We start from the raw sequence: 72089 nt of genomic DNA on the forward strand, positions 1-72089 counted from the left end.
GCCAAGTGGGGCACGTGTTAAACCACGAGAAAGTATGGATCGAACCAGTAATGGTCGAAATTGTTCAGGGCAATTAGGACTTAAGATAAAAGATGTTCTAAGTATGATTGAGAGTCAGTCTTGACAGTGATTAGCCTCTAAAGACTGAGGCAATAACTTATGGAAAAATGGTGATTTTTTTTTACTCATCAGATTTTAATAAAACCATTTTCACATAAGCTGTGATTGAAATAAGGTAGAAAATTTATTTGGAGGTGGTTAAAGTGACATTGACTGTAAGGAAATTTTACTATCAGGAAAGGCCAAAGAGGTGGCCGACACCTTAAAGGTAAGAGGATAATTATAGGCGCTTGTGCCAAAAGAATACAGTGATGATGGTTAAAGCTGTGAAGGTTGTATTATGGTTTGGAAGATTGACATTCCTTCTGATGACTGTGCAATACCCAACCGTAATAGTAGTTGGTAAAGGTTTAATTCGTGTAATCGCCATGAACGGGCTATCTATCTTAGAAGGTCCTATCTTGAGATAAGCCAGGACCATATTTCAAAAAGGACTAAACAAACCTTTGAGTTGAGTCTTCTATTGAAGGCATATGATTAAGAATGGTATTAACCTGCTATCGTTGCTTTGAGCGAAACTCTTCTGCAATTTTATCTGCTTCATGTCATGTATGTATGTCAGGATCAGGAGTGTTCTTCATGAATCATAAATGGTGATTATGTTACCTCCTTAGAAGGATTTGATACGACATGTATGGACTCCGTATGGTTGGATATTAAGACTTCATGGAAAATGAATGACTACAATAGGTCAGTGGTGGACCATAGTAAGGCAGCAATGATTCTGCAAGTATTGAGCTGATTACAACCATGAGAGTTGTATTGGAATGGGTGTTGAGATTGAGTACCACTAATCGGGTCGTGGTAGTGTATAAGTTATCATTGATAGACTAATTAAGTAGAGTATCTACCTATTGAATATTTATTCCCTCTTATGAAAAGAGAGTCGTGTTACTATATGAGGAAGGTTGCGGTGCAAGCATAGAATTCTAGTAACGATGATGTCTAGAATGAGATCCCAGATTCAATTTTCGATATCGAGGAAGTTTCAAAGGTGATTGTGTATAAGCTCGAGGAAGAGCATGGGTCCATAGAATGATGGACGGAATAGAAATATTTAGGCATGGGAAATACGATGCTATAATACTTGATGCTGATATAAATACGTATATGTTTTGTTCTCCTATGACAAACCTCTATAGTTCAGAGGTAGGTTCCAAGCCAGATATTTTGCGGCAGTATATTTTTTTCATATATACAATTCTCTTCAATTCGTTCTTTTCTCTTCTTTTCATTTCATGTAAGCTGAGAAGAACAACCCTTCCAGAAGGGGAGGTATTGCCGAATGACTATCTATCTGTGTGATAGAAGCCTAGTAAGATACCATCTATTATTTAATTGCTTGTCAAGTACTAAAGGCTGGCCACCTTCTGTACTAACTATGCAATGTAACAAGTGTTCATGATCATAGTGACCTCTCAATGAATTCTTTTACTTCTATATGATGGATCAAGCTTTCGAAGATGGAGGCAGCTAGAAAGGAAGTGGTACCAAGTATGGTGGTATTCCGATTCTAACGCGTTAGTGATACTAAGGTTGACGTGGTTATTAAAAGGTTATAGAACGCTAACGAGCCAAAGGTATAACCAGTATAATATTAGGAACGGAAGGTAATAGCGATTACGAACTGGAAAAGAATGGGTATTGAGAAGCAAAAGCTCAAATGCTAAAAGCTATAATGAGAGTCTGTGTAATAGACTTGAAAGAATTTGGAATGATCACTTAACGCGGATTAAGTTATCTTACGACAATAGATCATATGTCAGTATTGAGGTATCGCCTTATGAGATCCTTGAGGGAAGACAATGTCGATCTCCCTTATGTTAGGATGAAGTTGTAGAGCGCAAGATGCTCGGACCCGCAGTAGTCCAAAGGACCAGGGATATAATAGATCTAATCAGAGGACGACTGGTAGTAGCCAGGAAGGACATAAGAAGTATGTCGATTTGACACGAAAGGACAAAGAATAGGAAGGAGGCAACCTTGTATTGTTAAAAGTATTCCCTTGAAAAGAATTAATGAGATTCGGAAAGAAAGGAAAGCTAAGTCCACCAATTGTTGGACCCTTGAATATATTAAGAAGTATTGGGAAGTTAGCATATGAGCTAGCCTTACCCCAGAACATGTAGCAAGTCATAACATGTTTTACGTATCAATGTTAAGGAAGTGTAATTCGGATGACAGATAAATAGGGGCATATGAGCGCATATACATGCAACCAGACGTAACCTATATGGAGCAACCAGGAAGGGTTATAGTTTGAAAAAGGAACAAGTGCTTAGGAGAAGGGTTATCAAACTATCCAGAGTTTGATGGAAGAACCACAATGTGGGAAAATTTACTTGAGAGTTAGAAAGGGTAATGCTAAGAAAGTATCCCTATTCATTTTCTATCTGATTCCGGGACGAAATCTTTTTAAGGAGGGGAGACTGTAATAACCCCAATTTTTGGGAAATTTTGAAACCCTTATGAATAGAGTTTTCGCTGAATGAGAAAACTTTTCATGCCACACTATGTAGGGTTCTGATATGGATATTCTGGGATATTATTAGTACTCTATGTAGTATATAAGTGTATGTAAAGATCGTCAGAATCCAATTCCGAACACTTTGGTTTTTCCCGGAAATACCCGAGATGCGGAAAGAATTGAGTATAAGGTAACAAGATAAAAATGATTTAAATTAAAGGATTATAATAGAGGATCATAAAAAGGAATATAATGTACTGAGAAAGGTTAAGGGAACCTAAGTAATAAGATCCCGGGTATGATCCTTCAAACGATAAACGAGAACGAAAGTTAAGCGAACCGTATAACAGATCAGCGGCCATTAGGCAAACGATTAGGAAGTTAAGTAAAGGGATTAGAGGGAGTGATGTCACCCAACCAATGAGAGGAGGACAAGGAGGGAAAGATGATATCACAACATGACCTAGGCATGACATGGAAAGGAAGGAGGTGTGGTTGAATGAGAACCACACAAAATCAAGGGCAACAAGGTAATTAACAAAAAACAACACAAAAATCAACCAACCAAGCCAAAACATTTCATTTCACCAAACAAAACACAAAAATCTCTCTTCTTCTTCTTCATGCTCTCGGGTGCTTTTCTTAAAAAATGAAAGTCCAAGCTCCTCCACTTACTATTTAGCAAGGTAATCATCTAAGCTTCCCCATGGATAGTTACATACTTCCTATAAGTTTAAGCTTCTAATTCCAAGCCAATCTTTTTCTATAAATCATGAAAGAAGATGGTGAATAGTGTTTTCAAGAACTAAAATTTGTGTTCTTGAAGTTTTGTTTAGATTAAGCTTGGATAAGGACTTTAAGGGTGATTCCAAGCCATTCTCTTGATTCTCCACTCTTCAAGAAAGGTATACCATCTCCAAACCCTAGATTCCTATGTATTATAAGATGATTTTGATTAGTAGGGTGATATTGTAGCTTGTTGTTGTGATTAGAGTTTGGGATTTGAAATGGTATTGAATCGGATTGGTAAATCTTGTTGTTTTGGTTAAAAGAATGTAGTATAGTTAAATTCAAGCTTAGGCATAAGTATGAATGTTAAAATTGAATTGGTTGGGGTTGTTATGATGTGATAAGGATGGATGTTGGTTGTATGTTGGATTTGAGGTTGAATTGGGTTGGTTTTGAATGGTTTTAAATTGGGAAATCGCGTAATCATAGCCGTCGTAACGTCCGATTTTCTTTAGACTGTTTTTGTGCATAACATTAGGACCCGAGAACCCCCTGCTAGATTATGACCACTGCCATGTTTAGATAGCTCATGTTACGAGCTTCGTTTTGATATGTAGTTCGTTCGATTCCGATGCACGGTTTAGGAGAAACGACCGTTTCAAGTAACGGCGTTTCGCGAACGAAACTTTTCCCCTCGCCTTACTTTGAAACATAGGTTAAAGACCAAAAAGGGTTAATTAATGCATGAAACATTTATGGTAAGTGTGTTAGGCAATTGGTAAGACACTCGCGAAGGAATCGCCTTAGAACTCGTAAAGGTTAAATTACAAAAAATGGTGGAGCCGAGGGTACTCGAGTGACTTAAGAAAATCAGTAAGCGCAAAATAAGCGTTAGAGTCTAAGTTAGTTAAAGTATAGATTTACAAGTGACTTTGGTTTAATTTCAACTTGTTGTTTATAGGTTACCAGACTCGTCCCGAGCCATTCGTAACCCCCAGTCGCTCATGCAAGTTTTCTACTCGTTATACTGTTGTTGTGATGTATATATGTATATGCATTATCTTGTGATAGATGCATGTTGGTTAATTAACAAATTTTGCGATATATTGAAGCATGCTGATATGGTATATATATGCATGCCTGTTTCGTATTCTTGTCATATATATCTGTTGGTTCAGTTGATAATACCTATGCTAGAGAATAGCGGTAATTTGCATATACCCTTAGTATAGGGACCCAAAGGTGAAAACATTTTCTAAAACCGGGAGTCGAGGATCCCGAGTAGATTTTATATATATATATTTATATATATATATATGGTTATAGTTTTCAAAACTATTAATCGAATAAGGTTTATTCGATAACTTTATTTTATTAATGAATATTATCTTGGATATTCATTCGAGGACTTATGACTCCTTTATTTTATTTAATTAATATTATTTATAATATTCATTCGAGGTATTATGACTCAGCTTATTATTTAATGAATATTATTTCGAATATTCATTCGAGGGCTTATGACTCAGCTTATTTTATTTATTGAATATTATTTGAATATTCATTTGAGGATCTATGACTCCGATTATTTGCTGAGATATATTCTTTATTTTATTAAAGAATAAGGTGTCGATAATCAAACTCACTTTTTAATTACTCAAATAAAGATAGTACTTTCGTATAGGTATATCTTTGGATATTTAATATTCATTTCAAGTATAAGTTTCAAAACTTCTACTTTAATTATTTTTATAAAGATTATTCTTTATGGAAATATTATTTAAATAATAATATTCAGATATTTTCTAATATATTGGGATTGATTTATTTTATTAAATCAGCATCACTCCAAACATTCTTAAAAATATTTTGCGAGTCTTCAAAAATGATTTTTAAAAGTTAGAGCGGATCCCAAAACTCATTTTTATATTTAAGATCCTCCTTTCGAAGGGGATTTAAATACTCGCTCAAAACCTGAGGGATCCGGCTCTGTGGTGTGTTTTATATTCGCAACAAGGTTGCTGTTTTGTTAAATGAATCGATTACTTACCCAACACTCGGGAAGTAAAATTCTTGGAACAAGTTAATCCATTAACAGGCATCGCCTGGGAAATATCGGTGAGTTCTCCTTTCCAACTAGATACGACTTCTTGGTGGAGCCGTATCAACAAGTTTCTACTTGGAGAAAGGGGGAACGAGCTTTACGTTTCAGAGTCATGGATTTCATCTGAACTAGGAGTGGCGTAAGTGGTCGAGTGGCACCGGCCCAGCCTTATTATATTGGCCCAAATGGCCTGGAAGTTCCGCTAAGGCGGTCCATTCCTTAGGAGTTCAGTGTTCGGTTGACAAGTAAATCCGACAGGTTCTCCTCTACATGTAGAAAATGGTGGGGTTGCACTACTACGACTGATCATCGTAAGTGGTCTTCCTGGCGCGGCAAACTCCCGTAATGAGTTCATCATCCAATTGGATATTTCTGCAACACTACCCAGAGCACTTCGATAGAAAGGCTACGGTTGGGCGATTGTTGAGTGTTGGCAGGGTCAAGTTTTCAAAATGATGTTTGCATCAAATGAAGTATCTCGTAACTTCATTTTATTTTGATGATATTTTAAAGATTTAATCTATTCAAATCTGGTCTTGTAGTCTCATCTACGTGATGAACTTTTGAAACTAATTATAACTTGAATGGTGGTAGTTCAAGTAGTATTTGGAAAAGATATAAGTATATTGGAGTATCTTGTAACTTCATCTTTTAAACTTATATCTAGTAAATGATTATCTTATGCATGACAAAGATTTTCAGAAAAACGTTGAGACAAGGTTAGATATATGAGATCACCTTGCAACGATATTTTTATACAGTTATACACTGGAACTCTGTGTATATTATGCATGGAAGAGGACTTCCAATATTTTGAAAAGTATATATGTATATATATATATACTGAATATTTTGCGACTTCATCGCATTAAGATATCAACTTGGTTCATTTCTTTTGACCAAGACTTTCATGAGTATTATGAGTAGGCTCATATATTGTTAATCATTATATATATTACTTTGGTGGGCTAGCTGCTCACCCTTGCTTTCTTCTTTCATCACACAACAACAGATAGAAAGGATGAACAGGACCAAGCTCCCGATTCGCAAGCGATTAGGAGACGTTCCACAGTTTTCTAGAAGCATTGATGCCGCCGTAGCTGAGGTAGGAGCTACCAATAGGCTAGGCTTTCAACTTCTAATGTACCAGATTTATGTATATTTATGAATTGTAATAATGGCAAAGAAATGTAAATTTATTCAGAAAACCTTTTAAGGTGTATTGGCAGATAATTGTGGAATAAAATGACTTGTGGTTATTTTTGGATGTTCATCTCTGAGACTATAACGTGTGGTGTGTGTGTTTATTGTGGGGTCACAGTACAGAGTAGTTGAGTAATTATTAAGATTGGGTGTTATTAAGGGAAATGGAACTCGTGACAACCCGGATCCCCGACCCCGGATTTGGGGGTGTTACAAGGAAGGTGTGAATAAAAGCAATGATTATAAACCTGTTCCTGATGCTCCTAGGAAAACATGTCATAACTGTGGAAGTTCTAATCATCTGGCTTCTTTTTGCAGGAAGAATAAGAATATTAACTCCTTACCTTCAAAATCAGGAGTTAAGAGTCAGTCTGTTAGATACAAACCACAAAATCCTTATTTTCATTGTGGTAGTTTATGGCATTCCATTTATACTTGTTAGGAATATCATAGTTTGTACTATGATTATTATCAAATAAAACCTTCTTTGAAGAAAGTTTCCATTGTTCCTTCTAGTGTAAATTCAGATTCAAAGTCTGATAATGTAAGTTCTGAAAAGAAAAATGTTAACATAAACTCTGATGCTAAATCCGCTGCAAATGTTAAGAAACTTAATAAGACCAAAGGATCCAAGCAAGTCTAGGTCCTTAAAACTAATAATTAGTGGTCTTTGTGATTGCAGGGCAACAGGAAAAATATTCTAGTTCTGGACAGTGGATGTTCAGGACATATGACTGGAAATAAGGCCCTGCTATCAGACTTTGTGGAGAAAGCCGGCCCAAGTGTTTCCTATGGAGATGGCAACATTGGAAAAACATTGGGATATGGCAATATCAATCTTGTGAATGTCATAATTAAAGAAGTAGCTCAGGTCTCAGGACTTAAACACAATCTGCTGAGTATAAGTCAAATCTGTGACAGAGGTTATCATGTTGATTTCTTTGAAGAACACTGTAAAATTGTGAGTAAATCTAAAGGCAAAGTTGTTCTGAAAGGATACAGGCGTGGTAACATTTATGAAGCTAAGCTTTCAACAAGTACTGATGGTTCTGCAATCTGTCTGATGAGTAGAGCATCAATTGAAGAAAGCTGGAATTGGCACAAGAAACTCTCTCATTTAAATTTCAACAATATAAATGAACTGGTCAAGAAAGATCTTGTGAGAGGATTGCCAAAGTCAGTATTTACTCCTGATGGTCTTTGTGATTCATGTCAGAAGGCCAAACAAAGAAAATCTTCATTCAAGAGCAAGACTGAATCATCAATTCTTGAGCTTTATCATCTACTACATGTTGATCTATTTGGTCCAGTGAATGTCATGTCTATTGCAAAGAAGAAGTATGCGTTGGTCATAGTGGATGAGTTCACCAGATACACATGGGTGTATTTCTTGCACACAAAAAGTGAAACTGCATCTATCTTGATTGATCATGTCAAACATCTGGATAAATTGGTCAAAGATTCTGTGAAAATCTTAAGGAGTGATAATGGCATTGAGTTCAAGAATTTGATGATGGAAGAGTTCTGCAAAAACCATGGAATAAAGCAGAAATTTTCTGCTCCTGGAACTCCATAGCAAAATGGAGTTGTTGAAAGGAAGAATAGAACTCTCATTGAAGCTGCACGTACAATGCTTGAAGAAGCAAAGCTTCCAACCTATTTCTGGGTTGAAGCTGTGCAGACTGCTTGTTTTACTCAAAATGCAACACTTATTAACAAGCATGGAAAAACACCATATGAGATGGTGAAGAAAAAGAAGCCAAATCTAAAGTACTTTCATGTATTTGGATGCAAGTGTTTTGTTCTCAAGACTCATCCTGAACAGCTATCCAAGTTTGATCTAAAAGCTGATGAAGGAATCTTTGTTGGATATCCACTTTCCACAAAAGCCTTCAGAGTCTATAATTTGAGAATAAAAGTGGTCATGGAATCTATCAATGTCTCTTTTGATGACAAGAAGATTACTGGTATTGAAGATTTCATTGACCATGATCAGCTGAGATTTGAAAATGAAGACTCAAATTCTGATACTGAAAATCCTGACAGTCTAAGTCCTGATACTGTAAACTCTGATGGATTAGACTCTGATGTTATTGAAACTGTGGTGACTACATCAAAGGAAGATGCACCTATGCAGGGGGAGCATACTCAAGATCCTACCACATCTCAAGAAACATCAGAACATACATCTGGCTCTTCAAGTTCTGATTCGTCAAGTTCTGATAAGCCAAATTCTGATAGTGCTGAAAATCTAAATTCTGAAGAATCCAACTCAGAGAGCATAGTTTCAGGGGGAGCATCAGAAAATGAAAATGAAGACAGCATGGATCATGGGGGAGCATCCAGTTTTAGAGAAAACCTTCCATCTGCAAGGAAGTGGACAAAGTCACATACACCTGATTTGATAATTGGAAATCCTGATGCAGGTGTCAGAACTAGAACAGGTACTTCAAATGAATGTCTTTACAATTCTTTTCTTTCTCAGACTGAGCCAAAGAAAGTGGAAGAAGCTCTTCAAGATGCTGATTGGGTGCAAGCAATGCAGGAAGAGTTAAATGAATTTGAAAGAAACAAAGTCTGGACCCTAGTGCAAAGACCAAAGAATAGATCTATTGTTGGTACAAAGTGGGTGTTCAGAAACAGAACTGACAGTGATGGCATAATTACAAGGAATAAGGCAAGGCTGGTTGCAAAAGGATATTCTCAACAGGAGGGAATTGATTATGATGAAACATTTGCACCAGTTGCTAGGTTAGAAGCCATAAGGATATTTTTGGCTTATGCTGCTCACAAAAAGTTTACTGTCTTTCAAATGGATGTGAAAAGTGTTTTTCTCAATGGAGAATTGGAGGAGGAAGTATATGTTGAACAACCTCCAGGCTTTGTAGATTCCAAACATCCAGATTATGTCTACAGGCTTGATAAAGCACTTTATGGACTTAAGCAAGCTCCTAGAGCATGGTATGAGACTTTAGCTCAGTTTCTTCTGGAAAGTGGATTCAACAGAGGAACAATAGACAAAACACTGTTCTACCTCAACCACGGAAAGGACTTACTTCTCGTCCAGATTTATGTTGATGATATCATTTTTGGGTCTATAAATGACAGACTTTGCAAGAAGTTTGCCAAACTGATGCAGTCAAGATATCAGATGAGTATGATGGGGGAACTTAGCTATTTTCTGGGCCTTCAAGTCAAGCAGAATGAAAAAGGCACTTTTATTTGTCAAACTAAGTACACCAGAAACTTGCTAAAGAAATTCGGAATACAAGATTGTTCAAGTACATCCACTCCCATGGCCACTGCAACAAAACTGGATAAGGATACTGGTAAATCAGTAGATATTACTGATTACAGAGGTATGATTGGCTCTCTACTCTATCTAACTGCTAGTAGACCTGATATCATGTATGCTACCTGTCTTTGTGCAAGATTTCAAGCAAATCCAAGAGAACCTCACTTAACAGCTGTGAAAAGAATCTTTAAGTATCTTAAAGGAACAGCTGATCTGGGATTGTGGTATCCTAGAGAATCAGATTTTAAACTAATAGGTTACTCAGATGCAGATTTTGCAAGTTGCAAAATTGACAGGAAAAGCACAAGTGGAAGCTGCCAATTTCTTGGAGGCAGATTGGTTTCTTGGTTCAGCAAGAAACAAAAGTCAATTTCCACATCAACTGCAGAAGCAGAGTATATTGCTGCAAGAAGCTGTTGTGCACAGATTATTTGGATGAAGAATCAGTTACTGGATTATGGGTTAACATATTTCAAAATCCCTATTTACTGTGATAATCAAAGTGCTATTGCTATGACAGGTAATCCAGTTCAACACTCTATGACAAAGCACATCAGCATCAGGTACCACTTCATAAGGGAACATGTGGATGAAGGTACAGTGGAATTGCACTTTGTTCCAACAGATCAACAACTAGCAGATATCTTCACAAAACCACTGTGTGAAGCCACTTTTACAAGATTGGTAAATGAACTTGGAATGGTTTCAGGTTTTTTTTCTAAATCTGTCTAGTTTTGTTCTGTTTCATTAGACTTTATGATCAGTATTTACAGAATGTAATCTCTTTGTGTATTCTGTGATTAATTGAAATATGCGTTCAAGTACTGATTGTTGTCTGATATATGTTTCTAAACTCTGATAAGTGATATTTCTGTTTAAGTAACTATTCAATCCTATGAGGATAACTGTGCTAGATACTAACCTAGTAGTCTTCAATAAACAAATGATCCCATGTAAGAAGTAATTATTTCTGTGGAAATCTTATGACACAAGCAAATTCTTATAATTGAGCTTAGTTGAGTTTACTTTGTTTATCTTATTACTAAGTCATAAATTAAAATAATGCTACTCATCTGTTAAGTTCTGATACTAGTAAATCTGCTGAATGTACTAAGTGTTGATAAACCTCAATTATCAAAAGAAAAAGCAAAAAGATCAAAGAATAAAATCAGGTACTCCTTTGAGATCTAGAGTAAAAATGTGGAAGGGACGACCCAAGTGCATTGCTGGTATTAAGTAAATATGCATTAGAAAAGCAAAATATTTTCTTGGTGACTTTTCACTCTCTATGATTACTGGAGAAATACTCAGATAATAGCATAAATTCTGATAAGCAGTCGTGACTCACTTACACTGAGAAGCCACTGTAAAATAAAATTTAAAAAGATGCATAAAATTAGCACAAAACAGTTGAGGTGGACTCAAGCATGAACTCATTCATCAGTAGGTTTCAGGATAATGACAGCTCTTTAGCAAAATTTTAGTTATGCCTTATTTCTAAGATGTACTGAAGTGAATCAAACTTTACTCCTTGTCTGAAATTTAGCTTAATGCACACACTAATCACTCCATCTGAATGATGAAAATTACTGTGGTGGTCTATGTTGTTTTAGATAAACAGTCATTGTGTCATTTTGCGCTAACTCCGAGGACAAGTTCTGGTTGCATATTCTGACGATTAAGTTCTGAAGAGTATAACTCAGAACTTGTAAGAGGATTTACTTAGATAGGCATTCCTTTTTCGAGTTAAGAAATTATATTCTGATGACTGTTAAGTTCTGATATAAGTCTAAGTTCTGATATTACAGTCTAATTCTTTACTTGACTTCTCTGTGGATAAAATTTGATAACAGTCTCGGTTCAAACTAGAATATGTTGAAGTGGAAGATTAATAGTCACTATGGTTAGGGTTAATGATATTCGTACTTGAACAGTTCACATTTACTTGTTTCTTGTGCGCATTCAACCATGTTTTCTCCTTCCAATGAATGTTATTCTTTTTCCAAGTCTGGGGAGACGAGGTAGAATTAATTCTACCTGTCAGCATTAAATACTTTTACGTCTCCTGGAATTCTCTTGTCTATATAAGCAGCCACTTCACATCAGCCTTCCCATCAAATTCTTTCTCACAAACTTACCTTCATACTTTTTCTTTCAAAAATACAATGGTCAGATATGACATGTTTTTGAACTACCAAAACTTTAATATGGAGCTAAGCTGTGCCGACTGGCAGCAGGAATGGCACGTCACGGCCATTCCTGAGGAGATATGGGACTCTATCCCACAGGAGGTACTGACCCACCTCCTGTTCTTCTATATGGACTACCATCGCCATCTGGAGCGATTGGAGGAGGAAAGGCTGGAAGCTCTCCGCCAGCAAGAGTGAATCATCCGACTCGCTATTCTGTTTGTCGAGAGTAGGAAGAAGAAATGATTTAATCTCATCTTCTTCCTATTTTTCTTCATCATCAGCTTTGTCAGGCTTCTTAGCTAGGACTAAAGCTGTTGATGTTAGGTTTAGCGGCTTAGGGAAATCTTGTATAAATTCTGATGTAATCTCAATTTCATGAATGTATTCACTTGATATATTAATGAAATTTGTTTTTGTTTCAAGCTTTTGTCTCTAAGATATTTTGTAATGCATTGATAAATCCTGATTGATATTCTGATGACCATATAAATTCTGTTTTAATTTAAGTTCTGACTTTCCTTTATCAGTACTTACTCATATGATTTATCTTGGTCATTTTCACTTGATTTATTTTCAGATTATTAATGTTACAGTGAAAAATAATTCAATAAGTGGGAACGGCTTCACTTTTGAATTAAAACTGTTTCACCTTTATTAATGGAATATCTGGGTAAGTGGAACGGTTTTTTCCTTGAAAACAGGCGAGTGGACATTTTATCAAACACCTAACAGGCACTTTTTCATCTCAATTTTTCACATGGCACCTAAGGATTTAATCATTGATGGAGCTAAGTTTGTTCCAAACAACTATGCTGCAATTCTTGATCATGCTGAAGCTCCATCTGAATTGCATTTTGTGCAAGATCTTCTTGCACACAGTGAGATTGGGTATGCATTAACCCAGCCTTCAGTCTTTTCGAGCCAACAAGTTCTGACGTTTTGGCGGACTGGGCACTTTGATGATGGTGGTAAACATGGCACTCCCATTATTGTTTTCGAAGTGGGTGATTCATCTTATGCAGTTACTCCTGGTACAATACGCAGGGCTCTACATCTCCCAGAAGAGTGTACTTTTTCAATTCCAGAGGAATTAGCTCTTCAGAAGTTAATGGCTAATTTGGGATATGAAAAGAGTTTGGCAAAACTTGGGCAGTTGAAATGGGCTCATATCAGAAGAGAATGGAGCTTCTTCTTCGACTGCATCACCAAAGCTTTTGGGAACAAATGTTCGAATTTTGATGCTATCCCAATTCTGAGTCAGCACATCGGGTATGCTATTATCAATCAAACTCATTTTGATTTTGCAACTGGTATAATTGGTTTTATTGGGAATAGGATGACAGAGGATAGGAATGTTGTCTATTTTGCTAGATTCTGTCAACTTATTTATACTTTTTGTACTGATGAACCTCAATTAGTCAGTTCCTCAACCCCACCTTTTAAAGTTGCAAAACGCTACTTTAATGACATGGTAAATGCTGACACTAAGAAATCAGTGGTTAGACCATTACAGATTCCTCAGTCTGTAAAACAGATCCTAGTAAATGCTGATCCTAATACTTATAGATCTGTTTACTCTGATGTCCAACCAACAACAAACACCCAAAAACCATTATCCTCAGCACCTACCACTCATTCTACTCAACCTACCCTCAGGACATATCTCAAATCCTATCTCTCCACTTCACAGACTGTTCAACCCTCATCCTCAGCACCTACTGTGAAGCCTTCATCCTCCAAGCCAAAGAGGACAAAGAATGTTCCTCAAACACCTCAAAAGAGAAGGAGGATTGCCTTGAGAGATGAATCTGATACTGAGGAACAGGTTCCTTCTTCAGAACCTGTTGTATGTGAAGCTGAGAAAGAGACTTCTCAGAAGGATTCTGGAATTGGGGGAGCTAGGCTTCTCAAGAGGCTTAGAAGAATGACAGTTCCTGAAACTCCCAAGGAATCCAAATCAACAAAGAGATACAAGAAACAGAGGGCACACAGGCCAGTTTCAGATGATGAAGAGGAAGCAGCTAAGGTAGGGGATCAGGAATCTCTGATCTCCCAAGACAAGGAATTTGTTCCAGTCACTTCTTCTCCATCAACTCCATCTAAGGAAGCTGTTTCTGAAAAGGCTACCACCCCATCTGTATCTCCTGTTGATCCAGGCATAAGTGCTGATATTGATGTTCAAAACTTGGTTGTGCCTGAAGTAATTTTCTTAGAAGCTCCAACAACAACTAATCCTTCCACAACACCTTTTACTGATGCTGTTCAAACTCCAGAGTTATCTACAACACCTTCCCTGCATCAAGATGCCGATGATCAGACTTTAGGTGAGCATCAGGATATGGCTGTTGATCAGAACTTAGAACCAGATCAGCAATTAGAGGATGTTGAAGCCTCCATTGCTACTCACACTGTTGTTGAAAGGAATATATCCTAAGTCCAATCATGTATAAGGATTTAGGAATAACTTTTATGTAATCTGTTTTGATTTTATTGATATTAATAAAAGACTTGTTTTGTTTTTATTACGGGCTTTATCTATTTAAGTGTTTAAATAAGATATACCATAGTTTAGAGTAAAGCTTTTTATGGATTATGATGAGATCATAATAGTGAGACCTAAAAAGATGATAACTCTAAACTTAAATAGTTCCTGGTCATAGGATTACTAACTGGTAATTAATAATCCGCAAAGATCGATACATACTATGCTTGCTTCATTATGAAGGATGTCTGTTCTCATAGACATTTGTGTGGTGACACTATAGCTAGTATGTAGGTGCTTATTATAGAATAAGTTCACTGAACATGACTCGCACGGCTGAACAACTAATGGAGTTCACTCACGTGTCAGCAGTTGTTCACATAGTGATAGTTGTACAAGTATCCTTAGACTTGAGGTCATCATAGTCATCTTGTGTACACTGAACTATGATTTGGTTTAGTTCTTAGTCTCCAGGGACAATTATTAGGGCTCTTCTGGGTATAGGAATTTGTACACGAAGATAGTGTATGATCAATAAAGGATCTACCCCTTCCAGTGAAGGAAGCGAATGTTCAAGGCTGATCCACTTATGCTAGTTCAGGAATCTCTGGCCAGAGTGAATGAAATTAGAAAGGAGTTTCTAATTTGCATAGAACTACGCATAGTAAATGGTAAACAAGTGATTGAATTAGATAGGCTTGACACGAGATCCATGCCTTGTATTTAATCGGGACATTGTAGGGTAGAAGGAGTTTATTGTACGGTAACTATTCACTGAATAGGTTCTTGGTATTCTAAGCAGTGAATTCATATTATCCGGATAGTCGCGATATGCTGAGAAGTATCCCTCACGATGTAGAATAAATGTGATTAATTAATTAATCATATTTAATAAATTAGAGAATTTATATAAATAATGATAAAATAGTTTTATTATTATTTATTTCTACTACCGGCTTAATATTGAACCTACAGGGTCACACCATAAAAAGAGAATGATTTAATGGTGGAGGAATTAATTAATAATGGCTAATAATTATTTATTTATGAAATAAATAATTAATTGGCAAATTTAATAATTAATTAAATAAGATTTAATTGATTATAAATTAATTAAGAAAAGTTCTTAATATTAATAATTAAAGGATTTAATTTTTGGAAATTAAATCAAGAGAGAGAATTATTTCTAAAGTGTTTAGAAAAAGGATTAATAATTAAAAGGTGTTTTAATTATTAATAAGAACAATAAATGGGATAATAATAATATTATTTATGGGAAAATTTCAGCTAAAAATTTTGCCTATAAATACACTATTATAGACCATATTTTATTCCAACCCACATCGAACCCGAAAACCCAAAAAGTTTGGAAAACCCAATTCTCTCCACCTCCTTCCTCCTCCTTAACATCGTTTTCTTGGTGGATACCGGTGGAGTGCTTCAACTTGAGGAGCAACTGCTAAGGATCTCTGATCGTTGTCTCCGAATTATTTTAAAAGGTTAGATTCGATCCCTCGAATTTTTATTCACGATTTATATGCTTTTATTTGGATTTTGTATGTGTAAAAGTGTTTTACCATGACCCCGCTGTGTTTAAAATCCAACAATGGTATCAGAGCATAGGTTGTATGCATATAGATCTGTGATAAAAATTTCAGAATTTTATGTGCTTGTATGAATTAATTATGATTTTTACAAGTTATATTATGGATTAATTTTGTCTGATGAGAAATCGTTTCTCAGAATAATTTTGAATGTTGATCTGGGTTCTACAAGTGTTGTAGATCGTCTGGTTATTTTTTTCATAATTTTATGATGTATAGATTTTTTATTATGAATTTTTGAAGTTCTTGTAATTAAATTCATAATTAAATATGTATATATATATATATATATATAAATTGATTGTAAGTATGTATATATATATATCTGTACATCTGCATATATCTGCTCTGCTGTTATGTCTGTTGAATGCATGGAGAAAAGCAAGGTACAGGTTCGACATGCACGGCAACCGAGGAGAGAAGACGGCGGCTACTGCAGAAAAATTAAAAAAACAAAATAGGGGTGTCACGCATTCTGGGAATGCGTTACACACCTGTGACGCATTCACAGAATGCGTTACATCCTTAAATGGCTTAAAAGGTGAGTAACGCATCACCGGAATGCGTTACAGGGCTTGTAACGCGTTCCTGTAATGCGTTACAGCCCGTCTGTTGATTTTAAAATTGATTTTCTGGGAGTTTCATAACTCCGTTTTGGGCGTGCAATATACCGTTGGATTCGTTTTTCCGAGACGGATCTAATGGAGTGATCAATTTTAGTTTATATTAAAGTTTTTAACTGTTTATATTCCATGAAGTGTTTTAAAGCTATTTTTGATCGTTTGAATTGATTTTAAATGCTTCTTGTGATACATAGAGATGTATATTGCTTGTTCTAATGTGCTACATGATGTAACATGCCTACCTTGATGTTTATTCATGTTGATATATGTGATATATGCTTAGTTTATCATGCGATGATAGATTTAGGTGAACTTAAATAAACATAAGGCGTTTGTTAGACAACCTAGTATAGTGAAATTATTTCATAACCTTAATAACAATATTATGAATACAATCATGAGATTCTTGTGTTTGTGAAACACGTAATTGAATATGAATTTTCGATATGAGAGAAAGGATGATTCTGTCAACAACAGATTTCTATCTGTAAGAAAGGGTTATTAAGAGACGCCTCTTGACAATGCTCCACCCGATCTGGGAATCATCTGATTATTGATTATTGATTTGAAATATTTAATTTAAAAGGAAGAATCTCTTTATAATATGATTATGATTGTAACGTAATATAATCCCTCTAAAATTAAATAATATCAAGTAGTAATTGGCCAATGACACAACGGGCTTGTGTCGGTCATAGCCTTCCAACATGGTAGAAAGTAGTTCTTATTTTTGAATCATTGTCATTTCGTGCCACAGCCGAGGGCTTTGATTTCGAAATAAGAAATACTTGTCTATTACATAGAGATGTGTACATTGAATAAGAATCTAAAGGTCGTTACGTGCCACAGCCGTGGGCCTTTGGGGACTGATTCAATTGTACGGAATGTTGGGTTAGACTTGACTTAGAATATTGAGTTTGTCGTGCCACAGCCGTGACTCAATTATTCAAGAGGCTAAAGTTTGATTAGGGAATAACATTAGATGTAATTGACAAGAGTTGTCTGCCTATTGAACATTACATGGCGTTTCGTGCCACAGCCGGGGTTGTGTAATGGAATGTAGGATCCCTATTCCCACTAGCATTATGAATGCTTAATTTTTCATGTAGGGGGTTGAATAAATTAGGAAAACTAGTGGAGCCACTTATGAATAAAGACCCGATTCATATAGTGTTTTGAAATGAAATCGAATATTTGCTAAGTGTTGTTATGTGTTTATCATTTACAGATTTACTTTGTACGTTATGTCTTCTGCACTATCACTCAGGAGCATACTAGATGCTCACAAATTGACTGGTCCTAATTATGCTGACTGGCTTCGAAACTTGAGGATTGTTCTCAGGATTGAGAAGTTGGAATACGTGATTGACTCACCTAAGCCTACTGAACCTGCTAGTGATGCACATAATGATGAACATGTTGTGTATCGTAAGTAGATAGATGATGCAAATGTTGCTCAATGCATCATGCTAGCTTCCATGAACATTGAGCTACAGAAGTAACATGAGCATATGGATGCTCACACTATCCTAATGCATCTACAAGAGTTGTATGATGTGGCGGGGAGGATAGCTCGATATGAGATATCGAAGGAGTTGTTCGGTTGTAAGATGTCTGAGGGATCATCTGTGAATGACCATGTACTTAAGATGATCAATTTGATTGAACGTCTTGGACAACTTGGTTTTGCCATGGATGTGGAGCTGAGCCAAGACTTGGTCTTGCAATCGCTTCCGAGTTCGTTCTCGCAGTTTGTTGTGAACTTTCACATGAATAAGTTGGATGTCAGCCTGCCTGAACTCCACAACATGTTGAAGACTGCGGAATCGAATTTTCCCCCTAAGAAGAGTTCTGTTCTTCTAATTGGTGAAGGTTCCAATCCTAAGAAAAGGAAGAGGAACTCTTCCAAGAAGAAGAAAGTAGGTGAAGAAAAACCGGTTCCACCAAAAGCTGAAGACCCCAAGAGCAAAGATGTTTGCTTTCACTGTAACAAGGTGGGGCACTGGAAGAGGAACTGCAAGGTTTACCTTGCAGAATTGAAGAAGAAGAAGGGTAGTGAGACTACCGCTTCTGATTTAGGTATGTTCATGATAGAAATGAATATGTCATTAAATCAAATTTCTACTTGGGTATTAGATACCGCCTATGGTTCTCAAATCTGCAATTTGTTGTAGGGACCAAGGAGAAGTAGGACTCTTGAGGAAGAGGAGGTGATTCTACTAATGGAAATGGAGCAAGAGTTGCTGCTGAAGATGTAGAATCATTTCATTTACATAGGCCTACGGGCAAGACTATTGTTTGAAATAATTGTTATTTTGTTCCCTCAATTGTGAGGAATATTATTCCCATGTTAGACTTGGCTGGATTTTCATTTATTATTGAGAATAATGAATGTTCTATTCTTAGAGATAATATTCTTTATGGACGTGGTGCTTTAAATAATGGTCTGTATGTATGTGACATAATTTATTTCAGATTGAACAAACTAATAAAAGAAAAGAGATGATGAAAATCTCACTTTGTAGTGGCATTGCAGTCTCCATTTAGTAGACATGGAGAGAGGGCTGCAAATTTGCTAGGAATGGTACACACAGATGTATGTGGACCAATGTCTACGCAAGCCATGGGTGGATTTTCATACTTCATTACTTTCATAGATGATAGATCTGGATTCGGATATGTGTTTGATGAAACACAAGTCTGAGGCCTTTGAAAAGTTCAAAGAATATAAGTATGAAGTGGAGAAACAACCAAACATAGTATTATAACTCTTCGATTAGATCGAGGTGGTGAATACTTGAACGGAGAGTTTCTGGATTATCTCAAAGTAAATGGTATAGTCTCCCAGTGGACTCCTCCAGATTAGTATCTGAAAGGAGAAATCGAACTTTGTTAGACATAGTTCGGTCCATGATGAGCTATACAAATCTTCCAGTATTCCTATGGGGTTATGCATTGGAAACCTCAGCATATTTACTGAATAAGGTGCCTTCCAAAATCTGTTCCTCAAACTTCGTATGAGATATGGAAAGAAAGGAAACCGAGTCTTAAACACGTTAAGATTTGGGGATGTCCAGCTTATGTCAAGAAAGTTGACCCAGATAAGCTGGAATATCGATCCAGAAAATGTAGTTTTGTGGGATATACTAAAGAGACTTTAAGGTATTACTTTTGCACCGATCATCAGGTGTTTGTCTCCAGACATGCTACCTTCTTGGAAAAGGAGTTTATCCTTGAAGGAAACAGTGGGAGCAAAATTGAACTTGATGAAGTTCAAGAAGCACAAACTACTACAAATCGAGTGGAAACACCTGTTCTGACTGAACAACCTTTTGTGGAACAACCCATTCATAGGTCAGGGAGAGTGTCTCGCCAACCTGAGAGGTAATATGGCCTTGTCATTGAGAATGACAATGAGTTGTCGATCATTAATGATGACGACCCTGTGACCTATAATGAGGCTATGAGTAGTGTTGACTCAGAGAAATGGCATAGTGCCATGAAATCCAGAATGGAATCTATGTATACGGTATACAAAAGATAGATTATAGCAGATGGCCAGGTGGAGACCTTTAAGGCCAGGCTTTTGGGAAAAGGATTCAAACAAAGGCAATGGATTGACTTTGATGAAACCTTTTACCTGTAGCCCTGTTAAAATCAGTTCGGATTTTGCTTGCGAATGCTGCTTACTACGACTATGTGATCTGGCAAATAGCCAGATGGTTTTCTTTCCAAGGGAAATGAAAACCTAGTGTGTAAGATGCTGCGAACCATATGTGGTTTAAAGCAAGCTTCTCGAAAGATGGAATATTCGTTTTGATGAGACAATCAAAGAGTTTGATTTTATCAAAAAACGTAGATGAACCATGCGTCTACAAAAGGGTTAGTGGGAGCACGGTAACATTTCTTGTATTGTATTGAATTAGAGTTGACACACATATAAATATAGCAGACCCACTCACAAAGCTACTTTATGAAAGTCACTTTGATCGTCATAAAGACAAGATAGGTATTAGATACCAGAGTGATTGGCTTTAGTACAAGTGGGAGATTGAAAGGAATATGTCCTAAGTCCAATCATGTATAGGGATTTAGGAATAACTTTTATGTAATCTGTTTTGATTTCATTGATATTAATAAAAGACTTGTTTTGTTTTTATTACGGGCTTTATCTATTTAAGTGATTAAATAAGATATACCATAGTTTAGAGTAAAGCTTTTTATGGATTATGATGAGATCATAATAGTGAGACCTAAAAAGATGATAACTCTAAACTTAAATAGTTCCTGGTCATAGGATTACTAACTGGTAATTAATAATCTGCAAAGATCGGTACATACTATGCTTGCTTCATTATGAAGGATGTCTGTTCTCATAGACATTTGTGTGGTGACACTATAGCTAGTATGTAGGTGCTTATTATAGAATAAGTTCACTGAACATGACTCGCACAGCTGAACAACTGATGGAGTTCACTCACGTGTCAGCAGTTGTTCACATAGTGATAGTTGTACAAGTATCCTTAGACTTGAGGTCATCATAGTCATCTTGTGTACACTGAACTATGCTTTGGTTTAGTTCTTAGTCTCCAGGGACAATTATTAGGGCTCTTCTGGGTATAGGAATTTGTACATGAAGATAGTGTATGATCAATAAAGGATCTACCCCTTCCAGTGAAGGAAGCGAATGTTCAAGGCTGATCCACTTATGCTAGTTCAGGAATCTTTGGCCAGAGTGAATGAAATTAGAAAGGAGTTTCTAATTTGCATAGAACTACGCATAATAAATGGTAAGCAAGTGATTGAATTAGATAGGCTTGACACGAGATCCATGCCTTGTATTTAATCGGGACATTGTAGGGTAGAAGGAGTTTATTGTACGGTAACTATTCACTAAATAGGTTCTTGGTATTCTAAGCAGTGAATTCATATTATCCGGATAGTCGCGATATGCTGAGAAGTATCACTCACGATGTAGAATAAATGTGATTAATTAATTAATCATATTTAATAAATTAGAGAATTTATATAAATAATGATAAAATAGTTTTATTATTATTTATTTCTACTACCGGCTTAATATTGAACCTACAGGGTCACACCATAAAAAGAGAATGATTTAATGGTGGAGGAATTAATTAATAATGGCTAATAATTATTTATTTATGAAATAAATAATTAATTGGAAAATTTAATAATTGATTAAATGAGATTTAATTGATTATAAATTAATTAAGAAAAGTTCTTAATATTATTAATTAAAGGATTTAATTTTTGGAAATTAAATCAAGAGAGAGAATTATTTCTAAAGTGTTTAGAAAAAGGATTAATAATTAAAAGGTGTTTTAATTATTAATAAGAATAATAAATGGGATAATAATAATATTATTTATGGGAAAATTTCAGCTGAAAATTTTGCCTTTAAATACACTATTATAGACCCTATTTTATTCCAACCCACATCGAACCCGAAAACCCAAAAAGTTTGGAAAACCCAATTCTCTCCACCTCCTTCCTCCTCCTTAACATCATTTTCTTGGTGGATACCGGTGGAGTGCTTCACACTTGAGGAGCAACTGCTAAGGATCTCTGATCGTTGTCTCCGAATTATTTTAAAAGGTTAGATTCGATCCCTCGAATTTTTATTCACGATTTATATGCTTTTATTTGGATTTTGTATGTGTAAAAGTGTTTTACCATGACCCCGTTGCATTTAAAATCCAACAGTTGTCTTATCAGAAGATACTGATTCTTTAAGTTCTGATGATGCAAATGCTGCTCCAACTGCAGATGCTGATGCAGCAGGTCCTTCAGGACATGCTCCTCAACAGACTATTCTAAAGTCTGAACTGGTTAAGAAGTTTGTTACCAGAGAAGCACCAGTACCTTGGAGTGAAACTCCTGCAGGACAGGAGTGGACTAAGGAATGGAACTCAGTTTCATGTGTTCCAACTGACAAGCATCTTGCTGAGCACTTGACTAAAGCTGATGAAATGTTAAATTCTGATGATTTCAAAACCCAGCTTAGAGTCACTGCATTGAGTACTAAACATCTACAAGGTCTTCACTCAACTACTCATGCAGAGCTACACAAGATTCAGGAAGAATTTATCAAACAGGAACAAGTTTGGAAAATTGATAAGAAAAAGTTCTTCCAACCTACCTTTGACAGGATTGCTTATATTGAGAAGACTCAAGATCATCAACAAGCTCAGATTGATGATATTCTGAAAAATCAAGCTTCTCAGCAATCACAATTGACTGAAATCTAATCCTCAGTGGAATTGCTTATCTCTATTCTACTACCTGCTGATGCCAAAAAGGGGGAGAAAGTAATTAAGTCCAAATGCAAGACTGACAAGACACTGACAGGAAAGGATGATGAAAAAGATGATCAAGGAAACCCTGGAATGGGTAGAGGTCATAGTCAAGGTAGAAGATTCACATCAAGAAAAGCTGAAATCACAAGTCACAGGACAAGTTCTGATACTGGGAAAAGAATAAGTTCTGCTGCTGGTAAAAGGATAAGTTCTGATGAACTTTTAGATCTTGATGAGGAAATGTCAAGACAGTTATTTCTTCAGGAAAATCCAGGGATGGACTTGGAAAGTTTAATGGAAGAAGAAGCCAGGCTTAAATCAGAGAAAGTCACATCTAAATCTGAAGCTTCTGGTAAAAAGCCACTTCCAAAACTCAAAGGCATTGTGATCAAAGAAAGGACACATACTGAAGCAATATTGGCTAGATCACAACCGCAGATAGATCCAAGATCCAAGGGTAAAGAAAAGGTTGGTGAACCTATCAAGGTTTATGTGCCTCCTGAGGATGAAGAAATTACTGATGAAAAGGATAATCTTGCTCTGACTTCAAGAAAAGTTCTTAAAACAACCTCTGACATGGCTCAAGTTGTTCAGAGTTAAGAGATTGTAAGTTCTGATATTCAGAATAAGCAAGTAACCTCTGACATAACTCAAGTTAACTTGATATCAGAAGATAGACCAAAGACACTCCTACCAGGATTCACTGAAGCAAAACAGACTCAACCTTTGAAGACTACTGCAAGTGGTTTTGAAGCAAGAGTAGTTACTGGAAAGGAAGCAAGAGATAAAACTGAATTTGGAAATGCTGATGAAAGAAGAATACATAACACTACCAATGATCCAACTTCCTTGAGTGAACCAGGTATTGGAGCAACTCCTGAGAGATTTAATCAACTGGAATCTGTACAGATGGTTTACCATACCTACTTGAAAGAATACATCTTGTTGTATTTCATGAAAGATGGTAGGGTTTATCATATAAGACAAAATGTCATTCCATTGAAGTATTTTGAAGAATTGGAGCATGTACTATTCTTACTTCAAGTGGATGACAGAATAACAGGAACTGCTGCAAACTATTTGAAAGAACAGATTCAGAGACAGAAAAAGGCTTTATTCTGTTAAGTCTGACAGCACATACGTTCCAAAGTACAGATATCACAATGGTGATATAGTTGAAATGAAGCCCAACACTGCTAAGATTATAACTACCTTTCTGGGGTACAGGGCTGTTGAATTCAATCTTGAGTCTGATAAAGCTTATTTGATCAGACTGGATCAGAATATAGGAAAAGCAAAGATCAATGATCTCAGAGCTGCAATCTTTCAAATTGGTGAAGATACTGCAGAGCTTAAAGATGCCAAAAGGAGAATGATTGATGAACTCAGATATGCTGAGAAATGTTTGTTGAAGAACTATCTCAGAACAACTCCTGACATCAGAGAGATCAGATGATGAAGCCAAGTCGAAGATCTACAACTGCTTAAATTCTGATATTTGTACAGACTGAAGTTGTTATCAGAAGTTGAATATTGGTAAAGCTTTAAGGACTTTAAGTTGTAGTTATCTAGTCTAATTCTCATGCATTTGTACTTAATGTTTTTGACATCATCAAATATCTATTAAACTTGTATATTATGCTAATTTACAAGTTAGGGGAGATTGTTAGATATATTTGATAATGTCATGGCTAATATAATTTATGTTTAGATTTCAGATCTTACTTAACAGGACAAATCAATACTTAACCGTTGATCAGTACTTATACTGGAAGTCAGGACTTAAGGATATCAGTACTTATATTATCAGGAGATAATCATCAGAAGTTAGATATCAGAACTTAAGTGCTGAAGGACGATCAGATAAGGACAGTAGCTGATTAAAGGAAAGAAGATCAAGATAAACATAAGAAGAGATATGCATGAAGAAGGAGTTCCGTGAAGAATGGAATACTTGGAAGAAAAGATATCTGATTGATATATTTTAGGAAGCAGAATTATATTCCATATCAATTAGCGATTATCTTGTAACTGTGTAGTATATAAACACAGACATAGGGTTTACACTATAAGTGTTATCATATTCGAGAAGATTATTCATTGTAACCCTAGCAGCTCTCGTGATATTTGTTCATCACTGAGAGGTAACAGTTTCATACTGTAACAGAGTTTATTGTTTCAATAAAGTTTGTTTTCTGTTACTTAAGATTTTAAAGTTCGATTTGATTGTATTATACACTGTATTCACCCCCTCTACAGTGCGTGTGACCTAACATAAATAAGAGAAGAAATTGGCAAGCATTCTTTAGTTGTTATGATTTTATTATTAAAAATATATTAGGTATTAAAAATGTTCTTGCAGATTTTCTTAGTAGGAAAAATGGACAGGGATAACAAGAATATTCAACCGATGGAAATGATACTAGAAGAAATCAAGAGGAAGAATGAACAAATTGCAACCTTGACCCAAGAAGTTAACAACCTTATAAAAAATCTTGAAGGAGCTATAAAGCTTACCAAAAATATTACACCCCAAACTTTTGTATCAAGACTAGTTACAACTCCTACAATATCAACCCTTACCCAAACAGAAATATCCAAACCAGAACAACCAAAACCTCAAGTTTCTATATCAGACAGAATTAAATATCCAAAAGAGTATATAGAAGCCTTTGAAAAGATAACAAAATTTTATGACTACAAGTCCAATAATACTATCCTTAGAACTGGAAAGTTTAGTAAATATCCAAGGTATATCTGCAAAGAAGACGCTGATCCTAAAGTGGTAGAAAACTTATTAATGTTGGGATTTATTGATAAAATCATGGTTGATGAAATATTAAAAAGCATATCAAAACTTCCACCACTAATAGTTGAAAGCGTTAGTGCAATGATGCAATCATATGGACCAGGAAGAATATATGGAGTACATGTATTTGATGCTTGTACCGACTTTGTAGGAAAACCAATAATAATATGTCAGATATTCAAGTATGGTAGGAATATTACTATAGAAGGCGATAATATATACTAGTCTCAAGTCTCCTATGTCATGCACAATAGAAGGATTCAAGAATTGATGTCAAATAAAAGAGCAATTGGATTATCAGTTCTAAAATCCAAACTTGAAGACCTTATAAAAGGGAGGAAGGCATGTGTATTAGGAACAAGTATGAAAGGAGACGTAGAAGAAATACTAATATTATATTATAATAACGATGTTTTGAAAACAGATACAAGTGATTTAGCAGGTATGCATAACAGGATAACAGGTGGAAATTACAATCATGCAACAAAAACCAAGGAGTTTTTTAAGAATATTATTACAGGACAAAGAAAGAAGACTGTAGTAGTGTTAAAACCCTTAGTAAAGGAAATAGCATGTTCTAATCATTTCGAGTAAGATTGTAATAATTCCTGTTATTTCAACATGTAATATTAAAATAATTTTATGGCCCAAACAAAGTTTGGTGACCATAACATATTAGAAAATGTTTTTACGGCCCAATAAAAATTGGTGACTGTAATATATGATTCTACGGCCCAATGAAAATTGGTGACTGTAATATATGATTCTACGGCCCAATGAAAATTGGTGACTGTAATATATGATTCTACGGCCCAATGAAAATTGGTGAATGTAATATATGATTCTACGGCCCAATGAAAATTGGTGACTTTAATATATGATTCCACGACCCAATGAAATTTGGTGACTGTAATATATTAGCAAATAGAAACAACCAAAAATTATGGAATTCCAGACAAAAGACAGAAGGCATCAAAAGGAGTGGATGAAATAAAAAGAGAAAGCAGGAAGAATAAAAACACAGAAGAAAAGTTGCAAAAATTGAAAAAGAAGACAAAATAATTCATAAGAAGTGGACACAAGGAAAAGAGAAAGCAGGACAGAAGAAAAATTGCAAAGTTGAAAAAGAAGACAGAAGAAAAAGTTGCAAAAGTTGAAAAAGAAGACGGAAGAAAAGAAAAAGAAGGAAAGAGAAACAATATTATGAAGAAAAATTGCAAAGTTGAAAAAGAAGACAGGAGAAAAAATTGCAAAAGTTGAAAAAGAAGACAGAAGAATAGAAAAAGAAGGAAAGAGAAAGCATATTATGTCGGAAAAGCATATCATGAATAGAAATCTCTCCCTCTATAAAAGAGGAGAATTATAACAAAAGAAGTATCGGTGTTTTTATCGTTTAAAAATCCATCACTTGTTTAGTTATTTTCTCTCTGAGTTTTGTTATACAAATTTCTTTCTATATACATTAATGGCAAGCTAAAAACCTCACATCTGCAATCTATAACAAGATAACATACAATATATATATATTTAAGCAGAATTTCATATAGATCAATTACCCAATAAACATCTACTATTATAATAATTATAAAGATGAAGAAGCAAGGAACGATAGATAGTCCGTTGAGACGCCTGAAGTTGCAAAGCCCAAGATGACGGGGAAGTCGAAATAGGGGCATAGTATTCACCAGGGACTCCAGTGAGCTGTTCTTAATTCATCAACTTTATAATTGTTTAAATGGTTTTTGCTTATTTGGTATGCGATTAATATGTTAGGATGTTTAAATATATAAAAATAACTGTTATGTTTAAATTGTTATGGATTGTAGTGAAATTATAAAACATAATTTTATGATTTATATATCTGTGTGCATTCCCTGTTTAAGGTTATCAGATATAATAAACGATCCCCAATCAATCTGGTCAGAAATTGTGAGGTAAAATACTTAAATCTGTTTAAGTTTCTGCAAAGCTAATAAGACTAGAATTTCAAATACAAAAAGGTCACTTCATTCAGCAAAAGACAAATATTTAGAGAAAGAAACTAATTTAGTCAATAAAAATGTAAAAAAAGGCTCATCCAATTCGTAGACTCAATTATGAAATTTTGAAAGTAAATATCACCCTTATTAACCCTCCTTTTCAAAGATTCGAGATGTTTTTTCACCAACTGACAATAAGTCCATGCTCTATGCTTAAGCTTGAGTACTCTTAAATGGCGTTAAATATAATCAATCGTTTCGAAAATTTCCGCTAGTAGTTTTATAAAATATGTTAGTTCGGGAACGAGTTATGCTTGGAACGATATTTTGCATAGAATGCGCTGGGTTCACAATATGTTTGTTGGATCAAAGTGGAGTGGTTAGTTACACCGAGTTATTATAACACTTGCCTTGCATTACAATCACATATTGGCGGAGTGTTAAAAGCACGAGTGTAATTAAACCGAGCCGAATTAGATATTGTCATACTTGGCTCGGTCTCGATTAAAATAATTCGTACTTACCTCGAACTTGACCGAATCTTTAATTTCAAGTTCAAATTTAGGCTCGTAAAAAGTCCGGTAAACTCGAATTCGGCTCGAAAACTCTAATTAATTTCACTAAATTTTAACAAATACTCCAAATATGATTGATTTGACTCGAGTTTGATTCAACAAAAAATATATAATATATAAAAAAATCTTAAATATTTAATTAAAAATATATTTACAATAAAATATTAAATATAATAAAGGCTCGATAAGGCTCGCGAATTTTATGAGCCGAGTAATTTGAAACTTGAGTTTGGTTTGATTAAAAATTCGAAAAGTTCGAGTTCGAGCTCGGCTCCATAATCTCCAAGCAATATTCGAATTTTTTACAAATCGAGCTCTAGTAGCTCAAAGAACTGTTTGGTTCGTTTACCGCCGTGGTTAGAACTTAGAAGTTAGAACTGGCACTTGTAGAGGGCCTATTACATTTGGTGAGAGCGAGATGATGGTGCAGTTGATGATATCCAAGAACTTGAAAGAGATCTTACACTTTGTGTGGGTGTGGTGTGGGTGTGTGTGTCTGAGAACAACAAAATATTATTAGTTGTTGCTTTTTGACCCAACTGCAATTGCAATAAGTTTGGCCTTCAGTGTCACCCCAAGTTGAAGGAAGCTTAAATATATGGCTTCCTTTACTACTGCTGCTAACAAACCCATCTGCATGTCCTCATTTTTTAAACCATAAATTTCTCAACCAACTCTTTTTTTAGGTTCCATTTCATTTTCATGATTTAAGATCCACTGCCCCCACTGAGATTATAGATAATTATATGACTATGCATAATCACACCCAGTGTTTCCATTGTGTCATTACTCACTAATCCATTATTATTTTTTGTGGTCCACAAATATGAATATTCATTTGTATGAAAAATATTTATGTACCTTTCATATAGGGAAAATGGATTTTTTTCACCAAATTTATCACTTATAGTGTTTTTAGAAATTTACCATTCAACTATAATTTTTTTTCTTATGCATGTTAGATTTATATATTTTTTAGTCACTAAGTTAGGTTCAATTTGATTATGAGCAATATGTCAATTTTTTGTAGCATTATTAAAACATAATGATAGTGTGTAATATTTTAATAATTTAATATATGTTAATATCTTTATATATATAGGACTCTATATGTCCCCAAGATCTTTACCTTAGGTGATAAGAGTTTAACACGCATTTTAAGGCTCCTAAAGATGTAGTTTCATAAATTATTTTAAATTTTTTTCTATTGAATAATAATTTAACGTTTAAATTGTTATAAAAAAAAATCTTAAAAATAAGTTACAAAACTAAGATTATAAGAAAAAAATATCTTGTGAGAGTTGTTTGATTTAATACCAAATTGACATTATTACAATATTATTCAATTTTTTTGTTTATATATATATTTGTTTCACGATTATATTAGGATGGATGAGTTTATTGTTTTGATTCTAGGTCGGTAAGAGTTGTATGAAAGAGTTGTGATTAGTAATTTCATTGAGGTTTTGAAAGTCGTTTGGTAAAATATTGATATATAATTTTTTAATATTTTTAGTACTCTATGATCAATTTGCTAATTTGATTGTATTGATTTTTTTATTTTCTTATTTCCCAATAATTTTAGTACGAATTGGGATGTCTATTCCTAATAATTTTGGTTTTGAGTTTAGTAACTCACCTAAAAAATAACATACGTGTATGAACTGATTTTATGCGTCTCTTTACAATGTATATACATTGATCAGACCAGATATTTCGAAAAATATGTGTCCTTTTTATAACAGACGCATATAATTAAGACATTGTCTGCAACAGTTGACTCAATTAGTTAAAGAGAGGAAAATTGTCCTTTTGGTCACAGGTTCGAATCCCACGAGAGGAGAATTTATGATTATGTCTCCTGAGTCAGAGTCTGTCGCTTAAATGCGGTTTATTTTGGTTCACGTGGTTTGCAGGCTATTGCGTGAGCCCGTAGGGTTTACCCAGTGCGCACCCGAAGGGTAGATTCTGCGGATTACCTACGATAAAAAAAAATAAAAAATAAAATTACGACATTATACGACTCTTTCATGTGCACATATAAGCTTTCTTATAAGACATATATGACACTTTTTGTACTAGTTATCATTATGTTTAAATAATACTATAAAAAACTGATAAAATACTAATAATTAAATTCGAACCTAACGTTAGTGACTAAAAAAAGTCCAAACTTAATATTAGTGAATAAAATAAAAAAAATTTATAGTTGAGTAGTAAATTTCTAAACACAAAATAAGTTGGACGACGAAAAAATTCATTCTTCCTCTTAAATACAAATTTGATATTATTATTTGGATAGTTGAGTTGTAAATTTCTAAACACAAGATAAGTTGGACGACGAAAAAATTCATTCTTCCTCTTAAATGCAAATTTGATATTATTGTTTGGGTAACTGTCAAGACACTAATATACTTTTAGTTATCTACGAATTTTTTTGCTTTATATATTCCGTATGACACTCTTGATGGAACACTCTAATTTATAATTATACGTAATTTGTTGGTTCACCTTAAAGTTTACGCTTAGGTCAAAGTGTTTTGCATTCAATTTTTATTATATTTTTGTAAGAACATTCGACTAGCAGACAAAACTTACAAAATTGGGTACAAAATATCAAATTTTGATTAGTTAAAATTTAACAAAATATAATGGACCCACTCACTAAAAAAAAGAATTTTTTAGTACTCTGTACTCTTTAAAATAATTTTAAAAAGAAATCTTACTAATATTAAATCCAACTTCCTAATCTTGTTTAGCAGGAGCATATCTGGCATTTAATAAAATAGTATAAATTTGGTGTAAGTTGTAATAGTGCGTGGTTTGGTTTGTAATAAAAAAATGCAAATAATGGTGCTGTTTGTTTCTGTTTCAGCTAAAAATGTTTGAAATGAATGCCATGATTCCTTAAAAATAGACAGCGAAATCAAATTTTGGCATTCAAAAGAGTGCACATCCTTACATGCAACTTGTATATGTAACCTTTTTTAGCAAATTTTAGTTGTCCCACTATTGTTCACACTTGTTATTTACACAATTTAGACATTATAATCACAGTGCAGCCAGGTGAGGCGGGTACATGAATTGTGGAATGCTTATTTCTTACCCAAAAGGACAATATGCAACATTGCCCCACTTATTTAAAGTTAAAAGTGGCACCTTTTTAAAACTAAAAAGACCTCTATTTCATTAAATTTTTATATCCTTTTTTTTACCATTAAACCGTGGCTTGTGTCATAAGTACTTGAGCATTTGTAATTTAACATACTATATGTAGGTTAAAATTAATTTCCGACTCATTAAAAAACATAAATAAATTTATTAAGTTTGGGAATATTTGAGGTACACCTTTGCACATCCCGGATCTTGAAAGCGTACACAAAGCTAGAAAAAGGAAAAGATTATAAAGCACTTAAGTAATAGGCAAATTACGAACCAAGTATTATATGAAACATCCTTTTTAGCCCTCCTTTATATAATGATAAACAATCAACCGACGATTTATTCTGGATCATGATCCAAGTAGAACCAAATATTAAAGCCCTTATCTTATCAGCACAGTATAGGAATCCATATTCAAGTTTTTGTTTACTATGCTTTTTACACTTTGGTTTCTTCCCCATTTTGATAAGGACATGCATGAAACATGCTCATAATATATTTTTTTAACATAAAATGGAAAAGTCAAATACAAGTATTTACCCATGTAATTAAAATTAATAATCAGAACTTACCCGAGGTACCTATATAGTATTAATACATTTATTTTTTTGAAATTAGTCGGAAGGAATTAGGTGTATTTTAATATTTTAATTATATTTAATTCAATATCCTTATTTTACTAGTTACTTATAAATTACTCTATCCCTCCCATTTATTTATCCTTTTTTTTGGGATATCCCTTTCAATTATTTACATTTCAAAATTTTTCAAAAATAGTAAAATTTTTATAATTTTTAAAATAATTACATCCACCGTTTATCTCCATTATACCCACTTTATACATATAATATTAATCGTTCCTACTGTTTTACTCACCTTTTTAACTTTCTTCCGCTGTTTTATCATTTTTCTTAAATTTCCCGTCAAACAGAGAGACGGAGGGAGTAATATTTAATTATAATTATAGTTATTTAATCGAAGTTCTATACCGATTAAGAAGAGTTCATAGAGATTAATCAAATTTCAAAAATTAAATTTATAACATATTTTGGATGAATAAATTCAGAAATTTTTAGAATCACAGGTTTCAAAATTTAGAAACTTGAATATAATTCCTTCCGAATGCTGGTTAAATAAAAATTATAAAAATCTAAATAAATTAGAATATAAAAAAAGTAGCACACCAATACATGCCTCAAAGACGTGACAACAAACACCGTCATGGGCCTATATACTTGCCTTTCACTTCTCTCTCTAACACCCCTCTCTCTCCCCCATTTCTCTACTCTCTCCCACCTACCAAACCCTCTGTCTCTCTCTCTCTCTCTCTCTCTCTCTCTCTCTCTCTCTCTCTCACCTAGACATAATCTATATCGTCACTAACAATATATACTCACAAACACATCGATGATATCTAGGCCTAATTAACATTCCAACATTACATTTCCTTTTCACCTCATTTCCGTCTTCTCAAGTAAGTCTCTCCACTCTGATCATCAACTTCTCCTCGTTTTCATTAATCTTACGATCTTAATTTCGATAATTCATGCTCTATAAAGCGGTTGTATAATCTCATCAAATGAATAATTTTTTAGGCCTCGGTGTATTTTTAATCTCGATGAATTAATAATCTCGATATATTCGTAAAATTGTGCTAGACTATTGATTTTTAGAGGTTTAATCGTAACATAATTGTAGATTTAATTTATAAATTGATTGTGTGAGATCATATGTGTACATTTGATTGTGATGTAAGTTGTGTGTTTTAGATATACATACAGGTGCAGAGATCTAGGTGCTAGTGATTTTGGAATTTTGGAGAAAAAATGACTACTGAACTTCTCGATATTCAGCCGCAAGAACTCAAATTTATATGTAAGTCTCTGAGTACTTTATATTTTCATCGATTTTTCTGCTTATGCCATTTTTGTTTATGTTTACTTTTTAGGTGTGAATTTTAAGCGAATATACCTCCCCTGTTAGTAATAAGAGTTAAAGGATTAAGACGTAACAAGTCCTAACTGATCATTAACCCAAGTAAAAAAAAGGAATGATAAGGTAATGAAGTTCCGGGTTGGCTTTGGCACTTATAAGCTGAAATTAACTTATTTGTTTTTTATCAAATAATGATAAATGACGAAGTAGGAATAGTATACTTTGTTTGTTGCTAAATTTTTACGCAGTGCACTTATGCACGCATTTGAAGATTATAAAAAATATATCTGCGCATTTTTTTTTTGATATTACTTTCTTTTGTATAATACCTGTTTCAAATTTGTATGAAGAATTTATTATTTTGAAGTGTTATGGTGCAAGTATCATTTTTGAATGTCTCAATATACTTTTAATATTCAAAGTGGCAAGAATTTTGGGACGGAGGAAGTATTTTAGTAATTTATTGACTTGTTTTTTTATAATTGAACTTGAGAAAAATTATATTACTAGAACTGCATGTAACTTTTAGTATTTTTGTCATTGTGTTAGTTTTATAGCAAACTTTTTTGGGCTTAAATATCTGTTTCAGGTTTATATCAAGCTTTCTTGGGGTAAGTTAAACGTCCTGAAAAACTTTGTTAACCAATGTTGTATCTGCTGATGGTTTCCCCTTTTTACTGTAGAAGAAAAATTAGATCACAAACTCTATTTATAATTTTGCAGTGCCTTTGACAATTGTTTGTTTCTTTGCTGATTTGGCACTGAAGTGGCTTTTTGAGAAAATAACTTTTAATTTGTGGATATAATTCAATTTTCTTTTGCAGTTGAGTTGAAGAAACAAAGCTCGTGCTCTGTTCGACTAGTCAATAAGACCAACCAACATGTTGCCTTTAAGGTACAGATGTCTAGTTGTTCACCAAAAGTACTAAATAATTATTTGCGGATTAATGCAGTAATTACTTGGAATTTAGATTGATAAAATTAACTACTATAATTGCAGGTGAAAACTACATCTCCCAAAAAATACTGTGTGCGACCAAACACAGGCGTTGTGAAACCAAAGGAAATATGTGATTTCACAGGTATCTGTGCTTCATTGATGTTTTGAAAAAAAAGCTCAGTTTTGGAAATTTGGCTTGTACGTACAATTTGCTTGCATGATTATTCTGTGCATCAATAATTTAGCAAAGGCTCAAAGTGTGCTACAGCTGTTATTTTCATATGCCTAGTTCATTCTTATTTTTAAGACACCATGCATCAGTTTCTTCTTGCTTCTCAAAATCTGGGTGTAATTAGTTCCCCTGTTTTTATGTGAAAATAGTTACAATGCAAGCACAAAGGGTTTTTCCTCCTGATATGATCTGCAAAGACAAGTTCTTACTTCAGTGCGCTGTTGTTCCTGAGGGGATGGGTGAGGAGGATATTACATCTGCCACGGTACCACTGCCAAGACTTTTTAACTTCTTTGATTAATGTGATTAAATTTTATGTTGTAATCTCATTGTTTTTCATCTCAGTTTGCCAAAGATGGGAAGTATGTTGAGGAGAAGAAGCTTAGAGTGATTCTTGTCAGCCCACCCAATTCTCCCATACTTTCTCCAGTCAATGGTACACCAAAGCAGGTGCAAGTTTATGATGTGCCTATACTCGAAGAGCAGCAACCGAATTACAATGGAAAGTTCAGTCCCCATCAGACGGTAAGAGTTACTTTAATAGCTAGAAATTGAGCATGGATGGATTCTGTGAAATCCTTTCTGTGTTTTACATATTCTGATTTTGTAGACATCAATCTATACCTGTTTTTAGGTTTCAAGTCTGTTGATGTAGGCTTTGTCTCATTTTAGTATTAATTCTTTAGTTGGTAGAGTGCAAATTTTCTTATTTCATAGTTCAAGTCACTAGAATTTTTTATATTATTTAATTTTGATTTTGGGACTTCATGTACTAATTAATTGTTCACCAAATAATTTAAGGTTATTGAAGATATGAGGGCAACCAGAATGGATGCTGCTGAGGACTTGAAGCCTGTAAAGGATGAAATTGCTGAGGACCTAAAGCCTGTAAAGCATGAAACCACTGAGAACTTGAAGCCAGTAAAGCGTGAAACTGCAGAGGACTTAAAGCCAGTAAAGCATGAAACTGCTGATGAGTTGATCTTAAGCAAAGATTTTGAGCTAGATTTGAATGGTCATGTAGTTTCTAAAACAGTCAAGGATGTAGAAGAGCTAAATGTTGTAAAGGATTTTGAGGAACAAAAACCACCAACTGCTGTAGATTCTAAAATAACTAGGGACGGGGACGAGGAGAAGTTAGTGAAGGATATCGAGGAGGTGAAGTTGAAACTAAAGGAATTTGAATATAAGCTAAATGAGGTAAACTTTAGTTTATTTAATTATTAGCTTTAAAAAGTGATTCTGAATAAATACATTATATTTTAAGAACACAAAGTGTTATGAAGGGGCATAGGCAAACTCTGGTGCAGTAAATGATTTTTGGGTTAGTGAGTAGTGACACGATGTATTATTATTTAAGATGCCTGTTATAGGTCAACAACTAGATGAAAAGTGATGATTGTTAGTAATTTCACTGTGTCTTTTCAAAGTTCTTGGGCCACTTGTTTATATTTATCTAGTATATCATTGGATTGCTGTCTAGTGAAGTATATCTGGTCAAGGTGCTTTTTCATGTACACCAGTAAGAGATCAATTCTTCCATGTACAAATTTTTTTCTCACTAAGCAATGTCTGACAGTTGATGTTTAATGGGAAAGCGAAACACATTACACACTACTGTGTAAAACCTGGAATTACACATTACATATTTCTTTTGATTATTCAAGAAAAAAGTTAAATGTTTTTTTTTTACCGTCAAGGAGTTGTACTAACCAAGTTCTGTGGGTTGGTCTCAGGCTGAGAGAACAATTTCAAAGCTGACAGAAGAGAAAAGACGGAATACCCATGACAGGGAAAATTTACAGCAGGAGTTGGTGAGTTGTAAATTGCATCAAGTTGCTAACAAGTATTTTCGAATGACCGATCTAAGATTATTAGTTATGTCATTGATCCTTTTAATATCTCTCCCTGATGTTGACTAAAGCAGACAATTGTAAGTGTTGGAGGTTGAATAAATTACTATAATCAAGAAGCAATCTGTATATATATGTACCTTCCAAATCTTACTAAAGTTCCACTATACATTTTCTCCATCTCATATCCAATTGATCCAAAAAACAGTTTCTCCTTCTTATATCCAGTTGATCCTTTCAATATATACAAGTCTGATGTTAATTACTCTCTGTCTATGCGTAGAAAATATCAGGTATATGCATGCTTAAAATTTCCACGAAAAGTTGTGATGTGGCAACATTATTGGAATCCCTGCATCATAGCTTTTGAGATCTACCCACTTATTGCATGTTTTTTTAAATTTTGCAGTAACCTATTGTTCAAGTCCCAACACTATTTCTTTTTGTGTTGAAATATTGCTCATTGACTAGAGAATAAAACTTTCAACTTTTTAGGAGATCCTTATCTCATGGCATCTATAGAAGAAATAGCTAATTGTATGAATTTTTTGGATATAATTTTATTCTTGCCTTTCTTTGGAACTATCTCGAAGCAAAGTCATACTGTTACACGTGTTCCATTTCTCATCTTCTTCCATAATCCATCCCTTGCAAAATTGTGTAAGAGGTCTTTAGTTCAACACTGTCATAAAACAAGTGCTGACATGAACTAGATATTTTCTTAATTCATCAGAAGTTTTTAGACGTCTGATGTTTTATGCACTTATGCTTTGCAGGGTTTAATGAGAAGTAAGAGAAGTGGACAAAAAGCTCAGGCAGGATTTCCTCTGCTGTTTGTTTGTATGGTAGCACTTGTTAGCGTCTGGCTCGGTTACCTTATGCACAAGCAGTAGATAACAGGTTCTTAAAGGTGCTGTGAGGATTCTTCATGAAATATGACTGTAGATAACAGAAAAATTGATATCCCTGTGATGCACAAGTTGCAAATGGGGTTATGCAAAACCTGAAAAGTGTACTTATGTCTAAGTTACTAACTCTATTTTGGATAGACTGAGTGTATACATTGTCGTCTTTTACAATATATCAACCTAGAGATCTTTCTTTTTTCATGAGCTAGTATGCGAAGTCCATCATTTCCTTGTGTAGCATTTATCAATTTCTGCTGGTTATTGCAGAATTTTGACAAGAATCGAGTAGTGCATGCCTTTAACAAAGTTTTTCATATGTATTGCAATGATGAAATGGTAGAAGTAGGTATCATTATCATCCCATATCATCTTCCATATAGTAGAATAATAAGCAATTTGAGATTAAGCATGAAGTCGATGTTGACAAGCTTGAAGCAGTCGAGGAGTACTTAAATCGTTCCCCTCGACCCCTTGAGCTCAAAGCTTATCTGCCATTTTCATCAGACCAGGAAGCTCTCTTCAACACTTTCAAGACAATTACAGTATCACGAGAAAACACTCTATTGTTTCCAGCGTCCTTCCATTGTCCTAGCAACTTTTCTTTATATTATTTTCTTTAATATTAAGAGGTCAGGGGGAAGTAGTAAGAAATGTTTATGTGACTATTTCTTTATGGACATGAGGAAAACATGTTCCGACAGGAAAAGGAGAGAAATGAGATCCAGCTCTCTGAGACATATATTCTTGGGGTTAGCTACTATTTTGAACTTCTCTAATATCCGAGACATATTTATTTTTATTATAATTTTAAGGAACATGTTACGGGAACATTTGACCTGCTCCAAGTAACTTGAGTAAAAACGGTCTAAGCCTATATATTTTGTGTAATTATAGGGAATTTCGTGTCTAGTACCAAACCACCCGTTATGATGTATTATTAATCATCAACTCTTATAATCTGTCGCATCAAAACATCCTCCGAGAAATTTAGTGGCTAAATCTTCAAATTGTTCCTCGTAAAGAAAGAAAGATTGTGAAGCGGCGTAACTCGGTGGTCCAATTCCATTCCCGAGGATGCAACTTGGGAGGATGCATTGCAGAATCAACAGCAATATCCAGACCTTGATTCTTGTCGTCCAGGATCATGGACATTGTAACAGTCCTCATTTATCGTAATGGGCTCTCACTCGGTTATGTTAATAGGCTGATACGTTGGTTGGCCCTTTTACTTTTCATATCGTTTAGCAAAGGCTACTTGGGACAGTCGAGTGGTGAATAGGGGATCAGTGTGTGATGTCTACCCCTTGTATTGCTGTTTATTCGCCTCTTGTCTGTAGCCTAAGTTACCCTTGTCATTCAATCTTAATAGTATCAAAAGTATGAGCTCTTTTGAAGCTACATTTGTTGGAACTATCTCAATGCGGTGCCATACTGCTAGGGTGTTCCACTTCTCATTTTCTTCCAGCCCATTCCATAATTATGTGAGAGGTCTCTGCTTCAAAACTGCCATAATTATGTGAGTGGAATCCTTCTGGTGACCAAGTTGTGCTTGTAAGAAATATGTAAATGCAGGACTAGGCTGTAATCGAGACTGGTGTTAGCTCAGGGTAGCATTCAAAAGTACCAGCCATAGAGTATCATAAGCGACACCTTCACCAAATGCTTAATTGCAAAGTAACAGAGTCTTATCCTGATCATGCTTTTAAAAACACCTATCCCAATACATTTTTAGAACTTAGAACTGCTACTCTCTTAATAGCCTTCAGGATCACTTAAACATACTGAGTAGGTTTTGAATTTACTACGTGTAATATGCAAACAGAATCTCTTGCATAATTGGTTAAATAGAAGACACCACAGTCTAAACAAAACAGCAACATATAAAAGCTACTGCATTAGTTATTTGTGAATTTTGCAGTAACTGGTTCTCGATGTCACTGAATGTTTGTAGAGGAGAAAATATCAGAATTTTTAGAAGCAAGCTTGAGTAATAATGAGAATTACAAACTACCAAGATTCATCTTTTGCACTCATTTAATACTACTGTAAAGAGAATAAAGATGCATTTTCTAAACAAGCTTAGATTCATCTAAGCTTGCAAGGAATATATAAGGGAATCACCCAGGAAATTCAGTGCAAAACTGTCATCAACACACAAGATGTCAAAGCTGAGGATAGCATTGAATAGGTACGACACTCTCGCCAAATACCAAACTGTAAAGTATTTCACCCTTATCTCGTACTAATTTGTTGTGCAGAACTTCTAATTTTAACAGCTTCTCTGGTCTCATTAAATGAAGCAAACCATAATTCATAAGACTAAAAATGATGTTATTCAACCAATGTTACAAAGCAACTATAACTTCCAATAAATTGTAGTAAAAGAATATTCGAGTAATTCAATACATTACATTACATCTAGTACAAGTAACATATAATAGTGTGTTCATTGATTTATTCTTCATGTGCAGAAATCACTTGAAACTTATTTTTCATTGGATATGATTGGTTTTAGGAGAACTTTAAACTGCGCCTTGCAATTATAAGGGCAATGCCCTCCCTATCACAATTTCAAAACATAACAAATCAACAGGAAATATCGAAGAGTACATAACAAATCTCCCTCTCCATCATTATCACTTGCAGATCGCAATCTTGTTGGTGCTAAGCAATCACGAAGAAGAATATCTCCCATTTTCATCAGACCAGGAAGCTCTTGTTGAAATGAATGGTATATCAAAGTGTAAGTTCATTTTGGTCAAAAACAAATTATTCCGCTTATCGTACCCTTTTTACCCTAAATTGTCTTTTGTTTCTTCTGTTGTAGCAATTGTGACTGACAAGCTAATAAAGTTTCTGTTGCATAATTCTCCACAACCAACCTATAGCTGTTATGTTTAACTGGAAATTCTGATCCGCATATTTCAAACCAGGGGCTGTCGATGTTCAATAAAGTCATGCGTCATTTGCGGGACAAAATTGATCAATTAATCTACTTGCAGGTATGTTGTTCCTATTTCAAGCTATCGCTTACAACTCTATATATGTTTATTCTTCTAAACTAACCCAAGCTTCTTATTACATGTAGCATGGAGAGTTGGAGAAAGCCCAAATCAATTTTGGATGCGTGCTGGAATGCACACCAAATATGCCATCTTCTTCTAGTGCCCGGTGAAGCTCTCTGGGATGAAAAATTATTACATGTTCATGTGAGTGGATTGATAAAATGATTAGTAGCGTCCTCTTAATTTATTTTTGTATGGGTGGATTTTTTTTCGTGACAATATGTTTCCTCCCATATGATCATGATAGCAAACTCAAGAACCCTCACACGGTATTAGCAACTTCATATACTTGAGGAATATATCGAGTTATTGACTATTATCTTGGTGCGAATTATAAAGTTCTCTACTCAGGTTGTAGACCTTACCTCCTGATCTTGATAAGAACAACAACTTGACAGACGCTAGTAAGAGTTTATGGTTTAGCTTTTTTTGTGTATCGAATCTTTTCTTTTGTTGTATAGTTTAAAAAGTCCAACTAGCATACGAGACCTTAATTCAACAATATTGTAGAACCAATAGAATCTCCTAAGCCACAATCTAATCCCTATAATTCCAGGTACAGGTCATTACTCTTCAGGTCACCTGTTAAACCCTTCAAGACCAACGCATTGGTACTGAATTACAAACTTGAAAATGCTCCAAATTGGTCATTTGGCCTTTTTTGTTGTTATCGGTGTTTAGCTTTGCCAGCCCATTTTTATGTGTTAGAACTTATTTTAATCTTCACATGAGGACATAACCGAAGTCGAGTACAGAGTGTGGGATTCGCTTAGATCTAAGTTGGCCGCTGCAATCCATCATGGTGTTGCCAATATATGGATTGTAAGTATTATCGTGTTTTGGAGCTCGGAATAGTATATGAGTTGTGCAATAAATTAATTATTTTAAATAAATTTTCTTCTCTTCTTTTTCAGAAACCTGGCTCTCGGGTTTCATACATTGGAAATGTATGTGGACTTACTGTTTCTGATTTGTCTGATCTTGTTGGCTTGGTAAGTTCTGTGGTCTATTGTTTTTCATTTTTCTGTATTATTTATAAGGGAAAATAAATTAATAAATATTTGAACTATTCCTGTTTTATTCAATAGGTCCCTGAACAAAAGATTCCGCAAATCGGGTCCTTTAACTTTCAAATTTTTTTGGATCCGGTCCTTCCGTTAAAAAGATTCTGACGCCGTCAGAATCTTGCTGATGTGACATCTTGCTGATGTGACAGTGAATTTGACTAAAATCAACAAAAAAATGAAATTAGACACAAAAAAATGAAATTAAGACATAAAAAATAACATCAGATGACTTTTAAAACATTATATTGTAACTTAAAATCAATATAATGTTAAAATCAATATAATTTTTTAACCTAAAAATTTATTATTTTTATTAATTAATTTAATTTAATTTATACTATAATGTTAGGTCTAGCATAAATACAACGTGTAATCTATTGCAATTACCTAAAATTCAAATACTATATTATTATAAGTGAAATGATATGTATAATTTCAATTGAAAAAATAGTATTACAAAATTGAGATATCTTTAAATAAATAATTAAAATCCATTTAATTATAATAAGATTAATAAATCAGTTAAGCGTCAAAGTTCAATTAACCAAAAATTACAATAAAATTCTAATTGTAAAACAAACGAACTAAAGTATTAATATTGAAATATGAGTATTGTCCTACCAATCGTTGTTTTAATAATATAATATATATGTGTTATATCATTATTAAATTTTAAATAACTATATATCATTAGAGACATTATACAGATTTATTTTCAAATTTAAGATCATAACTATCTAGATTTTTTAACCCGTTCATAGTATGAAATTCATTTATGTCATTAACTTCATAAATACATATATATTGTATTTTATTATCTTTTATAGTTTATTTGTTTCATAATAAAAAATAAATATTATATAAAAATAAAATTTTAATATTAAAAGTAATCCGCACTGATAATATGTTATGTGTATGTATATGAATAGTGGATTCTGTTAACGTCTGTATATGAACTAGTATGTTTTTTTTATTTAATTACGTTTTTCTCTCAATTTACACGTCAAAGTTAACTGCCACGTCAGCAAGATTCTAACGGCGTCATAATCTTTTTAACGGAATGACCTGATCCAAAAAAAATTGAAAGTTAAAGGACCCGATTTACGGAATCTCTTGTTCAGGCACCTATTATCAAATAAAACAGGAATAGTTCGGGTACGTATCATTTAATTTTCTCTTATTTATAATTATACTTGTATCTTTAGATGTGTGCTTTAATAGTAGTTTGCAAATATATTTATTATTTCATTTACAGGAGGGTTTGGTCTATGTAGTGGGGCTCTCAGATGATGTTGCAGACATGGCGGGCAAGAGGCCTAATGTTTTTCCAATTAAGGCGGAATTTCCTAGGAATTCTGTACGGCGGTGGTTGTAGTATTCGCCGAAATTGATCATCACCCCGAGCAGCAGGTTCTCTACTGTCCTTACAAAATGGTGTCTAATATTATATTTCGCACTCTTCCGTATCTATTAATATTTTCAAAATGAGGGGTCATGCATTGATTGTAGATTACTTTCAAGTAATGCTATATCATCTTCTGATTGAACTTGTTATGTTTTATTAGTTTTCTAAGGAGGAGGGGTGTTTTGTAGTCAATAATAATGCACGTTACTATCTTAGAGCTGCTGGGCACTACATGATTTCTAGACAGGTTTGTTTCCATTTATTAAATTGATTTGCCAAAGTATAATTATGTGTTTGGTATCTTTGTCAAACCATGACTTAGGTGAAATATAGGTAAAGGTTATGGATTCGAGTAGCAATTTTATTTTTGCTTCCTAGGACTATGAAAACAAGTTCAAGCCCATAGAGACAGTCATGATTGATACGAGGGAGGGAGCATATGCCCTTGGAATTGGATGTTGGTGGTTACCGTATGCGGGTGTAGTCCATCTCATGCTTTGGTAGCTGGACGCAAGTATGTTCTGTTTTCGTAGTGAATATCAATGACCGATAATTTCATAAACCAAGTTTGAGTTCTTCCAATTATGATAAACTTATGTCTGTGTGCTTGCTATGCAATGTTTTTAAGGTGCAAATTATAAAACTCACTTAACTCCCGTTAAGTTTACATCTATTTTAAATAGTCAGTGGATGCGGAAAGTGACTTATAACATCTCTTTTAAATAGGTAGTAGATACGGAAAGTGACTTTTAAGTTATAAAATACTGAAGTTAGACTGACTAGAAAAATTTACCTTTGTACCCTCATGCTGCTTGCCAACTCAATATCGTAATTGCTCTAACCTATATTCAATAAGGGAAACTTTAGTGAAATAACAGTTATTTAGGCAGTTTCTTGAAATGGTGGCTTTTCCCACTTTTTGGATTGAGGCAGTATCCTTTTGGGGGCCGATTGTAGGGTAATTCTGTAATTTTTGATTAGTTCAGGGGTATATGTTTTATTACGTGCAGGCGAACTTTCGCCCTTCCGACACACGGACTTCCAAAGTGCTGTATATTTTGTTTCATAAGTGATCACATGATTGATAAAACCAGTTTTATTTTCTCTGATTATGTAAAACGCTCGGTGATAGGGTATAAGAGACCCGACTAGGAATCAACCCGGATCTAAAGGATACCAGGCTCGATCGATAGACCAGGACCCCCCTCTCCCAGAACAATCAAATGGAGAGATCAGGCCCGGGTCTATCCTATGACCCGGATCCGGATCCACCTGCTACCCGGATCCGGGTCAGGGCTAAGATCACAATGAGGGAGGTCCCAGCAAACACATGCACATCCCACAACCCGCCAAGGAAGGGTACGTGGGCACGTGACTATGACAGCTATCAACAACCAACACACCAGACAAGCACGACGCGTATCAGAAGGCCGTTAGGACACTCTGGAGGTGGTCCTCCCCTGGACACGTGTAAGCAATCCACCCAAGACAGGCGTCCTCTGCTCCCAAGATCCAACGGCCCTGATTGAGAGGTAACTACCCCTAAACCCTACCTTTGGGCTATATATACCCCTAAGGCTGAAGGGTTTAGGGGTTAGAAAAATATATACTCTTGCACACTCACTCTCTCTCATATATTCACACACACACAACAACCTTCCCATTACATACATACATCTTTATCTTCTCCAAAACCTTGTTCTTATGCTTACACCGGAGGCGCCATGGGAGCCAAAACCCCCCTTCCGGTGTTGTTTTGCAGGCGCCCAACCAGCAGCTACACCTCACTTATACCCAGAAGGTCCAGGAACGGCGTCGGACGGAGCCGCCAGCTCACCGGAGTTATCAGTAGATGGACTAGTTTTGTAATTTTGGATTAGTTTCAGGTGTTTTTGATATTTTAGGTGTCATACCGACTTTCATCCTGGTGGTGTGTACGAGTAGCAGTTCAGCGGATTATACATTACATTTCACCGGTTATAGAATGGATGATACTACATGTTTTAAGGGTTAAATATCAAAATAGTTACTAATCTCAAAATTATATATCAAAAAACTTATTTAAGTTATCGGAAACTTATATACACTACTTTAGTAACAAATAATGACATTAGCGTTAATGGTGTTAGTTGACCTGACGGAAAATAGGTTAACCTTGACATTAAAAACAGCTAGAAAGACTCGTAACACATGAGGAAGGTTGCCTGAAGTTGAGCGTAGTCCCGCAATACAAGGCATACAAGGCTGAAGGCAATTTCAATCTTTCAACCCAGTCAACATTCTTTCTTTAAAAAATCATAATTTTCTTTTTAATAATATTTTAAAAATCAAATAGAACATTGATAAAAAAAATTACTTTAAGAAAATGCTTAAAATATTTTTACTTCAAAACTTTTAAATTGTATTGTAATTTATGGGTTGGTCATAATTTTAATCATAAACGTAAAAAGTAAATGGATAAAAAATAAAATAAATTATACAAAAACCGACTTACAAGGTAAGAAGAGACGTTTATTTTTAATTTTAGATGGTAATTTTTTAATTACGAAATCTTTGTATTTCTTTTAAATTTATAAAAAAAAATCAAAAGACAATGTTGACTAAATAACGTATAGAACTATATTTTGTTAACCGATCAAATAATTTTTTGTTCTGCCAGAAAGCCGATCAAATAATTTTGATATTGACAATTTAAAAAAAAAACAATAATAGTCTATCTTTTGATTTATACGGCTTGAAAGATCAATGAAATCTATAAAGAATAGAAATACATTTTTTATCCGAAAGATAAAATTAAACAACTATATAAAACACAAAAATCAATAAATAAGAAAACAAAAATATCACATAAAAATAAAATGGGCATAGCTATAATATATTCTGGAAAGCAATAATTATATACACATACAACGACCCTCAGAAGTAGTAAGCAGAATGGAAGATAAGAAGATTCATACATCAAAACTCATGTTTTCTGAATACTTTTCCTTCATTTATGTATCATATACTCCTGAAGTGAAGAAGCTTTATCATCTTATATGTGTTATGGATCATTTTTCGGTGGTAAAAATATTAAATAAGCAATGAAAGCGATTTCAGGAAAAACTAGATAAAAATGAGTTTGATAAATTTACCATTTTGCCCTTGGTTGATTTTTTCATATCGGAAAGGTTTTAACCTAATTAAAATTCTGGAAGTAAGGAATTTCCAACCAGTGATATGTTTGTTAATTTTGTATGTACGATGGCACTTTGGATATTTAATTTAGTTTCTAAACCAAATTATGACACATTTCAGGAAAATTATATTCAAACCTAAAATACAGACAACTACAAGACCAAAGTTAAAAAAGTAATTTCCAGGAGATTAACCGTAAGTGGTGAGACACAGTGTGTCTGCGGTGAAACGGATAGTTCCAGCTTTTAGAGTTCATAGTTGAGTCAAGTCATCAATATTGGACTTGCATGGAAACAGTGCTATTGTGTTACCTCACCTATATCTTCCATATCTCACCTCAGCACAAAGACCATCTCGACAATGATAACTCCGGTGAGCGGGCGACTCCGTCCGACGCCGTTCCTGGACCTTCTGGTATGGATGAGGTGTAGCTGCGGGTTGGGTATCTGCAAAACAACACCGGAAGGGGGTTTGGCTCCCACGGCGCCTCCGGTGTAAGAATAAGAATAGGGTTTTGGAGAAGATGAAGATGTATGTATGTAATAGAAAGGCCGCTGTGTGTGTATGGATATGAGAGAGTGAGTGTGCCAAAGTGTGAGTGTTTTTCTAATCCCTAAACCCCTCACCCTTGGGGGTATATATAGCCCAAAGGTAGGGTTTAGGGGTTGTTACCTCTAAATCAGGGCCGTTGGATCTTGGGAGCAGAGGACGCCTGACTTGGGTGGATTGCTTACACGTGTCCAGGGGGGGACCACCTCCAGGGTGTCCTAACGGCCTTCTGACACACGCCGTGCTTGTCTTGTATGTTGGTTGTTGATAGCTGTCACCGTCACGTGCCCATGTACCCTTCCTTAGCGGGTTGTGGGATGTGCATGTGTTTGCTGAGACCCCCTCATGGTGATCTCGGCCCTGATCCGGATCTAGGTAGGCAGATGGTCCAGGTCCCGGGTTGGATCCGGATCCGGGTCATGGGATGGCCCCGGGCCTGGTCTCTCCACTTAATTGTTCTGGGAGAGGGGGTCTTGGTCTATCGGTCGAGCCTTATATCCTTTAAATCCAGGTTGAATCCTAGCCGGGTCTCTTATACCCTATCATTTGCCCCCAACTCCCTTGTGCAGATTTTCTGTAGAGGGAGTAGAGTAAAATCACGTAGTTGTTGCCTTAGGAGAAAAATTCTGTAAATCTGTTGGCCCCCAATCTGGGTCTTGTGTTGAGTGGATAGATCCGGATCAAGGCAGTAAAACTTGACTGCTTTAGGAGAAATTTCTCCTCTAGGTTGCCCCCAATCCGGATCTGGTGTAGTAGATGCCAATTCAGATTAAGGTAGTAGAATTTTGGTGCCTTAAAAAAAATTCTGTGCCTGGTTGCCCCCAATCCAGATCTGGTGTATTAGATACCAATCCGGATTAAGAAAGAAGAGTTGATGCTTCAGAAAAATTTCTGCTCCAGGTTGCCCCCAATCCGGATCTGGTGTAGTAGATGTCAATCCGGATTAAGGTAGTAGAATTTTGGTGCCTTAGAAAAAATTCTGCGCCTGGTTGCCCCCCAATCCGGATCTGGTGTATTAGATACCAATCCGGATTAAGGTAGAAGAGTTGATGCTTCAGAAAAATTTCTGCTCCAGGTTGCCCCCCAATCCGGATCTGGTGTAGTAGATGCCAATCCAGATTAAGGTAGTAGAAATTTGGTGCCTTAGAAAAAATTTTGCACCTGATTGCCCCCCAATCCGGATCTGGTGTATTAGATACCAATCCGGATTAAGATTCCGTGTAGGTCTTACTGATCCGGGTATGATGCTTTAGTTTCTGCAAAATTTCTGGAATTTGTAACGGTTTTCAGATTTCTCCCTCTCGCGCTTTTGAATTTTTCGACAGTTATGCTCCTAGAAAAGTGCCCCATATTGATTATGGGGTTCGATGCGGTTTAATGTGTATATAAATGCACATATACACTATTTTTGTAACTGTCGGATGTGCCACTCCCTGGTCGCCACGTGGCAGGGGTTAGACATTACAGTGCCTATAAAAGGCTACCCCCATTTTTTCTTTTGCTTTTTATTCACATCCAAGAATCCCAATAGTTTCTTTTTCTTTCTTCGAAAATCTCCGAAGGGTCTCGCCGTTTTCTGGGCTATCTCCACCGCCGTCGTCGTTTTTCTTTTGCTTGCTCTTGCTTTCTCCGACTGATTTGTAAGTCCTCTGCGCCCTGCTTTTTTATTTATTTGTTCTTCGATTTTTCGAACTCATTGCATGTTTTAATCTTCTTTCCGTGATATTGATGTGGAATAGAGGTTGTGATTGTTGGTTTTTGTTGGATTGCGTTTGCATGAGCTTGTTTTGCTCTCGACTGTTTAGATCTGTGGGTTTTGGGTGTTTTTTACGGGTTTTTTGTTCGATTTTCTGGGCTTTTTTAGGGGTTGTTCTTGGTGTTCTTGCTCAAAATATATGTATGTATCTATGAAAAATTGTGTTTTTTGGTTCTTGATTCTCAAAGTTGCTGTTTTTGGTTAAGGGTTTTGGTTTGGGCCCGGGTAGGGGGTGCATGATCCGGATCTGCGGGAAGTGTTTGGGTAGAATTATGTGACTTGGGTTTTTCAAGATGTTTTTGGTTGCTATGGATCCGGATCTGGGTGCTTGCCACCCGGATTCGGGCCCATGATTTTCAAATTTTTTGGCTTTTAGTTAACATGATCCGGATCGTTGATGTTTTTCCGGGTTGGACTTGCATTGTTGGTCCGGATCATTAGGTTATGGTAAAATTAACATAACGTACTTGATCCGGACCGCTTAGCAAAACAAAATAAAATCTGTAGGGCTCAGGCTAACTGACCTTCATTTTAATAGGTATATGGTCCGGATCAAGCGGCTTCTCAGGAGAGCTTTAAACTGTTACCCGGTTTTTAGTGGCGATGAGATTGATTCTGATTCAGCCGAGAGGACGAGATCCGGGAAGAGATGGGCAAGAAAGCCTCCCCTTCTTCTGAGATAATTTCAAAATTTAGGTATAAGAAGATCCCGGGGAATTCGGTTCCCTTCACTCCTGAGGGGTATTGGATCAACGTAAAGTACCATTTCGTTGAGAAGCCCGCGGAGATTGAAAACGAGGTCTATTATAGCAGGGTTAGGTATGATAGACAACCTAACGGTCACCCCGGGGTGTACAACCAGGAGGCTCTCGAGAGGATATTTGCAGAGTTTCCTATTAGCCGGGATCATTACCAGCTGAAGGATTCGTTCTCTGAGGCGGATCCGGGTGAGATGAATGAGGCGGTTCGAGCTGCTTTCCAGTTGACACCCGATATTGAGTGGAGATGGCCGGAACCCCATGAAAGGATCTATCACCGGCCGGAAGATGGCTTTGTTCCGGTCTGGATGGAACATCTTAGATCCGGGTGGAGCCCCCGGTGCCACATGTTCATCAAACACCTCTGCAAGCATGTGTACAAGATATCCTCGATGTAAATCACTCCGAATAGGATAACGTCGATGACCTGGTTTATCGATTGCTGTAACAAATCCGGATTCCTGCCGATCTTGAAGCTTTTCCACCAGATCTTCTACCTCTCTAAATCCAGTAAGAAGCCTTTTTACAAGATAAGGTTCCGGGCCGTGGAATGTGGTTATGGCCCGGGTAGAGCCAAGCCAATATTGCACAAGTCCTCTTTGAAGTACTGGAATGGGGAGATTATCCTGCTGAAGGGATACGACTTGGTTTATCTCCCCTACTTTACAATAGAGGGCGTTCAGACTAAGTTCAGCCCGGCTGTGCTTGAAGGCCGGGCTGTTTCTCAGATTAGGTGTTTCTGCGATTCTCTCGAGTTCCAGCCGACTCGGGATACATTTATGAACCATAAGATGCTTTTTAATCTTGGCTGTAAGTTTTTCTTTAATCTATGCTGCCCTTGATCTGGATCCCTCGCCCCGCTTAATGATCCGGATTATGGTTCCTTTTTCTTTTTACTTGTAACTCGTTTGGATAGAATGTTGGCTTTTGATCCAGGTCTCTTGCTTCGCTTGATGATCCGGATCAAGGTCCCGTTTGTATTTTTACCCGTAGTATCTTTACATAAGATGTTTGCCTTTGATTCGGGTCTCTTACTTTGCTTGATGATCCGGATCTAAGTCCAGTTTGCTTTTTTACTTGTAATCTGTTTGCATAAGATGTTTGCCTTTGATCCGGGATTTGATCTCCTTTTGTTTCATTTCTGCAGGTTTGCCTCATTTCAACCGCAATTTCCTCAAAATCATGTCTTCTTCTGCTTACGCTGCGGCATTCAACACTCTCGGCTTGGCCTTTAAGAGGAGTTGGGGGCCCCGGGCCTCGGATCTGGTTCTGGCGACATTGAGGGGGGAGCCGAATCTTCCGTTCCTCAGAACATCCCGGATCCGGGCCACGAGTCTGAGCCTGAGGTCCAGGAGATTCCGGGTGGTGATGATCCCCTGAGGAAGAAAAGGAAGTCCGTCCCGACCAAGCCCCCCGGGGCAAAGCTGTGGTCTCCAGCCGGGTCGTTTGTGACTTGGAAGGGAAGGGCCCGGATGGAGAAGCCATGAAGATAGGCACTAAGTCTCTGGTCGACCTAACCGGGTTCATGTCCAGTATCCCTTCTGAAGATGACTGGGAGGATGTTGAGGGGTATAGTATGGCTGTTGCATTGAAGAGGGTAACCGGGCAATGGGGGCAAGTATTTATCGAATTTCTAAGTTTCTAGTTCCGGATTGTTTCTAGTTTCTAGTTCTGCACTTAGTCTCTACCTTTTCTTTTTCAGCTTGGGAGTGCCATATCTATCTGCTCAGATGTTGCTTTTACGGAGATCCGGGAAGCCAACAACCAGATTAATATTGAAAAGTTACGTGCTGATGGTTTGAAGGGAGAGCTGGAGGAGGCCCGGGGGAGCTTCCGGGTGGTTGAATCCGGATTAAACGAGAACCTGAAGGAGGCAGAGGACCGGGCTGAGGGTCTTGCCAAGGAGGTGGAAAGGTTGAAGGCCGAGCTCGCTTCTAAGGAGGATTTGAACAAGGAAACCATAATTGATGAGTTCAAGGCCAGTGATGTGTACGACCTTGAGGTTGCTCAGGCTGGGGTTCCCGAGGTCCGCAGATCCTGGGTTGTTGCTGAACGTCACATCAAGACCGATCCCTTTGCATCCTGGGAGAGCTTCATCCAGGAGTTCCTGGCCGCAAAGGCTACAGTTGAGCAAGGCAAGGGGGAACTGGAACCTTATGACGGCCCCTGCCCCAGCTTCCTTTAGATCTGGTACAACTTTGTTTAAGCTTTTCGGGCCTTGCCCATATAATTCTCGTTTCTTAGGGTTTGTGATTCGAACTATTTGTAATATTTGGATCTGTTCCGGATTGGTGGAAATCCGGATTCTGCTTTTAATTTTACTTTCGTTGCCTTGTTCTTTTCTTCAATTGCAAAAAATATTTGCTCGTCTTCCGGTAGTTTTTAGTTTTATGAGCAATCCGGATCCTGGGTCTATCGCATAAACGATCCTGATCCGGGCTGCGGCTATGGCCCCCAACTCGGATTGGGTTTATAGCCGGGTTGTTCGGGGTATGAAGCTTTATCCGGGTTGACTTTGCGGTTTTTATGGTATATCAATCCGGATCCAGATGTTTTTCATTCTTGATTTTTACTTTTGAATTTACTTTAAATCCGGGTATGATACCAACCCGGATTGATGTTTGCTTATTTGCTTTATGTACGTAGAAAATATTCTGAGTACATAATGATTGTTTTCAACCCGGATTCGAATGCTTATCCAGGTTGATTTTTGCTTTTAAATTTGCTATGATACCAACCCGGATTTATGTTTGCTTATTTTCTTTATATACTTAGAAAATATTCTGAGTACATAATGATTATTTTCAACCCGGATTCGAATGCTTATCCAGGTTGATTTTTGCTTTTAAATTTGCTTTCAATCCGGGTATGATACCAATGTAAATTGATGTTTGCTTATTTGCTTTATGTACTTAGAAAATATTCTGAGTACATAATGGTTGTTTTCAACCCGGATTCGAATAATTATCCGGGTTGATGTTTGGTTTTAAATTTGCTTTCAATCCGGATATGATACCATATTCGGATTGATGATTGCTCTATTTACTTAGAAATTTTTTAAGCAAATAGTGGTTGCCTTTGTTTTTTGCTTCCAACCCGGCTATAAGACTATATCCGGATTGTTTTTTGCTTACTAGTAATTTAAAAGTAATAACTTTCTAAGAAAGGAAAATTCTTTTCATTGACTTGGAATTTTCTTCATACAAAATATAGGATCATAGATTGGTTGCTTGCCATAGGCTACAAGTTTTAGTTGCTTTTGGTTGCTTCTTCTCCTGATGGTAACCCCCTTTCGGTCGGTCATCAGAAGTTTTATTCCTGGTTCCTCCATTCCGAGTCATTCTCATCGCCTGAAGGACATCTGTTTCCTTTATGAACCAGGCTGCCATAGAGTAGGCAGCATCCAGGCTTTGTGGCTCTTTGTTTATCAGCTCTACAATATACTTCTCATTGTGTTCCGGGTCCAGGTTCCTTCAAAATATGCTTAGAGCCTCCCTCTCATCAAGGTTCGAGACTTTGTTGATGGCTTCCTGGAATCTCCGCATATAAGTTGAGAGCACTTCATTATCATATTGGCGGATTGTTTCCAGGTGACATATGTGCATTTTATGTGTCTTATTGGCTCTGAATCTTCGAAGGAAGGCTCCTCTGAACTCTTTCCAGGAGTGAATGCTTCTTGATGGGATCCTGCTGAACCATCTTTGAGCCCTCCCTTTGAGGGTCGAGGCGAAGAATCTGGATTTGGTTAGGTCGTTGTAGTAATATATCTGAGCTATCTGTTCGAAGTAATTGAGATGCTCTTCCGGATCCCCCAATCCATCGAAAGAGTCAAAGTTGTAATGCTTGAGATTTTTCTGTCGAGGGATGGCTTCTAGGGAGTGACTGAAGGGCGTGAGGGTCTCCCCGACTTCCAACCCGGAATCTTTTTCCATTTTTCTCTAAAGCTCATAAATCATGTCTTTTAGGTCCTTCTGCCCCTCCTCTTCATCGTCAGAAATCAGCTCGGGGGTAGGGTCCCGCCGAGTTCTTTTGCCTTTTATTTTAGCCAAGAGCCTCTCCTCTTCCAACTGCATTCTCTTCTGAATATTTTGCTCAAGCTTTGCCTCTTCTTCCCTTCTTATCTGTTCTCTGATTTCTTCTAACTTTTTCTTTCTGGTTGCTTCTGTCTCCTTCTTACTAGGCTCTTTTTGATTCTTTTTTGCCTTAGTTCCAATTCGGTCGAAGACAGATCTTCTAGATTGCTGAGAATCCCCAGATTCTTCTTGCTCCTCATCTTGCTCATATTCTATCTGAGCCCGGGCTTGTTCATCTCTGTAGAGTCTGATTGCTTCTGCCAGTTCATGACTTGTTAAGTTGGCCATATGCTCCTCTGCGACTGGAATAGTGGTGTACTTATACTAATTGAGCTCTATGACATTTCTGGCATCCTGGGGTGTTACTAGCCTTTCCAAGACCGGGGTGTGTTGTGTCAATGGTTGCTCCTGGAGGGTCTCTCGATCTCCCCCAGGCTCATGGGCCTGAGAGTGGTCCTGATCTTGGACCTGGGTACTTGCGGAGGGCCTACCAACTGTACTTTTTCCTGCTCTTGCCATTACCACGATTGTACAAATAATTGACCAAGATTTGAGGCTAAAAATATGGATCTAAGGTTATTTTTTTTGAAGATTACAATTTTTTTTCAGAATAACACCAAACAAACTTTCTGGGTTTTGCCAACAATAATACTAAACAAGAACAGCAGGATCTAGAACACAAAGAAAATATGCAAGCTAAAGCGGTTCTGGGTTTTAAAACTATCAAGACTATCAAACCCCAGGCTTCAAGTCTATCAAGATTATCAAACCTTAAACAACCAAAATTAACAAACAAGAGCGGGCTCACACAAACGTGGCCTAAAGTAATGAGCTCACACAAACGTGGCTAAAATGAACATTCATATTCAAGAGAGGGTATGGTTGCTTTTGTTCTTACTGGTTTAAGATTTGGACTCTCTTAAGAGTTTGCTGATGAAGGTGAATCCAGGGGCACCGAGACCCAAGGATGGAGAGCCCCTCCTTCTAGCACCAAATGATAACTCCGGTGAGCGGGCGGCTCCGTTCGACGCCGTTCCTGGACCTTCTGGGTATGGATGAGGTGTAGCTGCGGGTTGGGTATTTATAAAACAACACCGGAAGGGGGTTTTGGCTCCCACGACGCCTCCGGTGAAGAATAATAATAGGGTTTTGGAGAAGATGAAGATGTATGTATATAATAGAAAGGTTGCTGTGTGTGTGTATGGATATGAGAGAGTTAGTGTGCCAAAGTGTGAGTGTTTTTCAAACCCCTAAACCCTTCACCCTTGGGGGTATATATAGCCCAAAGGTAGGGTTTAGGGGTTGTTACCTCTAAATCAGGGCCGTTGGATCTTGGGAGCAGAGGACTCCTAGCTTGGGTGGATTGCTTACACGTGTCTAGGGGAGGACCACCTCCAGGGTGTCCTAACGGCCTTCTGACACACGCCGTGCTTGTCTGGTATATTGGTTGTTGATAGCTGTCACCGTCACGTGCCCACGTACCCTTCCTTGGCGGGTTGTGGGATGTGCATGTGTTTGCTGAGACCCCCCCTCATGGTGATCTCGGCCCTGATCCGGATCCAGGTAGGCAGATGGTCCAGGTCCCGGGTGGATCCGGATCCGGGTCATGGGATGGCCCCGGGCCTGGTCTCTCCACTTGATTGTTCTGGGAGAGGGGGGTCATCGGTCGAGGCTGATATCCTTTAGATCCAGGTTGAATCCTAGCCGGGTCTCTTATACCCTATCAGACCAACTATTCGAATAATAGGTTCTTGAATTATGATGCACCCAATACCTCAAATTTCCTCCAATATCCCATAAGTTTACTCCTACATGTTAAGTGTGAGGCATAATATTATTGCACTCAAAAAACAAGATGCCGCCGTTAAGTGCTACAAGTTGTCTAAAACACTTGGGTTGCGAAGCCTATTAGTTACAATGATTGGAAGAGATATTATGCCGTATATTGACTTTTAAATTTCGATGGAGAAGCTATCTCCGGCCGAATAGAGCGTGAAGCCCACGAGTTCAGTCGAACAACGTAACGAGTCTAAGGGCGGGTGGTTCTCCTCACGGTTACTTTTTAACATATTACAAATTAAGTCCTCTGTATAACTGACCAAGATGTTTAAATCATAAATTTCATTGATGCTTAAATTCTAAATATATTTCCATCTTAACTATATCAAGTATAGAGCAAGAATCACGTTTTGGATGGGGGCAATCACGATCCGGTTTGATTCATCTTAGATGTCAAATTGGAACTGATAGTTGTATAAACCTCCAAATAACCGTAAGGATCACACAACCATTATCAAAAAATTTTATAATGTGTCTGTTTGTTGTCTCTTGTTAGTCCCTTTACAATAAAGCAATAATTACAGAAGGGGGGTTGAATGGAATTCTTGAACCTTTTTCTCGAAATAAAAATGTTCAACTCTAATATAGATATAAGAGTTTTGATTAGCACAATGCGGAATAGAAACTTAATTGAATCAAAATATAAGTAATTAAAAACAAGAGTCTTTAAAAACTTTCTGGTGGATTTAAACAATTCCACCAGAGATATATATTATATATCGAGAGAACTCTGTGTGCAAGAATGCTCACAGCTGCTTACAAATTGAACTACTGAGAATACAGGGAAATGCTAATAATTCTGCTTATAAAGATTTCTCTGTTTTTGTATCTCAACTCACTTGTTTCTATTTGCTACGTTCTTGGTTTATATATTACCAAAATTACAAAGTCAAAAAGACTGAATAAATATAAAAATTATCAGTCTTAAGCTTTGCTACTTTTCGTCCTCTATTACCCAGTTAATGGGCTTCCACAGTAGATTTGTATACATCTCGACGGCTGTGCTCAGCTTTCACTGTTCAACTGCTGTTTGAATTCTTTATATGACCATCCGTTGGACTTTATGAACATCTGTTGGATATATGATCATCCGTCGACTTTCTGAACATCCGTTGATGGCTTCATTGATCATCCGTCGACTGTTATATTAAACATCCGTTGATAGTCATTTGATCATCCGTCGATGACTTTGTTAATCATCCGTCGGTAGCTATTTTAGCACTTGACTTCATTTCACTTATGTAGAATTACAAGACATCATTTATATACAATTAATCAACCTATTCTGCATATCTAGTTAAAGTCAACATGACTTATAGGCTACTACAAAATCTATACAAAGATGTATACATAACTGTGCTACAGACTCATTATTACATAAGCTACTCACTCGATGGATAATAAGTCATCATCCGTCGTGACTATAATGAGTTATCCGTCGGGACTATAATTCTTATCCGTCGAGTGCTACATTATTTCACTAAGTAAAATCTACTTAGATGTTTTGTTTATGAAATCATCAAGTACACAACATATGCACAACAATCTCCCCCAATTTATGTCTACTGGAATTGTAGCCATAAATTAAGAGATACTTGATGATAAAAAAACATCCTAAACATACAGTTTTAAAGATAAGTAGATAATACTGAAAGTGCTTCAATTAATCAAAATGTACAAAGTTTGGCTCACAGTCATTTCAAGATGCTCCTCTAGCCTGAGCAGATTTTTCTAGTTTCTTGAAGGTCTGGATCTTCTTCCAAGCTTCCTGTTGTTTTCATCAATCTGATTTTGGAGCTGCCTGTGGAATTCCAGTTCATCAGATTCTGAGAGATCTAGCTTTTCTTGCATTTCCAAGAGAGTCTCATTGCTAGAGATACTCAATTGGTCTTCTAACCTGAAGAATCTTCTCACACCTTTGTCATCTATGAACTTCATCAGCCAGTAGGGCCTTAGATGCACTCTTCTCCCTGTGTATGGGATGATAAGAGTCTTTGGGAGTGCATCTTTAGCTCTAATACTCCTTAGTTCTTCAATCTTCTTCAATACTAGTCTTCTTGCAGTGATATTGAACCCAAAGTTCTTCTTGAAGGATGAATAAACTTTAATCAGTACAACTTGGCTCTCTTGAAGAATCCTGTGAAGTGGCCACACAATCTCCTTTCCTCCTTTGTACTTGAACACTAACCTTTCAGGTAGGTTTCTGTATGCATCAATTCCCCTCACTTCATCTAGTTCATCCAGATAAAGATTTAGATCTGAAAACTCTTTGATGTCACACAAGTATAAGTAGTCTCCCCTGTTGACTTTGGGTTGAGCTTTAACTACTGATTTGGATTTGAGAGGTGACAGCTTCACTTTCTTGACTGCCGTTGACTTTGTCCTTTTTGGCTTGCTAAGGATTGGTAAACTGAAGTCAGGAATTGGTATGTTATCCCACTCTATTGGCTCATCCTTGGGCACAATAGGTTCACCATGAATATTCCTGTAGGGATCCACCACCTTTATATCTTCAAATACCACAGAGGGCTTTGATGCTTGAGTTGTAGCTGGTGTGGGTACCTTAGGAAATTGATCTTCCAATTCCTTGTCAACAATATCCAATTTCCTTTTTGTTCTTCTAGCCAATTCTTTCTTCCTTGGGAATTTCTTCTGTTCTTCAATTTGCTTCCTTGATTCAGTGGCTTCAGATGGTTGAGAGGGAATTTGTTGAGATGAATTCACAGCCTGTAGCTTGGCCAAGATAACAATCTGCTCTTTCTTTTGTTTAGTCTTCTTTGCATCTAGAGCAGCTTGCTTCTTTTCTTGCTTTAATTTGGCTTTTTCTTCTCTCTTTGCTTGAGCAAATTGTGGATGTCCAGCTACCACACAAATTTCCTTTCCATTTTTGAATATCTTAGCAATTCTTCTTTTTGAAGCTAAATCAGCTGGATCTTTATAGAAGACAATTGATCTTGACAGAAGCTTCTTCTCATCAGGCTTGGGTGTCTCATACACAGTGTCCAAGGGGTTCTTCAAAGATGATTTTGGATAGTTTGCCCTTGGTTTAAGAATTATTTCAGCCTTTGTAGACTTGATGCAGGAAGATTGTCCTCTTTCCAGATAATTCATGCTCATCTCATTCACACTTATTTGCTTGACTTGAGAGTGATGGATGGCTGACTTAACTGGCTCCTTGACAAGTTCAAACTTTTTCTGTATCTCCTCATCAATCTTATCCCAGTTGATCAAACTCAACTTTCCTTCCTCAACAACTTTCAAGTTTGTTGCTGCTGCTTTAATTAGATCTATACCATCTGCAACTGGTGGCTTGGAGACAGTAATTGAAGGTACAATTACTTTGCTAATTTGAACTTGAAGTTTCTCCCCCTCACTTGGTCCTTTCTCCCCCTTACTTGGTTCTCTCTCCCCCTTTTTGTTATCATCAAGTTGAGGAGTTAGGCCTCGTGCTTTATCCAGTTGCATGAGAAGATTTGTCTGAGGTTGTTGATTTTGAAGAAGGATGGCCACATAATTCTCAATAACTTGAACTCTATCTTCCAGCTTGGCCAGCTTCTTTTCAGAATCTGATTCTCTCCTCAGTCTCAGTAATAGATCCTGCATGGTACCATATGGCATGACTGGATCCAGCTTCTCAGAATTGTAGGTCTTCAAGTCAGCTATATCCTTTTTGAGTTCATCCACACTCAGATTCTGTCTTAATTGTTGTATCTTCATGAGATGTAGAGAATCTAGGTGAGCTTGAAGAATAGCCTTGGTACCAGCATCTGAAGTTTCCTGAAGGGCCTTTTGAATAGCCATAACCTGCTTGACCAAAGATACACCAAATTATCCTGGTATAGATTCCTTTGTCCATGCCCATTCAGGTAAATTTGGAACAGAACTTGGGCCTTCATCTCCCCCTAAGTTCATGGTTCCATCCAATGAAACAGAGTCATCATCATTAGAATTTACTTCAAATTCTTCAGATGGCTCACCAGCTTGAGAAGGCATCCTATTGACAACAACTTTATCTCTTTGAAGAGATTCTGAAGTTTGTACCAAGTTCAAAGTCTGTTCTGCCTCCATATTGCCCTGAGCAGCCAACAGTTGATAGGCTGACACAGGGTGAGTAAAAGTGTCAACATCCAAGGAAATGTTATCAATTATAGCTTTGAAATGTTGCTGAAATTGTCTTTTCTTTTCAGCATCATCCACAATCATTGACTCACTAGCAATGGCTGGATCCACCATTATAGCTTCTGTACCTGCTTTTCTCTCATGTTCTCTCTTTTCTTGCATCAGGATCTCACCCTGGCTCCCCACCCTCACACCCTCACCTTCACCTACTAAGGTGGGACTCCTCTCACTCACTTTTGCCAATCCTGAATAAATGGATTGCTGATTTTCACTCTTTTCCTCTCCTTTTTCCTGGGAACAACCCAGCCTCTCACTCAATACACTCTCCTCTCTCAGTCCTAAGAGTGACTGTACAACCACTAAATCTTCTGCACTTGAAATAATTGAAGTTTGAAGTTGTGCAGAGATACTCGACGGATAAGTGATATCCGTCGAGTGAGTGGTAATGCTATCCGACGGATAACTGTTGTTAGGCTTATCCGTCGGGATACAATCACTACTTGACGGATGAGCAATATCCATCGAGAGAGTAGAAATGAATGAGGTGGGAAGAGAAACTATTGTTGACTCTGTGTTGATTGAAGATATTTGGGGCACAGATGTCACAATAGTATCTGAAAGAATTGGCAAGTGAGCCAACAAATCATCTAAATGATGATGCTCACTTGCACTAGATTTTGGCTTCCCCAACAGAGTTAAAGAAGGGGAATCAAGAATTGAAGTGTTTATCATATCCACTTCCAGAGAGTTTGTTGGTGAGTATGGTGTTTCAGATGCTTCTATTATTAGAGATTTTGGATGTGACTCCACATTTATTGGAGCCACATCAAACTGAATTTGAGAAAGTGCAGGGACTGTGTCTTTAGCACCAGTTTGCACTGTGTGTGCATCCCCAGAGGTTTTAGATTTCTTCTTTCTTGTGTAAGTTTGGGGTGAGCTTGTGTCCCTAACCTTTTTGGCCTGTGCTCTTGGCTGAGAGTTTTGTTCAATAACTGCATCCTTTTGGGAGGATGCAGCTAGAAGTGAGCTTTTATCATTTTTAAGCACTGCAGTTTGTTGGGAAACTGCAGTGTGGCTAGGCTGGGATTCACTCAACTCTCCATCCTTATTCTTGGGGTTTCTTTGATGTTCACCCCTTCCCTCACCTGACTTTCCCTCCTTCACACTCCCCTCTTTTGCTTTTGTGGATTTTTCAACTGGCATCTTTTGAGAGATGCCAGAGGGGGTTTTCTTTGATTTAGATTTGGAAATTGTAGAGGGTTTTGAGGCTTTGGTAGGCCAAGAGATGCCAGAGGGGGTTTTCTTTGATTTAGATTTGGAAATTGTAGAGGGTTTTGAGGCTTTGGTAGGCAACTGTTTGGTCATTGGCACAGTTGCCATAGCTACTCCTGAAGTCAAAGAAATAGTGGAGGTTGGAATAGTTGTAGGGATGGATGAACTTACCTTACTTACCTGAGGTGCCTGCATTACAGGAAAATAGAACATTGGCACATCCCTGTGATGGTTGGCTCTGTTCAAATCTGCAATGAGTCTTCTCTCTTGAACCCAACAAACCAGTTTGTTGTTTGGGTTCTCAAGCACAATTTCTTGACATAGGTGGTTAGCCAGTAACATGAAAAATCTAGCATAATACACATTCTTACCTCTTTTAGCTAACTCACCTAGTTTAAAACCTAACTCAAACAAGACAAGGTCACTAAAATTATAAAATTTATCTGTAACTAGCATGTATAGCATGTTAAGCATGAAAATATTCACTGAATCAAAATTACTGACTTTTCCAGAGAAAACTTTAGTAACTACATCACACAAGAAACTCCACTCCTTCCTAAGACCCAATCTCCTAATATCACTTAGTTTAGTAGTAGGAAGTGCATAATGCATGGAATTAAGCATATTGATAATATCAGTGTCATTGTGTGGTGAAGTCACATTATTATCAGGAATTTTGAAACATGCTTTTATTACATCGCTATTGATACAGAACTCATTACCTTTGATGGTTAGAGTGATGGTCTTGTCAGCAGAGTTGTAGATAGCAGTGGTCCACATCTCTTCAACAACTTCACAGAAGATTGTGGGTGACTCCAGCATGGCATAATTTATCTTGCAATTCTTCACAAAGTCCATCATCTTGTGATAGTCCTCTGATTGCTGAATACCCTTATTGACCAAAACAGTGAAGTTGTTCTTTTCATAAATGAACCCAGTTTGAGACACAACCTTTACTACAGGTGCCATTGTTAGATAATGGAAGCTTGAAGAGAAGGAAAATATTTGCTTGAGAGAGAATGAAATAAAAGCAGTTGAATTTGAGAATGATAAAAGAAAACAATTGCTATGAAATAAGCTTTTATACTATCTCAAAAATAACTGATAAAAATAATAAAGTAAAGTAAATTAACCAATAGAAATTGCCTAAAATAGCCGTTTAAAAGTAAACTGTAAAAATTCCACCCATTATCCGTCGTGTAATGCTTACAAACTGTAAGTATACTCGATGGATAATGTTCAGGGAATTAACGGCTGAGATTTAGACAATTCGACGGATGAGGATAAACTGATATCCGTCGAGACATAAAGTATTCCAGAAAAATAACTGACTTTTATTAGCAAGTAGTATATCGACGGATGACTAAACTCGATGGATAAGGGTCATCCGTCGAGATGCAAATTTTGAGTTAGCCAAAATTTCATCCAAGACTTAAAAATCAACTAAATTTCTGGCTACAATACAACTTGCAAAATAACTCAGATAAATTTAAGAGTAATTAAGCATACCTAACTCACTTACTAACCTTGAAAAGGTGGATTCATCCAGTGGCTTGGTAAAGATATCTGCAAGTTGCTTTTCACTTGGAACAAAATATAATTCCACAGTACCATTCATCACATGTTCCCTTATGAAATGGTACTTGATGTCTATGTGCTTTGTCCTTGAATGTTTCACTGGATTTTCAGTGATGGCAATTGCACTTGTGTTATCACAGAAAATAGGAATCCTCTCAACTTGCAAACCATAGTCTAGCAATTGATTTTTTATCCATAAAATCTGTGCACAGCAACTGCCAGCAGCAATATATTCAGCTTCAGCTGTAGAAGTAGAAACTGAATTTTGCTTCTTACTGAACCAGGACACAAGCTTGTTTCCTAGAAATTGACAAGTTCCTGTTGTGCTCTTTCTATCAATTCTACAACCTGTATAATATGCATCTGAATAACCAGTTAGATCAAAACCAAAATCTCTAGGGTACCAAATGCCAAGTTTTGGTGTTCCCTTGAGATATCTGAAAATTCTCTTAATAGCTATCAAGTGAGATTCTCTAGGATCAGCCTGAAATCTAGCACATAAACATGTAGCAAACATTATATCTGGCCTACTAGCTATTAAGTACAGAAGTGAGCCAACCATGCCTCTATAACTTGAAATATCCACAGACTTTTCAGTAGTGTTTAGTTCAAGCTTAGTTGCAGTGGCCATGGGAGTTTTTGCAGATGTGCAATCCATTAGATCAAACTTCTTTAAAAGATCAAAAATAAATTTAGTTTGACGAATGAATATTCCATCACTAACTTGCTTAACTTGCAAACCAAGAAAGTAAGTTAGTTCTCCCATCATACTCATTTCATACTTACTTTGCATCAATTTGGAAAACTTTTTGCAAAGTTTCTCATCTGTAGAGCCAAAAATAATATCATCTACATAAATTTGAACAAGTATACTAGAGCCATTAACATTTCTGAAAAATAAAGTTTTATCTACAGTACCTCTTGTGAAATGATTTTCCAAAAGGAACTTTGATAAAGTGTCATACCAGGCTCTAGGTGCTTGCTTCAGTCCATAAAGTGCTTTCAAAAAGATAATAGACATATTCTAGAAAATTTGGATCTTCAAAACCAGGAGGTTGACTAACATACACTTCTTCCTCCAAATCTCCATTTAGAAAGGCACTTTTGACATCCATTTGATAGACCTTGAAATTGGCATGGGCTGCATAGGCTAAGAAGATTCTGATGGCTTCAAGTCTTGCAACAGGAGCAAAAGTTTCATCAAAATCTATTCCTTCTTGCTAACAATAACCTTTAGCAACCAACCTAGCTTTATTCCTGATTACTATGCTATTTTCATCCATCTTGTTTCTGAATAACCACTTGGTGTCTATTGGATTCTTTCCTTTATGCTTGGGTACCAGCTTCCATACATTATTCCTTTCAAATTGGTTTAGCTCCTCCTGCATAGCTAAAATCCAATCAGGATCCAACAAAGCTTCTTCTACCTTCTTTGATTCTTCCTTTGACAGAAAGCTGCTGTATAGACATTCTTCCTGAGTTGCTCTTCTTGTTTGAACTCTAGAAGAAACATCACCAATGATAAGCTCAAAGGGGTGATCTTTTGTCCATTTCCTTTGTTGAGGTAGATTAGCTCTAGATGAAGAGACCTCATGGTTGTCTTGATGTGTGATTGAGTTTTGATTGCTAGAAACTCCCCCTGAGTTTGTGGATCTTTGATTTGAGAAAGGGGAATTTTCTATAGGTGATCTGTCTTGACCTCTTGCTCCTTTTGATAACCCGACGGATGGTGAATTTTGAGTACCGAAGGATGTGGCAGGTTGTCTTCCGACGGATAACACAGATTGCCTTCCGACGGATGAAGCATTATGCAACTCGACGGATGTTGAGTTTTGTGCTTCATTGGTGGTAGATTTATCTGCATTATCCTTAGACACTATTTCTTGATCACTCTCATCATCACTGTCATCACTAACCATCTCCACATTGTCGAATTTGAGGCTTTCATGGTAATCTCCATCTTTCAGTCCTTCAATCTTTTTATCATCAAACACAACATGTATAGATTCCACAACAATGTTGGTTCTTAGATTGTAGACTCTATATACTTTACCAACAACATATCCAACAAAAATTTCTTCATCTGCTTTAGCATCAAACTTCCCATTTTGATCAGTTTGATTTCTCAGGATATAGCATTTACAGCCAAAGACATGAAGAAAGTTTAGAGTTGGCTTCTTGTTCTTGAACAATTGATAGGGAGTCATGCATCTTGCTTGATTAATCAGAGAAATGTTTTGAGTGTAGCATGCAGTATTTACCGCTTCAGCCCAGAAATATGTGGGTAGTTTATATTCTTCAAGCATTGTCCTTGCAGCTTCAATAAGTGATCTGTTCTTCCTTTCCACTACTCCATTCTGTTGTGGAGTCCTTGCTGCTGAAAACTCATGCAGAATCCCATTTTGTTCATAAAATGCTCTCATGACAGAATTCTTGAACTCAGTTCCATTGTCACTCCTGATTCTTCTAACCTTGAAATCAGGATGATTGTTGACTTGCCTTATGTGATTGATGATGATTTCACTAGCCTCATCTTTAGACTTTAGAAAATGTGCCTAAGAGAACTTTGAGAAATCATCTACAATTACTAGGCAAAATCTTTTCCTTGAGATGGACAATACATTGACTGGTCCAAACAAATCCATGTGAAGCAATTGCAAAGGCTCTTCAATTGCTGAATCAAGTTTCTTCCTGAATGATGCTTTAATCTGCTTTCCTTTTTGGCAGGCATCACACAGTCCATCCTTTGTAAACTCCACTAGAGGAATGCCTCTTACTAGTTCTTTCTTTACCAGCTCATTCATGGTCTTGAAGTTTAAATGGGATAGCTTCTTGTGCCATAGCGAACTTTCATCCTGACTTGCTTTACTGAGAAGGCAAGTTACAGATTCTGCTTTGGATGAGTTGAAATCAGCTATATACATATTTCCTCTTCTCACACCACTGAGAACCACTTTGTTGCTTTGATTATTAGTCACAACACAGGCTTCTTTGTTGAAGGTTACTGAATTTCCTTTGTCACAAAGCTGGCTGATACTCAACAGATTGTGTTTGAGACCATCCACTAATGCAACCTCCTCAATGATGACATTGTCCTTTGAAATCAAGCCATATCCCACAGTATAACCCTTGCTGTCATCTCCAAAAGTAATACTTGGGCCAACTCTCTCCTTAAACTCTGTAAGCAGGGTAGAATCACCAGTCATGTGTCTTGAACAACCACTATCCAAGTACCAAAGATTCCTTCTGTTTCCCTGCACACATCAAAATCAAATCAAGTTGATTTTGGTACCCAAGTTTCCTTGGGTCCTGCCTTGTTAGCTTTCTTCTTCTGTTTCTTAGGTCTTATCTCATTTGACTTAGGAATTTCAGATTCTTCCTTAGTCATTTGGGTTGGACCTTTGAAACCATTCAATGCAACAGAATTATCATGCATATTATGGCTAACAGGAAATGGCATGCTTGGTGTAAACATGTTATTCCAGTAAGGCATGCTAAATGGCATTTGAGGCATACTGTATGCAGCATAATATGGATTATGTGCAAATGGCATATTAGCAAACTGTGCATTCATGTTCTGTGTAGGCATAACATTAACAGGCATGGGAGGCATGGCATTCATGTTAGGAAATTGAGACTGAACAGACATGGGAGTAGGCATGGCAGATTTGCAATTAACAGATAAATGATTTACACTACCACACTTGACACAGATTTTTCTAGGAGCATATTTATCAGGTGTGTAGTTATTGTGTTTGTTAATCCCTACTTTACCATTCCTATTGTTTTTCCTTTTAGTCTCTGTTTTTACCTCAATTTTCTCAAGTCTGTCACTTAACTGTTTGACAGTCTTGTGACCAACATTAGCCTTTTTCCCTTTCTTAACTTGACTTGACTCTTCTAAAACAAAGTTCTTGGAAACAGATCCATACTTCTCATTCAGCTTGATTAGTTTGGCTTTGCTAATGGGCTTGCTCACAGCCGACGGATGAGGATTTTCATCTTTCGACGGATAACACTTTTTGTTATCCGACGGATAGTCCTCATCATCCGTCGAGTCTACATCTGTTAGCAAACCATCTACCAAATTAGGTTCTAGTTTCTCTTTGCTTTTTTTCCAGGCTTCATCACAAAAAGACTCAATTCCTTAAACTTTGGTGATTTGAGAATGGATATCCCTGGATGTTTTCCATGCTTTAATCACCTCTTGTTCACGCTCGAGCTGCTTCTTTAAAATCTCTTCCTTTTTCAAGGACTCACTTAATTCCTCCTTGGCAATCTTACACTCAATTCTTATTTTCTCAAAATCAACAAACTGAGACTCAAGTACATTATTCCTCTCACTTAAAAATAAGTTGTTTTCTTTGATTTTAGCATTTTCTTTAGAAAGAGACTTAAGTGTAACACGCAAATGATATAATTCTGTAGACATATCATTTATGGAATCATTACACTCAGCTTTAGATAAATGTACAAGGTTTGTAGTATTTACCTGATTGCTTGATGAACTTGTCTCTGTTTCATCAGACTTGGCCATTAGGGCTAGATTGACATAGCTGATATCTTCATCTTCATCCAAACCATCTGCTGCCCAGTCATTCTCTTGTGTAATAAAAGCCCTTTCCTTTTGTTTGAGTAGATCAAAGTATTTTTTCTTATAATCCACAGACTCAAACCTTTTCTTACTGGAATCTGACTTTCTACACTCATTTGCAAAATGCCCTGCCAAGCCACATTTGAAACATTTGAATTTTGACTTATCCACCATATTTCTATTTGGCTTGGCTGCTCCAAAGTTCTTCTTGAACTTGAGCTTGGCAAATCTCCTGGAAAGAAATGCTAGGTGCTCATCAATGTCCTCCATGTCATCTTGGCTCAATGAATCTTCACTTTCTACCGCAAGCCCCTTGCCCTTGTTCTCACAGACCTTAAAAGTTGACTCAACAGCTTCCATCTTCACTTCCTTCTCCTTTTCCAAATCAGCAACTAGTGCAATGGATCCTCCTTTCTTCTTTCCTCTCTCCATCCTTTCATTCTGCTCTATCTCAAGCTCATAGGTCTTCAGGATGCCATACAGTCTCTCCAAAGTAAACTCTTTATAATCCTGTGAGTTTCTTAATGAGACTGTCATTGATTTCCATTCCTTTGGAAGAGATCTAAAGAATTTCAGATTAGAGTCTTTAGTCTGATAGACTCTTCCATGCAACTTAAGAGCATTTAGTAGTTTTTGAAATCTACTAAAAATGTCAGCGAGTGACTCACTTTCATCATTGTGAAAATGCTCATATTGCTGAATCAAGAGTTGCATCTTATTTTCTCTAACTTGCTCAGTGCCATCACAGATTATCTGTATAGTATCCCAGACTTCCTTGGCAGTTTTGCAGTTGATAATGTTGTCAAACATGTCTGCATCAACTCCATTGAACAGAATGTTCATGGCCTTTTTATCCTTCCTGACTTGTTCAATGTCAGGATCAGACCATTCGTGCCTTGGCTTGGGAACTGATGGCTCGTTTCTAGTTGCAACTCTCATTGGAACGTGAGGGCCTCTTTCTATGCAGTCCACATAGGCCTCATCTTGAGAAAGCATATGAAGATGCATCTTTACCTTCCAATGATGGTAATTATCTTTATCTAGAAAAGGAATCTTGACTCTAACGTCTTTCTTGTTCATCTTGCTGAATTGTTTTGATCTTTAAACTCTTTGTAGATTAAGAGCTTGCTCTGATACCAATTGCTAGTCCCTTTACAATATAGCAAGAATTACAGAAGGGGGGTTGAATGGAATTCTTGAACCTTTTTCTCGAAATAAAAATGTTCAACTCTAATATAGATATAAGTGTTTTGATTAGCACAATGCGGGATAGAAACTTAATTGAATCAAAACATAAGTAATTAAAAACAAGAGTCTTTAAAAACTTTCTGGTGGATTTAAACAATTCCACCAGAGATATATATTATATATCGAGAGAACTCTGTGTGCAAGAATGCTCACAGCTGCTTATAAATTGAACTACTGAGAATACAGGGAAATGCTAATAATTCTGCTTATAAAGATTTCTCTGTTTTTGTATCTCAGCTCACTTGTTTCTATTTGCTACATTCTTGGTTTATATATTACCAAAATTACAAAGTCAAAAAGACTGAATACATATAAAAACTATCAGTCTTAAGCTTTGCTACTTTTCGTCCTCTATTACCCAGTTAATGGGCTTCCACAGTAGATTTGTATACATCTCGACGGCTGTGCTCATCTTTCACTGTTCAACTGCTGTTTGAATTCTTTATATGACCATCCGTTGGACTTTATGAACATCCGTTGGATATTTGATCATCCGTCGACTTTCTGAACATCCGTTGATGGCTTCATTGATCATCCGTCGACTGCTATATTAAACATCCGTTGATAGTCATTTGATCATCCGTCGATGACTTTGTTAATCATCCGTCGGTAGCTATTTTGCTTCATTTTACTTATGCAGAATTACAAGACATCATTTATATACAATTAATCAACTTATTCTGAATATCTAGTTAAAGTCAACATGACTTATAGGCTACTACAGAATCTATACAAAGATGTATACAGAACTGTGCTACAGACTCATTATTACATAAGCTACTCACTCGATGGATAATAAGTCATCATCCGTCGGGACTATAATGAGTTATCCGTCGGGACTATAATTTTTATCCGTCGAGTGCTACATTATTTCACTAAGTAAAATCTACTTAGATATTTTGTTTATGAAATCATCAAGTACACAACATATGCACTACATCTCTGTGTCGGTCTTTTTTTCCCTGAATCCAAATGAAATGACAACTCAAATCCTGTCATTTGAAATCCCTCATTTGAAATGAAATGCAAGTTTTCAAACGCTTTCTAGTGGTAAAATTGTCCAACGGTACTCCATCTATCAGATTTTAAAGTAATAAATAGAGTTGTTGGGGGTTAATCATAAATGTACCTGAATTTTATGACTTCGGAGAACTGCCAAATGAGTTTGATCAACCATTCCAATCATTAGCTGTTGAAGGCCCATTGGAACTTGGGCTGATTTCAGATGTATCACTAGACAAACTAGTGGTTGCAGTGTCTCGATTGTCATGAACACTGAGTTTCCTTGTAAACTTTGACAGCAGAGAGGATTGCTTCTGATAATGCTCTCTTCTATGCTTTACATTCTGGTCCTTGTGAGCAGCTCTTCAATCCTTGTCGTGCTTTGAGAGCTATCAAAAGTTGAATAAGAAGTTAGTTAACTATTTGAAGGGGTAAAGCAAAGTAATTACTAAATTCCAGTATAGTTGGCTGGTACTAACTAAATAGGATCTTGTTATATACCACATGTGAGATAAAACGAAGAAAATCTTTCAAATAATGTGAGAATCGTTTTATATTTTTTTTACTAAGCAGTTTTAGATATTTTTAAACATACTCTGAGCCAGATCATGAGAATTTACGTATCATCCATATCATTATACCTTATATACCATTTATAAACAACAACCGAAATTCTGAAGATTAACAGACCACCTATTAAATCAAGTATTTCTGCAAGTGTACATTGTGCTCATTTCATTTAAGAATGTTGCATAACTGACAGAACTGTACAATTTGTTAAGCATGTCCTCTTTAGCTTTCTCTACTTGGTTGAGAACAATAGCCTGCAGAACAACGGAAAAATTAAAGTAGTGAATATAGACTTACATACAGCTATATACGTAGAAGAATCTGGAAACATATACAGCAAGGCTGTACATATGGCTTCAATGCAATACTTCCTAAGCCATCCATCGAAGTTCCTCCTCCAGATCTGCAGGTCTTCTAATTATTGTTTGCTGCATTTGTATGCAGACAACTGTTCAGATACTACGAAAATTGCATAAGGAAGTTCAACAATTCAAGCAGCAAAGGTCACCAAAGGAAAAATTAATTATGGAAACAAAGCGCTACAGACTTCTTTCACCATCCATACTCAGACGTGAAATCAGGGATGTTGTAAAAGCACGATGTGCTACTTAGGTTTTAGTAGCAGAGCACAAAGTATGTCAACACTGAGCTTTATTAAACTACACATCTTTCAGATATAACCGATTAAATTGGACCGTGTAAACCTTAACAAGTTGCACCAACCACACTTGAATAGCAGGATACTGCCCGGCTACTTCGAGATACGACTGATCAGCCTTAAAGAAACACAAGCACCTACATAATTTTTTTAATTATCGCAATAGCAGGGAAGTCCAAAGAAGGAACTTGCTTGTATAAATCATCTTCTACACCAAAAACAAACATGCTCCCCAAAAAAGTGCAAGCAAGTCATTGGATATTTTTCTTGCTCGAATAGCTTTTCTGAAACTTATCTTCCGCTTAACACGTTTCCTGATAAAATATCCCATAACTCTGAAACCCTGTTATATTCACTTATTAGATACTAAAAGTAAGTTACGTTTATATGTTTGCATGTCTAAAATAGTTAGGACCCTGAAATATAAATAATACATGGGCCGCATGGTGCATTGTAGATTTGAAGATCAACATAGTACACACAGAGAAAATGAAATCTTGAACAATGTCAAAAGCCGGAAGAATACGAGAACATGAAATCAAAAACTGTTTAAAAATATATTGTATCACAATTTTAATGTGCAAAACATAGCTTTCATTATTGTTCAGCAAGCCGTCAAGGTTATGTAAGTGTCATATAAGCATGCATCAAAATGTACATGATTATTTCCACCCAAAAAATCCATACGTGACTTCCATAAATTACCAATGATAACAACTTGTTCGTGTCTTTATAAATCAATTGAAGTAATGTTCATAACAGAACCACTTACTGATCAATTGTCGGGGACTAGGAAAATTTGGCATAAAATTTCAAGACCAACTTGTGCAAGTGTTGGATTAAGTGTTGGTTCATACTATTTGACATGATTTGAAAAACTATGTTTAGTATGTGTATGATCCAAGATGGCCTCTGTTGAGTATACAACAACGAAAGCAAAACCCAAAGCGAATAAACAAGAACAAAAAAATAAACGACAATCACACAAGACAAAGATTTACGTGGTTCGGAAATTCCTACTCCACAAGCCGCACTAATTTTGTATTGATCTCTCACAATTTGTTGTGTTATGATTTTACAATTACATGAGTATTTATAAGAGAAGAAACTAGGCCTAAATCAAAATTACAGTCCAAATCTGAAAAGTAGACTAATCCATGAACTAATCTGAATCTGAATAGTCTATTTTCATGGGCTTAATTAATAGACTCCATAAAACCCAACAATCTCCCACTTGGAGTCTGGCCAATCTTCACTTCACTCTTGTAAGTCTAGTAAAATCAATTCTTCAATCAATAACTCTAACTAGTGCAACGCCTTCTCATCAATCAATTCTGAAGGCCAGTTGAAGCTACGCAAAACTTCAACTTTTCATTCATAACCACCTTAGTCAACATATCTGCATGATTCTTTGAACCAAGGATTTTCTTGAAGGACAAAGTACCATTGCTTATCAACTCTCTTGTAAAGTGATATCTCAGCTGAATATGCTTCGTCCTAGCATGAAACACGGGATTCTTCGCAAGATGAATAGCACTCTGACTGTCGCTATACAAAGCACTGTCCGCCTGTTTCTTGCCCAACTCCTCAAGAAAAATTTTCAACCAAATCATCTCCTTGCTAGCTTCAGAGATAGCCATATATTCTGCATCTGTGGTTGAAAGAGCAACACTCTTTTGAAGTCGAGACATCCAACTAACTTCGGTGCCAACCAAAGTGAAAATATAACCCGTTGTACTTTTTCTTGTGTCCAAATATCCACCCAAATCTGCATCAGAGAACCCTTCCAAGATAACATCTTTCTTACTGAAACATAGTGCAACCTTG

At 36.4% G+C, this 72089-nt stretch overlaps 1 protein-coding gene and 2 long non-coding RNA genes across 4 annotated transcripts; all 3 read left to right on the plus strand.

The window, feature by feature from the left end:
* Positions 1–32939: 32939 nt before the first annotated feature.
* On the plus strand, positions 32940–37733 carry LOC141672134 (vesicle-associated protein 2-2). Of its 2 annotated transcripts, none has more exons than XM_074478636.1 (9): positions 32940–33138; positions 33446–33539; positions 34424–34494; positions 34600–34681; positions 34921–35036; positions 35117–35296; positions 35573–35971; positions 36508–36585; positions 37401–37733. In XM_074478636.1, exons 2-9 carry the CDS (start codon positions 33491–33493, stop codon positions 37515–37517), a joined length of 1092 nt encoding a protein of 363 aa, XP_074334737.1. In that variant the 5' UTR covers positions 32940–33138; positions 33446–33490; the 3' UTR covers positions 37518–37733. The 2 variants fall into 2 exon arrangements, with proteins under 2 accessions (XP_074334737.1, XP_074334736.1); XM_074478635.1 differs by having other exon boundaries at positions 32941–33138; positions 33434–33539.
* A 2411-nt stretch (positions 37734–40144) lies between these two features.
* Positions 40145–40743, plus strand: LOC141671012 (uncharacterized). Its single transcript, XR_012554890.1, has 3 exons — positions 40145–40275; positions 40360–40534; positions 40621–40743. It is a non-coding gene; the product is annotated as an uncharacterized LOC141671012 (long non-coding RNA).
* Positions 40744–43080: 2337 nt separating this feature from the next.
* Positions 43081–43751, plus strand: LOC141671011 (uncharacterized). Its single transcript, XR_012554889.1, has 2 exons — positions 43081–43316; positions 43403–43751. It is a non-coding gene; the product is annotated as an uncharacterized LOC141671011 (long non-coding RNA).
* The last annotated feature ends 28338 nt before the right edge of the window (positions 43752–72089 follow it).

Source organism: Apium graveolens, chromosome 7 (genome assembly GCF_009905375.1).
Source record: "Apium graveolens cultivar Ventura chromosome 7, ASM990537v1, whole genome shotgun sequence".
Lineage (NCBI taxonomy): Eukaryota > Viridiplantae > Streptophyta > Magnoliopsida > Apiales > Apiaceae > Apium > Apium graveolens.

Coding starts and splice junctions, on each gene's coding strand:
- LOC141672134 (XM_074478636.1), top strand. CDS start 33,491: ATGACTACTGAACTTCTCGATATTCAGCCGCAAGAACTCAAATTTATA. Junction 33,540..34,423: donor GCAAGAACTCAAATTTATAT/GTAAGTCTCTGA, acceptor TTTCTTTTGCAG/TTGAGTTGAAGAAACAAAGC. Junction 36,586..37,400: donor AAAATTTACAGCAGGAGTTG/GTGAGTTGTAAA, acceptor TATGCTTTGCAG/GGTTTAATGAGAAGTAAGAG.